Source organism: Gymnoscopelus braueri, assembly GCF_963280865.1.
Source record: "Gymnoscopelus braueri genome assembly, chromosome: 11".
Taxonomy (NCBI): Eukaryota; Metazoa; Chordata; class Actinopteri; order Myctophiformes; family Myctophidae; genus Gymnoscopelus; species Gymnoscopelus braueri.
In genome coordinates this window covers 5,165,440-5,231,285 of record NC_137613.1, presented here as the reverse complement: position 1 = coordinate 5,231,285, position 65,846 = coordinate 5,165,440, and the positions used below count along the sequence as shown (strand labels likewise).

Below are 65,846 nucleotides of genomic sequence, written 5' to 3'. Positions count from 1 at the left end.
ATGACCGTAATGACCGTAATGTAATGTAATGTAATGTAATGTATCTTAAAAATACATTTAAAATACATTTTGAATATACATATATTTTTTTGTATATTTTTTCTCTTCTGTGGGTCCCTCCCTGGCAAAAAAACATGTTCAGATGGGGGTTTATAGTAGATGAATCTAAAGGCAAAGCTAGATTAGAAGTTGTAATAATAGCCCACAGCCACCATGTCTCTTTACATAACATGTTTCATTGTATTCACTGGTTGGTTTCAATGTAGCTCCCAGTTGCCAGTTCCCACTCTGGGGTCTCGTCTAGGCCTTGTCTGTTTGGAGGTATAGTACAACATTTTAAACATGTTGCACAAAATCACACAGCTGACTGACATGACTGATTGACTCTCACATGTAACATCATTGTGTTAAAAAACATTTTGAAAATAGCTGCTGTATAAGCTCACAACGTGATATCAGCTATATTTGCTAATTGTAGTAGTGTCAAACATGTCTGAAAAGGTGTGTGTGTGTGTGTGTGTGTGTGTGTGTGTGTGTGTGTGTGTGTGTGTGTGTGTGTGTGTGTGTGTGTGTGTGTGTGTGTGTGTGTGTGTGTGTGTGTACGTGTAGGGGGTCTCAGATTCTGTCAGATGTAGAAGGGGGGAGGTAACTGAAGGTGTGTCTGTCTGTCTGTCTGTCTGTCTGTCTGTCTGTCTGTCTGTCTGTCTGTCTGTCTGTCTGTCTGTCTGTCTGTCTGTCTGTCTGTCTGTGTTGCAGTCGCAGACCGCATGCACGCATGGATCTCACACACACACACACACACGCACACACACACACACACACACACACACCTCCACACACACACACACACGCACACACACACACACACACGCACACACACACACACACACACACACACACACACACACACACACACACACACACACACACACACACACACACACACTCGACGGCTGGTTCTTTGCTTGCGAAGATCATAGGAGGAGTTTAGAGTTTGGGATCCTTTTACTCTGCTTTGAGTCAGGCACGTTGAAGTCCATGTAAGCAGGGTTGCGTTGCTCATGGGACGGCCTTGCACGCCGTGCAGAAACCTATTTGAACAGGAGCACGCGCAGGCACACGCATAGATTTAAAACAACTTTAAATCCACACCTCAACAAAGTTAACGAAGGCTGCCGACCGCCGGTTGTCACACCAGCATGAATTAACATAGGATTAACATAGGATTGAGCCTAGATGCATATCAATTGTCCATTGTGGGACCTGTAGTGATAGGTGTTAAGCGACGTGTGCGTTAAGTCATTAAAATAGAGTGCAACCACATACCAAATCAGCAATGCAACACTGTCTGCATGTAAGCCAATCCTTGAGCCACAGATTGTTTGGCAACAGCATGGTGCACTTGAGCTCCTGGCCTGATGGGGGCGCTGCGGTAGAGAATAGAGATCTGAATGGACGTATTCATGTTTGTGCATTGCAACTGTCTTGCTTGCTTACACACACGCGTGCGCGCACGCACACACACACACACGGACGGACGGACGGACGGACGGACGGACGGACGGACGGACGGACGGACGGACGGACGGACGGACGGACGGACGGACGGACAGGGGTGAAAAGAACATCATCTCTTGACTCGCCTCCGGCTGTCAGAAATAATAATCATTTGAGTGAAGTAATGCATGGATTTGTGACACAGAGGCTGAGATCAATGGGAGTGGACTTGAAGCGTGGCGTCTTGTAATGGGTTATATAACTATATAAATACATTAGTTACCCCCCCCCCCCCCTTTAACCCATGTAGGTCAAGTTGTCTGGTTGGCAGAGCTGCAAACACAAGGTGTAAAGCAAAGGGTTTCTCACACAGTGGTCACATTTTTATGAGTTGCAGGTAAATATCCCTTTTTAGTTTTTTTCGTTTCCTACATTTTTCTAAATTATTTCAAAAGACAATTTTCTAAAATGTTAAACACATTTTTAAAAGAATTTCATGAATACAAGAAAAAAAGAAAACAATCAATGAAATTCAATACATTTGGAAGAAAATAGCACATCCACAAGCTCACACAACGCATGTCGATGCAACGCGTTGAGCTTGTAGATTAGATTAGATGTCTTAATTATCCACAAGGGAAAATAGTTTTGCTCAGGTCAATGCCTACATTCAAGACAATACATACACATACACTACAATTAAAACACCTTTAGGAAAGAACTTCAATTCTATCAGGACCTGAAAGCAGGTGCTGAGGTTATGAGTTGTGTCTCTCGCCATCTTTCCTGCTTCCTTCACTGTCCTCTGGTCATAGAGATGCAGAGGATTAGCTATGTCTTCACTAGTTTGAGTCACAAGGAGGAGACAGCAAAGTGCTCCTTTGGGTCTCCAGCTAAAGAGTTGGAGGACCACCTTAGACATGGAGACAGACAGAAAGTCAACATTTTAACAGCTTCTATAGCGGTGGTCATGTGAACAGATGAGCCAGCGTTGAGCCGGTGACCCAACAGATCTATTTAGAGGCACAGTGTTGGGTTCCAACAGCTCAGATGAGGAACATTTCCACGTCCACCTCTGTTTGAACTCTGCTCTGATGCAAGGAGATAAAGCAACCCCCCCCTCCCCCCAGCTCACAGGTGAGCTGTAAGATCCATTTGGCCAAATTGTCAAATAATATAAGAAAGAAGCCGAAATTGTGAACATTTTTTCACAATGTAACATGAATCCAACATATTAGTAGCAAAGATCAAACAAACACAAACAAGCTAAAAACATTCAATTTACACAACACTGATCTTTGAAACCATCAAAGCAGTTCAACAGTGATGTACATCATTTTAATACAAGACAGGCAAATCATTTACATCTCCCAAAGTTCCGTACTGGTCTGTGTCAATTTTCCATCAGGTATATAGGGGGGCTCAGCTATGGAACAGCTATATTAATATCTCATCGAAGGCTGCTTTCTCAGAACCTGGCAACTCGGTGTTGCCAGGTAGAGAAACAAGCAACTAGCGTTAGCTCGTTCGGCATTAGCGTTAGCTTCTCATGGACTTTCAGTGCATGTTTGAGTATCATGAGACTCTACAATGTGCAGTAGTAGAGAAAAAAATAACGTTGCATCGGTTATAATAGACGAATTTCACTCAGACACGGGCTCCCATTATGCCAACGGAGGGGGTCGAAAAAATGACGACACGGGACTCTCTGAAATAACTCAACGTCCCTTTCTATGATGGTGAGTGATAAGCGACACATCAAAGATAACACTTAAAATGTCCGGATCTCTCCTTTAAATATAAGCTAAAAACCCATTTGATTAATCAAATTTAACAACTCCCAGAGACATCCACTCTTACACCCACCCACACACACTTGCACCTACACCATTTTATACTAAAATGTATTTTCTCTAGTATTCATACTGTGTATCTATTGTTGTATTTTTGTATAATTGTATGTATGTCGCCAAATAAATTTTTTTTGGTTTCTATTACTTTGTATTTCTTAAGTGAGGTGAGATCAACCTTATAAACCCGAAAGGGTTTTCTAAATCTCACCTGCACATCCAACACAATATTATGCTGTTGCTAAAAATGTGTTGTTTTTAAATGTGCAAATAAATAATAAATAATAACAATAATAGGCAACTTAAAAGAAAATCCACTGGAATACATCCTATAGTCTCAAATCTTTTCATGTCAACAGACATGGATGAGAGACAGTCAGTTAAATATGGTGAGCTATGAAAAATCTAAATCAAGTTGCATGGAAATCTACATATCTTTTTTATTTTCATCATTTTTTAAAAGTAATATATTTAATATAATATATTTAATATAACAATTTTATACAACATATCGTCTCTGTCGGGTGGAAACATGTCCAAAACTGTTACTTTTCAGAATTGAAATTCAAAAGTTCAAAATACGTCGCTTCGCTGGGGGCGTTAATTTACGAAAAAACACAAAACGAATGAAAGAATATGGAGATCAGAGGTTTCCACCCTGACAGCAACGATATGTAGTGGGGGGGGGTCCCTGCTCTCTCTCTCTCAGCCAGGGGGTCCTTTGGCCTGAATGACGTTGAACAGCCCTGCATGGTCTAAACTGTAAGGCTGATCTTTCCGTGTCACTGCAGGTCTAATATTACTGATCCTCTCGGTTTGCAGCAGCAGCAGCCAAAAACTCTCGGCCCCACTTGACCTGCAGAGTGGAGGCAGGTGCCACTGGGCCCGGCGTGGACCCCTGCCAAGAAGACAGGCCCACAGTAATATTTCATATCTATACGTTCCCTCATCCAGCTATAATAATCTCTGAACTCGGCTCACCTTCAGTTTATTGTCTCATCACAGGTTGTGCTACAACAGGTATAATAAAAGCGTGCAATGGGCACAAAATAAAGTCGTGTCCCCGATTTGACACGATGCCATCCGCCCCAAACAGCTGGGCTGCTGTCTACAAAATGTCCCAAAGTCCCAAGTACATTTACTCAAGTACTGTACTTAAGTACAATTTTGAGGTGTTTTTACTTTACAGGAGTATGTTCAATTCTCAGTACTTTTACTTCTACTCCACTACATCTCAGAGGCAAATATTGTACTTTTACTCCACTACAATTATTTGAAAACTTAGTTACTTTGCAGGTATAAATTATTATATTATAAAACATGCAGTAACCACTTTAGCCCTATTTTATACCTAGGCTATTTGAAAATAGCCGATCTACCAGCTCACAACGTGTCGTGATGCGACGCGTTGTAGCGCGTTGTAGCGCGTTGAGCTTGTAGATCTGCTATTTTCAAACATTTTAGTACTTTTAATTTTGATACTTGATACTAAGTATATTTTGATGCCAATGTCTTTGTACTTTTACTCAAGTAACATTCTGAACTCAGGCCTTTTACCCGTAACAGAGTATTTTTATATTGTGGTATTGATTAACTTTTACTTAAGTAAAACATTTGAGTACTTCTTCCACCACTGGGTTACAATGACAAGATTTAAGTTGACCATTAATTGTCATCGTACAAATAATTTGCGATTAACGATTTAATTGTGTTTTAGGCGTTGAACATTGGAACATTATGAATAAAACATGTACTTCTGGGCAGAGGGCAGATATGTCAAATAACTCAAATATACAAAGACGTTACTGACATATTTAATGATTGTAAACTTTCAAAAGCATTTGAAAATAGCGGATATAGATGATCTACAAGCTCACAGCGCATCACGCGTTGTGAGCTTGTAGATCTGCTATTTTTTGGAAAATGTTTGAAAATGTATGAACACTTACTTTTCAACATAAAAATGATTATGACAAGTATGCAAAAAATATTGTGATGATCTAAAATATTATTATTAGATTATGCAATAATTGTGATAAGTGGGATAGCGCGCACACACACACACACACACACACACACACACACACACACACACACACACACACACACACACACACACACACTGTGGGACTGACTGAACTCCCTGGTTTGATGCTTTTTAATAGGCTTTTACACACAGTTACAACACATCTAAACTCAGAACACAACAATGGAAGTGTTTCTTTTGTTCCTCATGCAGAGCAGAGTGTTACCAGAGGTTATCAGGCTGACCTGCAGGGCTGGTTTCTTCACTCTGTCACTGTGGAGGCTGGACTTGGACCTCGTCCAGAGGTCCAGCAGCACTGGAGCTTTACTACCAGAGAGAGGCCATTGTCCAGAGGAGGAGGAGGAGGAGGAGGAGGAGGAGGAGGAGGAGGAGGAGGAGGAGGAGGAGGAGGAGCCATTAAGCATGCTGACCATATGCTGACCCAACCATGTCCGAGGAGAGGAGGACACATTAAAGAGATAGTTCACCCCCAAAATGACGTTTTATTTCTATCGATTATAGAGTCACCCCATGGAGACTTGAATTCATGGATGTTTTTTTGTTTTTGTCTCATTCCTAAGACAATAATTTGATGACCGGCAACGGTTCCGGTAGGAGACACAAAGAGTCTCCTTTGTGACACTTACCTGCTGGCAGGTGTGTGCCAGTCACAGGCAGTGGTGGAAAGTAACTAAGTACATTTACTTAAGTACTGTACTTAAGTACAATTTTGAGGTATTTGTACTTTACTTGAGTATTTCCAATTTCAAATACTTTTACTTCTACTCCACTACATCTCAGAGGCAAATATTGTACTTTTACTCCACTACAATTACTTGAAAACTTTAGTTACTAGTTACTTTTCAGATATAAATTATGATATTACGAAACATACATTAACCACTTTAACCCTATTTTATGCCTAGGCTATTTGAAAATAGCAGATCTACAAGCTCACAAGCGACGCGTTGCGACGCGTTGTGAGCTTGTAGATCGGCTATTTTCAAACATTTTTGTACTTTTACTTTTGGTACTTTAAGTACATTTTGATGCCAATACTTCTGTACTTTTACTCAAGTAAATTTAGAATTCCGGACTTTTACTTGTAACAAAGTACTTCTACAGTGCAGTATTGATACTTTTACTTAAGTAAAACATTTGAGTACTTTTTCCACCACCGGTCACAGGTGTGTGCCAGTCACAGGTGTGTGTGTGACTGGCACCTGAGCATATGGGTTCTGCAACTTTGTTGAGTTTGTGTTGATGCTCCAAGCAGCAACACTGCCCCCATGGAAAGATGCCACGTTTGTCCCTTCAGGATAAGACCCGTGCAATAGGGCAAGTGAAGCTGTCGTTCCGTTATGCAGATTACGTATTATTTGGTGTCAGGCCTGGTACCATTTGCAAGCAGGCGTGTGCCAGTCACAGGTGTGTGACTGGCACCTGAGCATGGGTCCTGCAACTTTGACATCTGTCTTTGGTACCGTTGTGCAAATCTTGCCTGTAAATCTCTGGAAGAAAACCTACATGGCTCCTCAGTGAAGCAAGGGTGAGGAACCGGTCTTCTTGGGTTGTTGTCTTCCCTGTTGACTTCACCAGTCTCACAGAACTTGGTCCTAAGTGTGTAAATGGTACCAGGGCTGACACCAAATAATGCTGCCACTCTGCATAACGAAACACCAGCTTCACTTGCTCTATTGCACGGGCATAAATATCCTGAAGGGACAAACGTGGCATCTTTCCATGGGGGCAGTGTTACTGCTTGGAGCATCAACACAAACTCAACAAAGTTGCAGAACCCATGCTCAGGTGCCAGTCACACACCTCTCAGCAGGTGTGTGCTGGCAGTTCGCTCAAAACAAGAGCGATTAACAACAGAAGCATATTGGGGGATATTGTCAAAGTTTTTGAGGGCGCTACCCACACATTTAGCTGTGTTGCTTACAAGCTGTACCTCGTAGTAAAGGTGACTAATCAACGATACAAATTATACTTTTGAAAGGGAGAAATATTCGACCGAAGTTACGTTTCCAGACTTTTTGTGGGCAGTTTATATATATTTCTTTATATCTGGGAGTGCCTGGCTCCTCAACCAAATACAAATCAATTTGTGGGTCCTTGACATGAGAAGGTTTGAGAACCACTGTTATAGCCCATGTAAACTGTACATATTTAAGGATGTATATGTTTAGTATTTTATGGTTGTTTGTATATAGTCTGATGAGTGTTTATTGTCTCATATATGTGTGGACCACAATGGAAGCAAGCTGCAGCTTTTTTTCCTTTCCAATCCACTTTTGCTTTTAGAAAATTACCAATAAAGTATTCTATTCTATTCTATTCTCAGTGGTGTAAAGTAACTAAGTACATTTACTCAAGTACTGTACTTAAGTACAATTTTGAGGTTTTACTTTACTGGAGTATTTCAGATTGTCTATACTTTTACTTCTACTCCACTAAATCTCAGAGGCAAATATTGTACTTTTACTCCACTACAATTATTTGAAAACTTTAGTTACTACTTACTTTGCAGTTATACATTATTATATTATAAAACATACATTAAACACTGTAAACACATTAAGCCCTATTTCATACCTAGACTATTTGAAAATAGCTGACCTACAAGCTCACAACGCGTCGCATCACGACGCGTTGTGAGCTTGTAGATCTGCTATTTTCAAACATTTTACTACTTTTACTTTTGGTACTTTAAGTATATTTTGATGCCAATACTTTGGTACTTTTACTCAAGTAACATTTTGAACACAGGCCTTTTACTTGTAACAGAGTATTTCGACATTGTGGTATTGCTACTTTTACTTAAGTAAACTATCTGAGTACTTATTCCACCACATCCTATATGAGCCAAGGACCACTGGTGGGCCCACTGGGCCATGAGCACTTTAAAAGATGTTCAAGTGGGCCTCAGCCCTCAGGCTCTGATCCAGAAGAGGTTGATTACCGCTGGCCCCTCCGTTTAAATGTCATTGTACTGCCCTCTGCTGGTGGAAAAGCTCCACTGCACACACTGGCCACCTCAGTTAATATGTTCAATGAATCAATTCAGTCATGAAAGATGATGATGATATTTATTATCCAATTAGAACATGAGTTCATTTTGATAGCCACGCCTTAAAGCTGTCTTCCACACATTATTACACACCGTTTATTATGGATTTATTCATTTAAAAATTATTAGTTGACATGCACTGTGTAACTTTCCTCTTCTACCCCGGATTTCTTTAACCCGGTTGTGCTAACATTTTTACCATTCAGCCTGCCGGCTTGCTCAGGGGATAAATTGAAACCTGAACTTTCAGGTCAAAATTCTTGTCAGATCTTGTGTCTAGGTGAGACATGACCTTTGACACTATCTAAATGTCTCAATAGAAGAGCAGGGAGACAAAATACAACCACCCCAATTATATAAGTTATATTGTATTAACATACTCTACCATACAGATTGGGAACATTTATATTTTATTCATTTAAGTTACATAGTGCCTCTTTAAGTAGGCTATAGTATTGACATAAAAAACTAATGTCTTAACTGCCACCACCAATACCATCCATGGCCCACAACATGGAAATGTCATGAATTTATCATTGTGTTTCCAGTGGTGTTAAGTAACTAAATACATTTACTCAAGTACTGTACTTAAGTACAATTTTGAGGTACTTTTACTTTACTGGAGTATTTCCAATTGTCTATACTTTTACTTCTACTCCATTACATCTCAGAGGCAAATATTGTACTTTTACTCCACTACAATTATTTGAAAACTTTAGTAATTGTTACTTTGCAGATATAGGCCTACATTATTACTTTTTTATTATTATAAAACATATATTAACCACTTTAGCCCTATTTTATACATAGGCTATTTGAAAATAGCTGATCTACAAGCTCACAACGCATCGCGATACGACGCGTTGTGAGCTTATCGCCTTTTTTCAAACATTTTAGTACTCTTACTTTTGGTACTTTAAGTACATTTTCATACCAATACTTTTGCACTTTTATACTTGTCATTTTGAATTCCGGACTTTTACATTGCAGTATTGATACTTTTACTTAAGTAATACATTTGAGTACTTTTGAGTCTCAGCTTTGGTCTAAATCCAGTCACATAGAGGTGGTGGAGGCAGAATATAATACGTTGAGTTAAGCTGTGCTGATTGACTCAACGCTCTCCTTCTGTCAGCCTGTGGTGTTAAGTTGACAGTTTTGGACACATGAGGTTTCCACCCGTCAGAGACGATATATACTTAATGTTTTCTTTATTTATTTTACTAATGACTTTCACTCAACAAAGGGAATGAACTCGTTCTCATGCTATTCAACAAAAATGTGGAATTCCCTACCAAAAGGAGTAAAGGAGTGTAAAACCCTACTCACTTTCAAAACTGCCCTAAAGATACTTCAGGAGGCTGCAATTCAAAAATGGCCCCTGTCAAAGTCTTAACCTAAATAAGTTTAGGTTTAGACATAGTTTTACTGAGGTTAATGTTAAGAATAAGGTTAGGTTTAGACATAGTTTTACTGAGGTTAATGTTAGGAATAAGGTTAGGTTTAGGCATAGTTTAACTGAGGTTAATGTTAGGAATAAGGTTAGGTTTAGGCATCGTTTAACTTAGGTTAATGTTAGGAATAAGGTTAAGTTTAGACATAGTTTAACTGAGGTTAATGTTAGGAATAAGGTTAGGTTTAAGCATAGTTTAGCTGAGGTTAATGTTAGAAATAAGATTAGGTTTAGGCATAGTTTTACTGAGGTTACGTTTAGGAATAAGGTTAGGTTTAGGCATAGTTTAACTGAGGTTAAGGTTAGGAATAAGGTTAGGTTTAGGCATAGTTTAACTGAGGTTAAGGTTAGGAATAAGGTAAGGTTTAGACATAGTTTTACTGAGGTTAATGTTAGGAATAAGGTTAGGTTTAGACATAGTTTTACTGAGGTTACGTTTAGGAATACCTGGTGGCGATCGTTCTGAGGTCGCCAGATTTGACCCAGGGCAAGTGTGCAATTTGCAGTATCTATACTCAAGTACTGTGGTTAAGTAGTGTAGTTTGTCGTTCCACCTCAGTGCAGTTCCAGGGCCTTAATGGGTTGACGAGCAGGTTTAAGGGCCCTATCTGTCTGTCTGTCTGTCTGTCTGTCTGTCTGTCTGTCTGTCTGTCTGCGTGGGTCTCAGCTGAGGACAGACATCTTTTGTCCAACATGCTCCAACACTGCTTGCACGCGTCAATCAACACAAGGCCTCGCTTGGTGTCCAGTTTCCCACTGAAAGCAAAGCTTGGTGAATGGTGTGCGTGTGTGTGTGTGGTGTGTGTGTGTGTGTGTGTGTGTGTGTGTGTGTGTGTGTGTGTGTGTGTGTGTGTGTGTGTGTGTGTGTGTGTGTGTGTGTGTGCGTACACAGGTACAGGTGTGGTTTGTGATGATGGTCATAGATAGAATTTGACTGTAGAAGCAATTGCATTGTCAATTGGTGTAACCGGTATTTTTCATAAGGATATGATAATATAGGCCTACAGGAAAACTGTGGGGAAATGAAATGTGGAATAAAATATAATCTACTCTACTGCAGAGTAATGCAATGTTGTTTTTTAAGATTATTTAGAAAACCACATACATCTAGAAATAATGCATTTTCATTTGATCTTTTAAAATAAATTAACATTTCTTTGTGAGAAGAAATGCCATTATCTGGGGGTTGGTCCCCAGATGATGATTATCTTAATGTGCAACATTGTTTTCTTACTCAACAGTAAACAAACCAACATACAGTATAAGTGTATACAGGGTATCTACACTCTGAAATTAATTTCATTGCATTAAAAGTAATCAACAAAGCATACTAAATTATAAAACATTTCAAATGTATTACCTAAGAAAGAGGCACACAGTTTCACAATATTTATCTGTGGAACCGAGTCAAACTAAATGCAATCTGGGAACCCATCGCCAACTGAAAATGAAAAACAGCGCCCTCTGCTGTTTGTTCTATGTCTGTTGGCTCTGGGCGGACGATAACGTAACACCAGAGCACAAGGAAACCGGTGTTTGTGATGCGCCTTCAGCGCATCACTTCCGGTTGGTGCGACTATGTTTTCATTCCCACTAACAATATTTCTACACGGAACACTAACACCACTTCTCCCAGAGAACATGGATCGTTTTGGTTATAAGCCCACTTGTTTCTATGATGAAAGAGTAAGTTAAAATGTGAATATATTTCCGTGGTTTTGTCTGCTCCGCGGACGCTATTGTTAAATTAGTTTCGGTTTGTTTCGAGGGGGAAAGATCGACGGACATGTGAATCCCGCCCACTACATGTGATTGGGTAAAGCGCGGCCTACTTCCTGATCTGAATGCGCACTCGTTATGACGAACCTCCCCGACAGATTCCAACGCAGTGCAGAAGCTGTTCTTGAGAGATTAAACTAAATGTAATGCCTCAACTATTACAATTACAAGTGCTTGTCAGGGTGGGGGCTCCCAGTTAAAATATTCTTATTTTGGGGGGTCTCCAGTTCAAAAATGAATATTTTGGGGGGTCACGGCCTGCAAAGATTGAGAACCAATGCTTTAGAGATAGGTTCACAGATACTATAGTAGGATAGCAGTTATCTGTTATCCTAGATTCTATGAAGCACTAAGTAGTTTTGAGCATTCACCCTGTGGTTCATTGGCCATTAGGGTCATGACATGTACTCTGATTTGGCACTAAGATTTGGCATTGATCTGGATCAGATAAATGCCTATAAGTGGCAGAGAGAGGGCTATAAGGCGGGTCTCAAACCTAATAGGTTGCCAAAAGGGCATGGTGTCCTTCTTGAGGGGGTTCCAGGGGGTCTCCGTCTATTAGTTAAAGCTGCACTATGTAACTGTCCTCTCTTCTACCCCGGTTTCTGAACCTGGTTTACTGCTCAAGAGCTGAAATACAGATTGGACAAAATTACATTTTATTCATAAAAAAATAAAGTTACATAGTGTTGCTTTAATATAGCATCACAAGCTGTTTAACCACTTTAAACCTATATATATATATTGGCTATAGAGAGCACCGAAGTCCTGACGTCACTGCCAGTAGAGGGCGCTTTCCACAGGTTCATGGCTTTACTTTCTGTGTTGATATCCTCATTGGGGAATCTTAGATCTTCATATAAGAACTGTGTTCCAAAAATAAACACCACCCTGGCGATTTTACTCATATGGATATGAAGCATCGACTGAAGGAGTAAATGTACACATTTACCCAAAGAGTAACACAATATAAACACTAGAAACGAGTCAAACAACCCAAAGACTACATTTCCCATGAACGCGGCTGCAGTGGGGACAGTGATTTCATACCCAGAAGTAGTAGTTCTTAGACTTTTAAGGCAGAATTAATTCCATTTTCGTCCGAAACAGGCTGTATCAAATATGAACGAATATCATAAACGATGCAGAGCCACCCCCTGACAAAAACGCCAGGGTGGTGTGTTTATGTTTGGAACACAGTTTTTATATGACGTGATCTAAGCTTCCCAAATGGGGATTTCAACACAAAAAAATAAAGCCACGAACCCGTGAAACAGCGCCCTCTAGTGGCAGTCTAGTGGCAGTGACGTCAGACTTCGGTGCTCTATGGGTAACTACACTAGGCCTATATTGTTGACAAAGTGGTTCAATTGGTTTAATACAACATGATAACAAACTCACAGCGAGGCCGTTAATCTTCACCAGGGAACAACATATTTATTTGGGGATTCATTTCAGTGTCACAAAAAGAAACATAATTCACATAATAATAACAAAAGGTCCAATAGAAAACATCATGTTAGAGGACCGGGAGCATTTGAGGTGACATATACAGGGTCAGGGGTGGAAACTGTACCTAAACGGGTGGAAAGAGGAGGTCTCTATGTGTCCAAGTGTCCCTGAGCAAGACCCTTAACCCCTAACCGCTCCTATAGGGCGCTGTATTAAAGGACAACCCATTTTCAACCTATCTTCATATAATTGGTCCTCACTAATGCTCATGAAAAAAATTATAAAGGTAAGGAAAGAACCTACTTGCTCTGTGTCTCAGAGGAGGGCTGTGGACAGTTCAGAAACCCACCTATCAGTGACATCATCAATGGGGAATCCAAGCTAATATAAACGGCCGGCTTTCTATTCCTGGAAAGTTAGCATGCTATGATGGAAGCCATTGTTCTCGCGTTAATAAAAATCTAAATAAAAAAAATGAAAATGTTAAAGGTATAGGGTAAGTGATTTGCTTTGGTTAAAATAATTGTTAAATAGCTCTATATTCTGATAGTACTCATTGCTATAGAGTGTTTGTTCAGTAACAGGAGTCTCCTTGTCTCTCCACCTCTTTATTAAACAGAAAATGCATTTTCGTTTCAGTTTCAGTTTCATTTCCAATTTTATCCAACCAGGACAGAGAACTCAATCAGGATACAGATTGAACAAGTGAAAATGGAAGTGATGACACTAAGAAATGAGCAGACAAAATTGGAACTGGAACACTATACAAATTAAGCTTAAAAATGGGTACTTTCTCCTGATTGGCTGAGATTTTGACACCTACCGAAAAATGAATTTTCTGTTTATTAAAGAGCTGGAGAGACAGGGAGACTCCTGTTACTGAACAAACACTCTATAGCAATGATTACTATCAGAATATAGTATTTTAACCTTTTAACAAAATACTTTTTGTTTTAACCAAAAAATATCACTTACCCTACCTTTAAGAATAAAAAATAAACTGCCTAACGATGATGTCACTGGTATAGGTGGGTTTCTGAAGTGTCCACAGCCCTCTATGAGACGCAGACCCGGTAGGAACAAAATGGTATCATTTTATCATGAGCATTAGTGAAGATAGGTGGAAATGGGTGAAGTCGTCCTTTAATAGTTAGGATGGGTAAATGCAGGGTACACATGTAATTCTCATGTATGTTCTCATGTATAATTCTCAAATCATTATTAATTACTGTTACTATTACTATTATTATTATACCGTTGTAGCATGCATGCTACCAGCGTTAGCTCATCCTACTGTAAGTGTCAGCAACACAAAAAACTCAAAGTGACTACTGGCCAATCACAGCACGTCTTTTCCGGGTCTTGCTGGAGGTGGGTTGCATTTCACTATCACGCTGGACAGCATGAGGCATTCTGTTCATGTAACTATCACACTATGACAGCATGAGGCATTCTGTTCATGTAACTATCACGCTATGACAGCATGAGGCTTTCTGTTCATTTCACTATCACGCTGGACAGCATGAGGCATTCTGTTCATTTCACTATCACGCTGACAGCATGAGGCATTCTGTTCATTTCACTATCACGCTGGACAGCATGAGGCATTCTGTTCATTTCACTATCACGCTGACAGCATGAGGCATTCTGTTCATTTCACTATCACTCTGACAGCATGAGGCATTCTGTTCATTTCACTATCACTCTGGACAGCATGAGGCATTCTGTTCATTTCACTATCACTCTGGACAGCATGAGGCATTCTGTTCATTTCACTATCACGCTGACAGCATGAGGCATTCTGTTCATTTCACTATCACGCTGGACAGCATAATAAGGATAAGGATGATTCCTTTTAACAGGACGTTCATGAAAGTCCTTGCGGGCTTGTTTCCAATGAGGGCCTGTGAGCAATTAGGGGCTAAGAGTCTTGCTCAGGGACAAATTTCATTTCATCGATACATATGCTGGCGTGGCCTGGAATCGTACCTGGGGCAACCAGGGCCTCTGGCTCCCTAGGCGGGCTCACTAACTACTCAGCTATGGCCGCCCCAAGCATGAGGCATTCTGTTCATTTCACTATCACGCTGACAGCATGAGGCATTCTGTTCATTTCACTATCACGCTGGACAGCATGAGGCATTCTGTTCATTTCCTGAAAGGCGATTAACAGCCTGTAAATGACACCGTCCTGTCCCTGGCGCGGTGGCCCAGGGACGTTGAAGGTCCCGTGACTTCCAGAGCGGTTAGTAAAAGGTAGGTCACATTCAGTGGTGTAAAGTAACTAAGTACATTTACTTAAGTACTGTACTTAAGTCGAATTTTGAGGTATTTGTACTTTACTTGAGTATTTCCAATTTCCAATACTTTAACTTCTACTCCACTACATCTCAGAGGCAAATATTGTACTTTTACTCCACTACATTTATTTGAAAACTTTAGTTACTAGTTACTTTTCAGATATAAATTATGATACAATGAAACATACATTAACCACTTTAGCCCTATTTAATACATAGGCTATTTGAAAATAGCCGATCTAAGCTCACAACGCGTCGCATCGCGACGCGTTGTCAGCTTGTAGATCTGCTATTTTCAAATATTTAGTACTTTTACTTTTGGTACTTTAAGTACACTTTGATGCCAATTCTTTTGTACTTTTACTCAAGTATTTTTTTCATTCTGGACTTTTACTTGTTACAGAGTATTTTTATATTGCAGTATTGGTACTTTTACTTAAGTAAAGAATTTAAGTACTTTTTCCACCACGGTCACATTCTACACAGCATAGTGGAAGGAAGTGATGAGGAGGAGGAGGAGGAGGAAGAGGAGGAAGAGGAGGCAGGCAGACAGCCACGCTGGCGCTGCTTCTGAAGGGATCGGGCTTCAGGTGGGAGGAGCTTAACATGGAAATAGAAGCAGGTCCCTGAACAATGAAAGCAGGTCACACTGTTGGCTCTACACCACATCACTGCTGTAAGTGGGTCCAGAGTGCTTCTGAGGACACTGTATGCTTTAGTTTAGTCCATGCTATACCAAGTACACTATCAAGACATATACACAGAAACAAGTGTGATCCGTTTGTAACTCTGATAAGAATGTGCAAATCAGTCACTCCCCTGTACCTTCATTGTCCTGAGTTGACTCGCCTCTGAGAGCTCCGGAGACTATTTTAAGATGGCCGTTTTGTTCACTCATTTGCTGGAATATCGTTTAGTTTGTCAGTTACTCTAATTATTTTTCCCTCCAGTTGTTGAGTTGTGCATTTGGGCCCAGCTGTGAGTGTGAGTTCCTGACATTTAACGACTCCGTTTGGTTACATTTTGTACATTCTTAGTATATATATATATATGAGTATTTTTCAGTGTACCGTATACCCACTCCAGTGAACAACGCAGAGAGGCGAACGCTTATTCTGGAAGTGGAGCTTGTTGCACCACTTAACCCCCAAATTGACTTTTTTTTATCGATTAGTCACCCCATGGAGACTTGAATTCATGGATATTTTTTTAGTTTTTGTTGCATTCCTAAGCCAATAATTTGATGACCGGTAGCGGTTCCGGTAGGAGACACAAAGAGTCTCCTTTGTGTCTCCTACCGGAACTGCTGCCTTCCGGTCCGCTGGTCATCAAATTAGAGTCTCAGAGAATGTGACAAAAGCAAAAGAATATCCATGAATTCAAGTCTCCATGGGGTGACTAATCGATTTTATTTTTTGGTGACCTATCCCTTTAATGTTATAACGTACATACAGTACTGTATATAGGTGTTGGGTCCAGTTGGGTCCAGTTGGGTCCAGTTGGGTCCAGTTGGGTCCAGTTGCGTCCTGCGTCCACATGAACCCAGTCAGGACTGCTTCACCAATCAGACCATGAACTTGTATGCTTTATGTCAGTGGTTCTCAACCAGTGGTCCGGGGACCACCAGTGGTCCTTGAGGGGGTTCCAGGGGGTCCCCAGCCAAATTAATAGTTAGGAACCAAATTGACCCTCATGTGTCTGTAACTCTGAGAGTGTACAAATGGAACAACAAATGGTGTCTGTAACTGTGAGGGTCTACAAATGGAACCAAATGGACCCGTTTGTACACTCTCAGAGTTAAATTAACACTAATGATGATGATACAGTGTAGATTGGGACCACCAAGAAATCAAAATGGTTGAGTCCCTGGCATATGTTTTCAAATGGGGGTCCGTGGGCTATTATGTGTCAATTTGGGGGTCCTTGACGCAAAAAAGGTTGAAAACCACTGCTTTATGTAGAAGAACCACGTTAACATGGGGGCTGATCACACCGGATCACAGTTTGCGGGGATGAAAAAAACTATGTGGGGCAAAAAGTCTACAGAGCAGAGAACACCTCGCAACGCCTTTCTGTCTGTGATGTTTCAGGAGGAAGTTGAAAAAGCAGGAAGTTTGTTTGCGTTCGTAAATGTGCTAAAAGAGAATTGACGAATTATCAATTTCTAATCGATGGAGCAAATATCTTTGATTTCTTGTCCACCTTTGGAGTTACATCATGGCGGGGTAACTACACAACCCAAACCTCTACCAAAGCGGTCTAATCCTTTAAGTCCACATAACCAGCTCTGATGGTGTGACGAAACCGGTTCTGGAAAACGGTTCCAAATGCGATGGAACCTGATTCTTGCATGGTTTCTCAATGTTGGATCCAGTTCCTTCGGTTCCTTCGGTTCCTTCGGTTCCTGATCCTGAGCCCTGAACCAGAGAGGAGACTGTCCAACGAACGGAGACGAGGTGGATGATGGAGTCACTCTGGCTCTTTTAACCCATTAGTACCTGGAACGCATCTGTGTCTTTGGCTATTCAAAAATAGCAGATATACAAGCTCATAGCGCGGCACCGAGTGCCGCGCTATGAGCTTGTAGATCTGCTATTTTTGAAAAATCGTGACATTTTTTAGACTAGATTTTTTTTCAAAAAACTGTTAGGATTTAGAAAACATTTTTTAAGAATGGCCTCAGGTCTTAATGGGTTAATGACGTCAGGGGGGTTTTAGCGTTTGGTTGAGCATCATGTTTCTGACGTCCAGGGACCCCCCCCCCCCCCTGACCCCCAGGAACCTCCAGGGATGTCCGGGGACCCCCCCAGGGACGCCCAGGGACTCTGGTTGGGTGTCAGATGATGACCCTGAGCTCCTCGTCGGTCAGCTGGTTGACCTCCATGATCCTGTCCAGCTGCTTGGCGTAGGAGGCCTGGTCCTGCAGGAAGTGAGGGATGCGGACGTTGTCCATCTGGGCCACGCCCTTCAGACGATCCACGTCCTCGAACGACACCTGGTGGTGACGCACGCATGCACACACACACACACACACACACGCACACACACACGCACACACATACACACACATACACACACACACACACACACACACACACACACACAAACCATTTTAGCCGTATTTTATACATAGGCTATTTGAAAATAGCAGATCAGCTATTTTCAAAAATGTTAGTACTTTAACTTTAACTCTCTCAGTGCCAATGAAATAAAAAAATATGTTCATACAGTGCCAGCAATTTTTCTTTTTCTTTTTCAAAGTTAAAAAAAAGTGCTTAGGAAGCGAGATACAGCCTTTTTCAGTTATAAGTTAAACAAGGAGTGGATGGAGCTGCAAATATTCAGATAATGATATCTTGAGTTCTGAACATTTTTTTCCAAAAAAATAATAATAAATAAATTATTTATTTTTTGTTCTGGCACTGAGGGCATTCAGAAAAAAACTCGGGATATCTCGTTGTGTGGCACTGAGAGAGTTAAGTATATTTTGATGCCAATACTTTTGTACTTTTGCTCAAGTAACAGTAATAGAAACTGCAATGACCATAATTCTGCAGTGCCACACAGGGAGCGGCCGTGGTATGGCAGAGCCTTATTGTTGTGCAACGTGCGTGACATTGTCTGGAAATGCGTCTATAAAGTATATGATGGGAAAAGCACGTTGAACAGGATGGTTCAGATACGGTACCTTTCCCAAAGCCATCAGCATGGGGAAGTTGATCTTGTCTCTGTACCTCAGGATCTTCAGGATGCCCTCCAGATACACCTGGTCTTTACTGAAGCAACCTGCAACACAAAACAACAGATACACCTGGTCTTTACTGAAGCAACCTGCAACACACAACAACAGATACACCTGTTCTTTACTGAAGCAACCTGCAACACACAACAACAGTTACACCTGGTCTTTACTGAAGCAACCTGCAACACACAACAACAGATACACCTGGTCTTTACTGAAGCAACCTGCAACACACAACAACACATACACCTGTTCTTTACTGAAGCAACCTGCAACACACAACAACAGATACACCTGGTCTTTACTGAAGCAACCTGCAACACGCAACAACAGATACGCCTGGTCTTTACTGAAGCAACCTGCAACACGCAACAACAGATACACCTGGTCTTTACTGAAGCAACCTGCAACACACAACAACAGATACACCTGGTCTTTACTGAAGCAACCTGCAACACACAACAACAGATACACCTGGTCTTTACTGAAGCAACCTGCAACACACAACAACAGATACACCTGGTCTTTACTGAAGCAACCTGCAACACACAACAACAGATACACCTGGTCTTTACTGAAGCAACCTGCACCACACAACAACAGATACACCTGGTCTTTACTGAAGCAACCTGCAACACACAACAACAGATACACCTGGTCTTTACTGAAGCAACCTGCAACACACAACAACAGATACACCTGGTCTTTACTGAAGCAACCTGCAACACACAACAACAGATACACCTGGTCTTTACTGAAGCAACCTGAAACACACAACAACAGATACACCTGGTCTTTACCGAAGCAACCTGCAACACACAACAACAGATACACCTGGTCTTTACTGAAGCAACCTGCAACACACAACAACAGATACACCTGGTCTTTACTGAAGCAACCTGCAACACACAACAACAGATACACCTGGTCTTTACTGAAGCAACCTGCAACACACAACAACAGATACACCTGGTCTTTACTGAAGCAACCTGCACCACACAACAACACATACACCTGGTCTTTACTGAAGCAACCTGCAACACACAACAACACATACACCTGGTCTTTACTGAAGCAACCTGCAACACACAGCGTGTGACTTCAGCCTTGTAGGAGACTCAACTTCATCATTCATAATAATGCTGCTGTTGTGTCATTTTCAGTGGGTGGAGAGTAACACACTGCATTTACATTTTTATCCCACGATTTTTGTAACCCATTTTTCACCCAGACTTTCAACAAGAAGGTCAATAGTGTTATATAGCCTTTATATCATTACTGGCATGTGGAGGAGAATCCTTCTAGATTGTCCCCGCCAAACCAGCCTATAATAAACCACAGTGAACGAAACAAAACTAAAGGCTGCAGGCAGTGTTGTAAAGTAACTAAGTACATTTACTCAAGTACTGCACATTTTTGAGGTATTTTCACTTTACTGGAGTATATCCAATTTTCAGTACTTTTACTTTTATTCCACTACATCTCAGAGAGCAAATATTGTACTTTTACTCCACTACAATTATTTGAAAACTTTAGTTACTAGTTACTTTGTAGATTTTGATTATTATTACAAAACATAGATGAAATAGCATATCTACAAGCTCTTGTGAGCTTGTAGATCTGCTATTTTCACATTTTATGCATTTAAAAACTAGTGAAATAGGACATTCTGCATTCTGACATTTCTACTTTTGGTACTTTAAGTATATTTTGATACCAATACTTTTGTACTTTTACTCAAGTAAATTTTGAATTCCGGACTTTTCCTTGTAACAGAGTATATCTATCTACATTGCATTGTATTGATACTTTTACTTAAAGGAGGAGTTCACCCAAAAAGTTACTTATTTTCTATCAATTGCACACCCTATGAAGCCTTGAATCCATGGATTCTTTTTTGTTTTTGTCGCATTCCTAAGCTAATAATTTAATTCCCGTCTCCTACCGGCTAATGTATCCGGTAGGAGACACAAAGTAGATTATTTGTGTCTCCTACCGGAAATACACACGGTCATCAAATTATTGTCTTAGGAATGCCACAAAAACAAAAATAAATCCATGAAATCAAGGCTTCATGGGGTGTGTAATTGATAGAAAATAAGTAACTTTTTGGGTGAACTCCTCCTTTAAGTCAAACATGTGAGTATACTTTTCCCACCACTGGTAGTCACCTACCTGGCAGAGCGGTGTTGGTCTGTCCCCGCTTGGCGCGGACGCAGTAGTCCCAGCGGGTGCTGGGGTCCTGGACGAAGCGCCCCAGGCTGTGGTAGAGCTGGGAGAAGGACATGTGGCTGGCCTGGGACCATGGACCGCAAAAAGAATGGACAGCATTACGCCCATATAGGCTCTACAGACCGTAAATGAAGCCTATTTTTTTTATCCGCCATCTTTCTATATCGCGTCATATCCTATGCTAACGGATGCTATGCTATTGGTTGGGTAGCTTGTCAATCAAGAGCGGGGGGGCGGGGAATGAATGCTATTGGTTGTGTAGCTTGTCAATCAAATCATCCTGCGCTTCCTAGAGTATACCCTATACTTTATCATCAATTTTAAAATAAATGGGACCATAATTTATCAAAACACATATCATGGTGATTGAAAGAAGGCTCTAAACTAGCGACTGGAAGCATAATGTTTATTAACTTAAAGACGGGGTGCCGTGATTTTCAGTGATTCAAATTCATGTTCAAATGTTAAAATTATGTTTTTATGTGGACACGCCTCCAGTTCATTAAGTATACCTGGTTCTCACCTTAGCACCTCCTCCACCACCTTAGCACCACCCACCTGTCCTAGTCCCTCCTCCTCATGCCCACACCTGTTGTGTTATGATAATGAGGGGGGAGGGTATAATTTTACTGCGTCATTAAAGTGCTGTTTTTCTATCGGCACGTTTGACCCTCAAGGTTTCAGCCTCCAGGAAGATACTCAAAATAGTCAGAGAAGACATAAAACACCATAAAAACACCACCAGGGGGCTTAATGACGTTCTATCAACCTCATAGACACATGAAAGACAGAAAAAGTGCAAAGACCATGGCACCACCTCTTTAAGAAAATCAAGTCTAAAGTTCGGCAAAAACCCTCCCACTTGAATGGAGAAAAAGTTCTCTCTGACACCAGCAGGGGTAAAAAAGCGAAACTACAGGCCGTTCATATGAACTGTCACTTCCTGTATATATAGACTCAATTTCAAAAAGGCGGACGCCGGGCCCTTGCCTGGTACACGGTGTAGTAGAGCAGCGCGGCCCGCCACAGCGTGGGGTCCTTCCTGAACAGGACGCTGTGGATGCTGGCCAGACCCTCCTCCGTGGGGTTGAGGGGCTTCAGGTTGTGGCGCCGGCGACCCACGGCGCTGCTCCACGGCTGGTGGCTGTTGTTGATGCCGCGGAAGTAGTGCGTGCCTGATGATGCATGACGAGAACCAACAACAACAACATACAAGGTCAGTCTCCTAAAAACGGGGGGGGGGAACCAGGGTAGCCTGGCAGTGCAAAAAAAATCAAATAAATTGTGATATAGTCTGGCCACGCGAGGCTAGTACCAGGGGGCAAGGTTGCCAGGTCTGCTTATTATAACTTCCCCGCAGGGTTTTATTTGAAAATAGCCGATCTAGAAGCTCACAACGCGGTCGCATCGCGGCGCGTTGTGAGCTTGTAGATCTGCTATTTTCAAATAGCTGATGTATGTGTCAAAGTGCTCATGTGGCCCATAGTCGCTTCTTTTGGGCTGGTTTTCCTAGACCCGGTCGCTTGTTTCTCTCACAGAATCTGGCAACACTGCCAGGGGGTCCCCAGCAAAAGTATAGCTAATATAGAATCACAATCATTTCAACCTATAACCATATTTTATACTTTGGGCTAATCAAAAATAGCAGATCTACAAGCTCATAGTGCGGCACTCGGTGCCGCACTATGAGCTTGTAGATCTGCTATTTTTGAAGATATTTTAAAATAATGTTTGGAAAATGTTGAATAATTTCATTTTTTTTAACACAAATCTTCTATTCTGGGGGGTCCCTGGCACAACATATTTTTGAGATGGGGGTCCACGGCCAAATACATATAATTTTGGGGGTCCTTGACGTGAAAAGGTTTGAGAACCACTGTCGTAAAAGGCTGATGTTGGTTTATTTTTATCCAGGGGAGTAATTCAGTTTTTTGGGGTTCTTTTCTCCCTTTATTTATAGGTATGGTGGAGATGGACATGAAACAGGGAGAGAGATGGGGAGAGACATGCAGTAAAGATCGTCCGGGAACGGGACTCGAACTCGCGATGCACTGTCAGGCTACATTGGAGCCTACAGTAAGTAGGTGGCCGGACCGCTAGACCTTTTACAGGGGGGAGGCTTTGACTGGCTAACCGTAGTCATGATCCCATAGCCCGGATGGACGGTGCAGGCAAGTCTGTGACGGCAGTACTATGATGTCATATTGATGACATCAGGGTACTCCATAAACGGGGATTTCAGTTTTTTTTTCTCCGTTAGTCTGTGTCCCTTTTTATGCCCATATATGGCGATCTCTGTATGTGACTGTCTGTCTTCCCTTTTATGCTCAAATGCTCCCTGATGTCATCAGCTGTCCGCTATGGCATATTGCGCTCACTGCTGGGCCCCCGGCATTGCTGCTTGCAGCTGTATTTGATGGAGGGGAAGGGAACTGGTTGGAATAACGTGTTCCTTCCACGCGCTACGTCCTACCGGGGAAACTCCCCCCTGTCAGGTGACAAGAAGGTCAGTTGGCTCTCATGCATTGAAGGAAGCATGAGCTCGGCCCTGGGCTCCCTAGGCTGGTGGGGGGAGTGTAGCGCCCGGAATCACTTGGCAAATTGGCACCGGGTGAAAAAGGGTTACAAAATCGTGGGATAAAAAAAAACGAAGGGGGAAAAAAAAAATGTCATATGACATTATAAGAAAGTAGCCTTGGGAAACAATCTTCCAGAGCCATGTGGCCCCATAGGCCAGGGGCCTCTCTCCTGTTTGTAGAAGTGCATGACGCTGTGCAAGTCGCAGGGACTTACCCCCAATCCAAGCCTTGATGATGAGAGACAAGCAGGGAGGCATCGGGAACCCTTTACATGCAGTCTTTGGTATATGACCCGGACCGGGGGGGATTGAACCCCCGACCTCCCAGTCTCCAGCAGGGTTGCCAGATCTGCACAACGATCGGCTATTTTCAAATAGCTGATGTACATGTTACAGTGCTCATGTGGCCCATATAGTCGCTTCTTTTGGGCTGGTTCTCCTAGACCTGGTTGCTTGCAGTGGTGGAAAAAGTACTTGAATTCTTCACTTAAGTAAAAGTACCAATACTGCAATATAGAAGTACTCTGTTACAAGTAAAAGTCCGGAATTCAAAATTTACTTGAGTAAAAGTACAAAAGTATTGGCATCAAAATATACTTAAAGTACCAAAAGTAAAAGTACTAAATATTTGAAAATAGCAGATCTACAAGCTCACAACGCGTCGCTTCGCGACGCGTTGTGAGCTTGTAGATCGGCTATTTTCAAACAGCCTATGTATAAAATAGGGTTAAAGTGGTTAATGTATGTTTTATAATATCATAATTTAAATCTGAAAAGTAACTAGTAACTAAAGTTTTCAAATAATTGTAGTGGAGTAAAAGTACAATATTTGCCTCTGAGATGTAGTGGAGTAGAAGTAAAAGTATTGGAAATTGGAAATACTCAAGTAAAGTACAAATACCTCAACATTGTACTTAAGTACAGTACTTAAGTAAATGTACTTAGTTACTTTCCACCACTGGGCCTTGCTTGTTTCTCTCACAGAATCTGGCAACCACTGGTCTCAGGGCGGACACTCTTAAACACAAAGCCACTATCTATGAGAGAAAGTATAAAGGGGAGGGGTTTAAGGAAATGCCGCCCCCGGTTCCACCTCCTGGTGGTCCACGTTCTGCCCGCACAGGGGACAGGTGCTCTTCCTCATGCCGGTCAGCCAGGGGTCCAGACACCCGCTGTGGTAGGCGTGGGAGCACGGCAGCACCCTGAGCGCGTCCCCTTCCTCGTACTCCGCGAGGCAGATGGAGCACACGTCGTGCGGGTCCCCCGTCTTGTACTCGTGGAACTGTCTCTTTCGCAGCTCCCCGCTTCTCCGGGCGTCCGCCGACAGCATCAGATGAGTCCTGAGGAGCAGGAGGATGACCAGGTAGTGTACCAGGACGAAGAGAGCCTCCGAGACCAACTCTAATAACCACCCGAACGTCGGCGCAAACGCTGCCCCTACCATGGTGAAAACTAACAGGGTTAACAGGTTTTCACTTGGGGTTAATCGTTGGGTTTGGCTCGACTCTCTCAACCACATCACTAACCTAGCATACCATAGGACTACGGCCAACCACAGGACTAAGAGCACGGGGAACCCAAACCATAAGGTGGCGCACGCTAGGAGTCCCAACATGAGCCCGAACCCCAGTGTCCTTAACTCCGACTTGTGGGCTAAAGCAGCGGTGGCCGAGGTGCTGACGACGACGCCCGACACGCCGAAGAAGAAGAGGACGACGTCACCGAGGACAGCGACGGTATTCTGACGGGCGTCTGGCGTGAGGACGACGTGGCCGCCCTGGTCGTCGGTATAGTCGCGTCTCAGAGAGTCGGCGGTCTCGGCGGTCACGAAGACGGAAGGGATGCGTATCTTCGTCCACGTCCTGACGTCCCAGGTGTATCCCATTCTGATCAGACCGCCGGAGGACGTGGAGTTGACGTCGTGAACGACGGCGGCCCCGTACCCGGCCCTCTGGGCGTTGAGGACCTGGACGGGGAAGCCGCAGCGGTCGGAGCGCTCGACGAGGGCGACGGAGCTGCCGTTGTCGACGCGGGGGGGCGGGGCGACGGGCTCACAGGCGTTCTCCGGCTGCTGCACGGCAACGAGGAAGCCCTTCTGTCCGGGTCTGGGCAGGAGGGAGCCGAAGAGCGCCGATAGACCGTCGAAGTTCCTGCGTCTGCCGTCGGCCGAGTAAGCGGCAATGTCGCCCTCTACGGGCGACGGCGGGTTGAGGACGGAGAGGAGCAGGACGGCAACGATGACGTTCCGTGTGGCTGACAGCATCGCTATGAGCTTTGTTCTGTAAGCTCTGTGTGGAACAACGTTATGAGCTTTGTTCTGTAAGCTCTGTGTGGAACAACGCTATGAGCTTTGTTCTGTAAGCTCTGTGTGGAACAACGTTATGAGCTTTGTTCTGTAAGCTCTGTGTGGAACAACGTTATGAGCTTTGTTCTGTAAACTCTGTGTAGAACAACGTAATGAGCTTTGTTCTGTAAGCTCTGTGTGGAACAACGTTATGAGCTTTGTTCTGTAAGCTCTGTGTGGAACAACGTTATGAGCTTTGTTCTGTAAGCTCTGTGTGGAACAACGTTATGAGCTTTGTTCTGTAAGCTCTGTGTGGAACAACGTTATGAGCTTTGTTCTGTAAACTCTGTGTGGAACAACGTTATGAGCTTTGTTCTGTAAGCTCTGTGTGGAACAACGTTATGAGCTTTGTTCTGTAAACTCTGTGTAGAACAACGTTATGAGCTTTGTTCTGTAAACTCTGTGTAGAACAACGTTATGAGCTTTGTTCTGTAAACTCTGTGTAGAACAACGTTATGAGCTTTGTTCTGTAAACTCTGTGTAGAACAGCGTTATGAGCTTTGTTCTGTAAACTCTGTGTAGAACAACGTTATGAGCTTTGTTCTGTAAGCTCTGTGTGGAACAACGTTATGAGCTTTGTTCTGTAAACTCTGTGTAGAACAACGTTATGAGCTTTGTTCTGTAAACTCTGTGTGGAACAACGTTATGAGCTTTGTTCTGTAAACTCTGTGTAGAACAACGTTATGAGCTTTGTTCTGTAAGCTCTGTGTGGAACAGCGTTATGAGCTTTGTTCTGTAAACTCTGTGTGGAACAACGTTATGAGCTTTGTTCTGTAAGCTCTGTGTGGAACAGCGTTATGAGCTTTGTTCTGTAAGCTCTGTGTGGAACAACGTTATGAGCTTTGTTCTGTAAGCTCTGTGTGGAACAGCGTTATGAGCTTTGTTCTGTAAACTCTGTGTAGAACAACGTTATGAGCTTTGTTCTGTAAGCTCTGTGTGGAACAGCGTTATGAGCTTTGTTCTGTAAGCTCTGTGTGGAACAACGTTATGAGCTTTGTTCTGTAAGCTCTGTGTGGAACAACGTTATGAGCTTTGTTCTGTAAGCTCTGTGTGGAACAGCGTTATGAGCTTTGTTCTGTAAACTCTGTGTAGAACAACGTTATGAGCTTTGTTCTGTAAGCTCTGTGTAGAACAACGTTATGAGCTTTGTTCTGTAAGCTCTGTGTGGAACAACGTTATGAGCTTTGTTCTGTAAACTCTGTGTGGAACAGCGTTATGAGGTTTGTTCTGTAAACTCCGTGTAGAACAGCGTTATGAACCTTGTTCTAGACTCCCAGTGAGGTTTGACATCAGAATGAACGCTGCTACACGGCGCTCACTCATTTATATCCCCAAACTCTGCCAAGTTGAGGCGTCACAGCTGCAAGCTGATTGGATGACGGTAGTATTTGGATGCCGATACTGATAACATCAGGGATCTCCATATATGGGCATAAAAGGGACACAGACAGACAGACAGACGGTTAAAACGGGTGCTATGACAACGGGTATAACAGATATTGCATAACAGGGTGAGGCATTCCCTACTTGCATCGTTCCCAAGTAGACCGGCGCCCCAACGGGCACAGGTCTAGTATTATTAAAGGACGACTTCACCCATTTTCAACCTATTGGTCCTCACTATTGCTCATTATAATATGGCACCATTTTTGTGTACTCATTCTGGACAGTTCAGAAACCCGTCTACATCATCGATGGGGAATCCAAGCTAATAGAAATCGCAGGCTTTCTATTCCTGGAAAGTTAGCATGCTATGATGGAAGCCATAGTTCTCGCGTTAATAGAAATCATTATAAAAAAATAAAAATATATATTTTTTAAAACCAATTTGACTGATTTGATAAAGAATCTCCTAACAATGATGTCACTGGTAGGCGGGTTTCTGAAGTGTCCACTCCACAGCCCTCCTCTGAGACACCGGGTAGATTTTTAGTTTTCATGAGCATTAGTGAGGACCAATTATATGAAGACAGGTTGAAAATGGCGCTCAGTTGGCGCAGTGGTAAAGTTCCTGCCCCCACCACTACAGAGGTTGTGGGTTCGACAACAGCAGTGACACACAGAAATGTGTGTGGAGAGGAATTAATTGGCATAACGACTAAATTGGGGAGAAAAAGGGGGTAAAACACAATTGGCTACTCTAAATAAATAAACGATATGTTGAAGACCTGAAGCTGATTCTACAAATGTCTCCTATAAATCCCAACAGTATTCAGTGGTGCTCAAACCTTTTCATGTCAAGGACTCCCAAAATTATATGTATTTGGCCGCGGACCCCCATCTCAGAATATGTTGTTCCAGGGACCCCCCAGAAGCAAAGATTTGAGTTAAAAATGTTCGCTTTAAAATAATATAAATTAATTGAACACACATTCATTTGCACACATTTTCTCGATGTTTCAAAAATAGCAGATCTACAAGCTCGTAGCGCGGCACTCGGTGCCGCGCTACGAGCTTGTAGATCTGCTATTTTTGAATAGCCAAAGTGTAAAATAATGCTTTTTTAGCTCAAATAAAAAAATTACACAGGTGCGTCCCAGGTGAGGTCTTAATGGGTTAAAGCTATAATGCGTACATTTGATGTGTGTTATCTCTTATCTCCCTCTCTCGGCGGACAGCGGTAATAAGACAGCCATACTGACGCGAAACAGCAGCACACAGAACACAGGCGTTACCAATGATACTAATGACCGGTCAGGTTGAGTTCCATTCAGGTCAAACAGAGTCAAGGCGCTGCTCACTGCTGCAAAGGCCGCGCTACGCTAAATGGAACAGAACCTTCATTAGTGTCATTGGTGAGCCTGTACACAGCATGTAACGTTACACCTTCTGCAACAAAGATCCAAGATAAGACCAGATACTTCCCTTCTAGGGCGGTGCAAAGACTGAGTGGCGACAACCAGTGTTGCCAGATTTTGTGAAAGAAATAAGCAACCAGGTCTAGGAAAACAAGCCCAAAAGAGGGCGACAAGGCCACATGAGCACTTTATACCTTTATACATACATCGGCATATCTGGAAAACACCTAGTGTGCCCGCATGCACGTGTGTGTATAAAGACTCCACCAGCAGCAGTGTGTACTGTGTGGATGGTTACGGACGAAGAAGGCGTAAAATGTACCTCGATCACGACGAGCTCAGGTTTCGGGGGAAAACGACAAAGTGAGTTTTGTACAGAGTTAATGGACTGTGTTAAAAAAAAACGTCTGTTATTGGGCTCGTAGAGGTGGGGAATCACAAGGACCTTCAACACGTACAGCACGCACGCACACTCATGCACACTGATGCCCACACACACGCACACTCATGCACACTGATGCACACACGCACGCACACACACTCATGCACACACACGTGCACTCTGCATGTGTGATATACTCACAGTATGTCATACTGGCGGCCACATGCACCCCACCTTCACTTAATGCGGCCCGCAGGTTAATATTGGAATACTGAACATGACCCGCTTTAATTACTTCAGTCTATATTAGTAGCTTAATGACTAGTATTAAAATTCTATTGTCTTTTTTTATGTCCAATGTATTTGTATTTAAGTTCATAAAGTTATAACATAAGTATAACTAAATGCATTTGAAGTGAAATAAAAATGTTACTTTTCAGGATTCCAAAAAAAAAATTGCAAAAAAAATAATCTGGATTCCAATTCGAAAATAGCGAAAATAGCAGATCTACAAGCTCAAAACGCGTCGCAGTGCGACGCGTTTTGAGCTTGTAGATCGGCTACTTTTTGCTACTTTTGTGTGACGCACTAGAATGGCGAAGTACGGCATTCATGTACGGAAAAAGTTAAGATACGGAGATAAGAGGTGTCTGCCCTCTGACAGTATATGCAACGTGTCCCTCTGGAGTGAGTGTGGAAATACAGTGGCCCTCTGCATCATCAAAGTTGCATCACCGCTGCAGTAACACACACAGTACTGTATGCAGTGGTGGAAAGTAACTAAGTACATTTACTTAAGTACTGTACTTAAGTACAATTTTGAGGTATTTGTACTTTACTTGAGTATTTCCAATTTCCAATACTTTTACTTCTACTCCACTACATCTCAGAGGCAAATATTGTGCTTTTACTCCGCTACAATTATTGGAGAACATTAGTTACTAGTTACTTTTCAGATATAAATTATGATATTATGAAACATGCATTAACCACTTTAAACCTATTTTATACCTAGGCCATTTGAAAATAGCCGATCTACAAGCTTACAACGCGTCGCACCGCGACGCGTTGTAAGCTTGTAGATCTGCTATTTTCAAATATTTAGTACTTTTACTTTTGGTACTTTAAGTACATTTTGATGCCAATACTTTTGTACTTTTTACTCAAGTACATTTTTTATGCTGGACTTTTACTTGTAACAGAGTATTTTTATATTGCAGTATTGGTACTTTTACGTAAGTAAAGAATTTGAGTACTTTTTCCACCACTGACTGTATGTACCCACCGATCTCGTGCCGCAGCATGCCCTCCAGCCAGTGCTCTCGTGCGGTGGAGATGTTGATGGTCAGCGTGGGTCTGCAGTTCACCACCGTCATGGAAGCCCTGGACAGCAGGTCGTCCGTCACGTTCACCACGATCTGTGTGCGCATGCACACACGCGCGCGCACACACACACACACACACAATTTAGGCATTTAGCAGACGCTCTTAATCCAGAAACTATACACGCTATGCTGGATGCCAGGTCTACAAATGAACCTGCCATCTGTCTGCATAGACCGCCGAAGTCTGACGTCATTTACACATCCTTTGTTTGTCTACCTGGTTCGCAGTTTTCCACCCCCGTTCTGAATCCCATAGACGTCTTTAATATCGCGTCAAATAAGAACTGTGTTCCAAAAATAAACAAATGACCCCGGCGTGTTGACTCTTATGGATATGAAGCATCAACTGACGGTGAGAAAACGATAATGTTACTTCCGCCAAATTAGTTACATTTTCGCCAGAAACAGACTGTATCAAATATAAGTGACTGACTATCATAAACGATACAGAACATCCTCCCTGACAATAACGCCGACACGCGGTGTTTATTTTTGGACCACAATTCTTATATGAGACGATTCTAAGATGACCCAATGTTATTCTCCATAGAGAAATTACTTCCGCAAACCTGGGGATGAACGAGTCACGTCAGGACTTCGGTGCTCTATAACATGCTATCTAAGTTACATTTTAACCTTTGCATAAGCCTGCAAGGTCGTCAAGGCTAGGGCAAGTGCTACGGCAAGTAGCACTTGACCTAGCGCGCGCGCACAAACACACACACACAAACACACACACACACACACACACACACACACACACACACACACACACACACACACACACACACACACACACACACACACACACACACACACACACACACACACACACACACACACACACACACACACACACACACACACACACACACACACACACACACACACACACACACTTTTATTCTACTGTGCAGCAGCTCTGTGGAACGGGTTACTGCAGTGGTTCTCAAACTTTTTTCTTGTCAAGGACCCTCAAATTGATATGTATGTGGCCGCGGACCCCCATCTGAAAATATGTTGTGACAGGGACCCCCTAGAAGCAAAGATTTGTGTTAAAAAATGTCCGCCTTTTAAGAAAAGAAGATTTAAAGATTTGCACACATTTGCGCGGCACTCTGCATGCATTTCTGGTTCTTCATGTCGTAAAATTCGGGGCGTTTGAGAGAATACTTAAGGGCGTGTTATTTAAATGACGCTTGGTTTCAGCCGTCAGATTTATCAAAGCTCCGACCAAATGTACGCTAGGATTGGCTGTATAGGATCCTTTGATAAATGCCACTTGGACGTTGGCCTACGGGCAAATTTAAGGCAAAGAATAAGCCGTTTTTAACGCTCCATTGATAAATGAGGGCCACTGTTTGGGAAACAGTGCTGTAGTATCACTCCCAGTGTGATAAAAAGCATTTACGCTGCATGTGAATGTGCTCACTGGGGAGAGACTGAACGCGTGTATCATTAACTGAACATAATTCTCCTGCCTGCTATAATGAAAGCCATTAGTTCAGGCATACTGCTGCACACCAGGTGTCTATTATATATCTGCCATAAACGCTGTGCAGTGGAACATGATTCATTGTAAATCTGCTATTATAGAAAAATCTTGAACATTTTTGCAAATCTTTGAATATATGTATTTTTAAAGCAAACATTTTTTGCTCAAATCTTTGCTTCTGGGGATTATATATATATATGTATATATATATGTATATATATATATATATATATATATATATATATATATATATATATATATATATATATATATATATAATTTTATTTTTTTAAACCTATGTTGCTACAATCAGTGGTTCTCGAACTTTTTCATGTCATGGACCACCCAAAATGATATATATTTGGCCGCCTAAATATTTTGTTCCAGGGACCCCCCAGAAGCAAAGATTTGAGTTAAAAATGTTGTTTCAAAAAATATATATATTCAAAGATTTCCACAAATGTTCAAGATTTGTTCAAAAAAAATCTAATATTTTTAAAAAAACACACCCAGTGTGAAGTGGGCGGTGTCTTGCTAGCTAATCAAATATACAAAAATACTAGTGTCACATCAAAGTGGTTTTAGATTAATTTCATCATATGTCTCATTAGCCAATCACAGCATGTGGAATTGGAGCACTATGTCACTGTTGTTATTTAACAGTGGTGATCACGGTGATGGAAGCTCACTTAAAAGAATAATGTGTTTTTTTTAATACCCTTTCCACCCACAATGTGTGATTCACTTAAAAAAAACATACATGTGTTTTTTTTAAGTGCATAGTCCTATTTATAGGGCTATGCACATGTGTCATGTTTCACTAGCCAATCACAGTCCTGAATAGACTGTGATTGGCCAATCACGGTGCAGGGTTAGGGGGGTACACTGCTGGCCAATCACAGCGCAGGATTGGGGGGTGCAAATACCCAAACCTCACATACATATTTATATATATATATTTCTCCAGCCTCACTACAAACCCTGTGTAATGAGGCTACCTGTTACCACCCGCTCATTCAGGAGATGGACACCTGAGGCCAGTGAGTCTCTTAGGGACTGTTTCGAGCGCACAGAGTGGAATGTACTGCTGGAGTCACAGGAGGGTGACATTGATGGGATGGTGGATTGTACTACTGATTATATCAACTTCTGTAGGGACAATGTTGTACCGGCAAGGACTGTAAGCTGTTTCCCTAATAACAAACCCTGGATCACCAGTGACATCAAGGTACTTCTGAATCAGAAGAAGGAGGCCTTTAGGGATGGAGACAGGGAGAAGCTCAAACGAGTGCAACGTGAGCTGAAAGGGACAATAAAGCAGGCAAAGTTGGCCTACAAAAGGAAAGTTGAGAGAAAGCTGCAGGATAACAACATCAGAGAGGTGTGGAAGGGAATGAGGACTATCACGGGCTATAAAGCAAAGAACAGCCAGGCAGTGGAGGGGGATGTGGATAAGGCCAATGAGTTCAACCTTTTTTATAATAGGTTTAGCTCAGTGGCCAATGCCGGCCCTGTACCACCAGGCACAGCTCAGTCAACTCACCACCCCCCCCACCCCCATCATCTCAGCAGTGGCCTCTCCTTCTACCTCTCCATCTCCACCACTGGACTGCAATACCATCACCGCAGCTGCACCGCCGGTCACACCTGCACAACCTCCACTGTTCATCACAGTGGATGAGGTTAGGGAGGCGCTGGGGAGGCTGCGTCCTGGAAAGGCAGCAGGCCCAGATGGTGTGTGTCCGAGACTGCTTAGGGTGTGTGCTGCCCAACTGGCGGAGCCCTTACAGAAGATATACAACCTGAGTCTTCAAAGGGGGAGGGTCCCGGTTCTGTGGAAAACATCATGTCTTGTGCCGGTACCCAAGGTAGGGCGGCCGGGTGAGCCAAAAGACTACAGACCGGTGGCCCTCACATCACACATCATGAAGACCCTGGAGAGGCTGCTTCTCTGTAAACTGAGACCACAGGTCAATGACATGCTTGACCCCCTGCAGTTTGCATACCAGGAACACTTAGGCGTGGAGGATGCTCTCCTCTACCTGCTCCATCGAGTCCATTCTCACCTGGATAAGCCGGGTCGTTATGCGAGGATTATGTTCTTTGACTTTTCAAGTGCATTCAATACCATCCAATCCTCCATACTCGGAGACAAGCTCGATGGGATGGGGGTGGACCCCTCCTTTGTGAACTGGATAACAGACTACCTGACAGGACGACCACAGTATGTCAGGCTGGGGAACTGTGTCTCGGGGACGCTGTTGAGCAATACGGGGGCTCCACAGGGGACTGTGTTGGCTCCCTTCCTGTTCACACTGTACACGTCGGACTTTAAGTACAACTCTGAGTCCTGTTTCATTCAGAAATATTCTGATGATACAGCCATTGTGGCGTGTGTCAAGGATGGGCAGGAGGAGGAATACAGGGACCTGACAAAGGCCTTCGGGGAATGGAGTGAAAGGAACTGCCTCCTACTAAATACCACCAAGACTAAGGAGATGGTGGTGGATTACCGGAGGAACAAGCCCGCTCTTCCTCAGCCTGTCAACGTCCAAGGGACAGCTATTGAGCAGGTACAGTCCTACAAGTATCTGGGAGTTCACCTGGATGAGAACCTGGACTGGGCTCTGAACACCGATGTTGTCTATAAAAAGACACAGAGCAGGCTCTTTTTCTTGAGGAGGCTTAGGTCTTTTGACGTGTGCAGCAGAATGCTGCATATGTTCTACCAGTCAGCAGTGGCAAGTGTCCTGTTCTATGCTGCAGTCTGCTGGGGAGGCAGTGTGATGGACAAGGATGCTAAGCGGCTGAACAAACTGGTGAAGAAGGCGGGCTCAGTACTGGGAGAGAGGCCGGACTCACTGGAGGCTGTTGTGGAGAGATGTATACACAAGAAGAGCAGGGCCATAATGGACAATGTGGGTCATCCTCTCCACAACATCCTGGCAGGTCAAAAAAGCGGTCGTAAGGACCTGTTCCGTTCATTGCCCTGCAAGAACGATCGTTTTAAGAACACTTTTGTTCCAACAGCAATCAGGCTCTTCAACTCCATGACCAGCCGCTAGGCCTATGAACTGGACTAATGGACTAATGGTCTTAGTTTTTAGTTATTTATGGGTCTATGTGCAATGACAATGACAAAGGATGATTTTTATTCCCAGTGACACCTTTTAAATGCTTTTTTATGCTTATTTCATAATATATCTTTTATATTTGTCTTCTCTCAGTTTTAACCTGTGCCCCCCCCCTTTTTTGTGATGTGTTTTTAACTAACCTTGCCTGTATGAGCTATGGGATATCTGAATTTCCCCTCGGGGATCAATAAAGTATCTATCTATCTATCTATCTATCTATAGGGGCGGTTTCACCGCCCAAAAATTAATTAAAAATGACACACACACAATGACTCCAAAATGACAGACAGATGCGTTCTCGGTCTTACTGGGTTAGCATTGGCTAACGGCAGGGCTGGAGGGCGGACCTCTGACTCAACCATATAAGGAGTTCCCAATGCAGCTATACGTCCAAATATGGATTGTGTTATCTAACCTCAATGTGTCGTCATGGCATCAGCCCGCAAACAGATCAGTCAGCTCCGTATATGCATGGGCACAAAAGGGGGCATGCCCATGTACGGGCATGTACTGATGACATCAGCGATCTCCATACATGGTCATAAAAGGGACCAAGGACTGACACATACAGAGATCCTGTTGTCAAGAGCCACAGATCCAACAGCTATGCCCATACATGGTCACGTGCATATATGGGACCGACCGACTTCAAACTCGCATTTTGCTATTTGTGAAGAATGTTGAAAATGAGGGTTATCTTGACAAGATAATGACATAGAACTGTTGAAAGTGTGTTCTGTGGGTTTTATAAATATTGAAGCAATGAAAAGTATTAACAGGAGCATGTGACTAAATAATCACTACATTGGAACTGGAACACATGGCAGGTTCTTTTTTCCATCCCTCCTTCTCCATGTATTATCTTGTTGTACCACATGTTTAAATGTTACTCTCACCTCTCCGATACAGCCCTCCTTCTCTCTTCATGTTGTACCACATGTTTAACACATTCCATGCCAGAGTTTAATCTCATAATGTACTCACCAGTGCCAGCGTTTTATTGTTGTTTTTTTGTTTTTTTCATGTCGCCACAGACCTCGCTAAATAAGTTAAAAGTGCGCGTTCATTTGGTTCTAAACACACAGCGGATCTGTGAGAAACGGCCAGCGAAAATAGTTTCCAAATGCGAGCCGCCATCTTGAAGATACAGCCGATCAACGCTAAACAGTGATCAGCGAGGAGAAAAACAACAACCGAGAAAATCGAGTTTTAAACAGGATCCCAGACAGGAAGCGGATACGATCGAAAAAAACGGAACCCGAATAATTCTGTTTCCGACCGGAAACCGGAAACGGAAATGGATTAAAAAAATTCGGAAAGTGCACCTGGGGCACTTTCAATGGGAATCGGCGGTTCGCGTAGATCTACGCGACTGGCACGCTGCGGCTTTAAATAGGTTCGCGTAGATCTACGCGACTGGCATTCAATGTGTTAAAGGTTACTCTCACCTCTCCCATACAGCCCTCCTTCTCCATGTACTTCTTCACGTTGAACCAGACTCTGCTCTTGGTCAGCAGGTTGCCTCCGGTCTCCTGCTCAAACTTCTCGTAGTTGCCGTACTTCTTCAGGGCCAGCTCCATGATCCTCACCGCCTGCCGGACCACACAACGTGTTTTAATGTCATCACTTTATTAGAACCACATTACGTTAAAGTCCTTAGTATGTCTCAGGTTGATAGGTTTGAGATGTGTAGTGCCCCCCCCCTCCATCCTGTTATTACACTAGCCCCGGGGTGCAGTCCGAAGGAACAGAAAAGAAACAGAAAAGAGAAAAACATAGGACAAGAGTCAAGACAAAGAAGACTAGGACAACAAGAACTCAGTCACACTGTCAGTCAGTCACAGCAGGAGGGAGTAGAAAACTCGCATTGCCATGCAATGCGTCGTTAGCTTGTAGATCTGTTATTTTTGGAAAGCGCCATCGCACGACAATTCAGCTTTATGTGATGCGAAGCGCGCAGAGCTAGTTCAGGCACACAACTCAAAGCCGGGTCAACATCGTGGTCAGGTGAGATCAGGCACACGCACACTACATCTGAATGGGTGGGGGAGTTCAAACCTCCTCGCTTACTGCTCATTTTTACATGTATTTGTATGAAGTTTTTATATGCATGCAGAGAATGTATGAAGGGAGTGAATGAATGAATTGAGACAGAGCCTTGACACCAGAATATGAGTATTGATATTTATGCTCAGAGAATATTATACTAATGCTCAATACATATACAGTATTTATTTCAATCCATCCAAGGTTTTAACTTTACCTTACATCACATTTGGGTCTTTCAGGTTTTATCAGTGAGAGAGCTGTACTGCACCGGGTGTCAGTATTATGACCCAGTTACACTGCTGTCCTGTCAGTTACACTGCTGACCTGTCAGTTACACTGCTGTCCTGTCAGTTACACTGCTGACCTGTCAGTTACACTGCTGTCCTGTCAGTTACACTGCTGACCTGTCAGTTACACTGCTGTCCTGTCAGTTACACTACTGTCCTGTCAGTTACACTGCTGTCCTGTCAGTTACACTGCTGTCCTGTCAGTTACACTGCTGTCCTGTCAGTTACACTGCTGTCCTGTCAGTTACACTACTGTCCTGTCAGTTACACTGCTGTCCTGTCAGTTACACTACTGTCCTGTCAGTTACACTGCTGTCCTGTCAGTTACACCACTGACCTGTCAGTTACACCGCTGACCTGTCAGTTACACCGCTGACCTGTCAGTTACACCGCTGTCCTGTCAGTTACACCGCTGACCTGTCAGTTACACTGCTGTCCTGTCAGTTACACCGCTGACCTGTCAGTTACACCGCTGACCTGTCAGTTACACTACTGACCTGTCAGTTACACTGCTGACCTGTCAGTTACACTGCTGACCTGTCAGTGCTGTAATGGTGACAATAATGTCTTCTGACAAGCAGGTCTGATGTGGATTCTTTCTTTCTTTCTTTCTTTCTTTCTTTCTTTCTGCTGCTGATTCCACTGCAGCTCACTACTTCAAGTCCACGGCCACTATGCCTATGGATCTGTGCTACTGTATGTCACGCTCCCAGAATAGCCTCTGAAACCAGCCCATCCACAGCCCCCCCCCCCCCCCCCCCCCCCCCGTAGAGAGAGGGTCTATTTACAGTGCGTGGCATCTGGATACGACGGAGCAGAAACGGGGCTACAACGCTACACTGTGTCTGTTGTTGTGCAGGAGGGCAAGGACAACCCCGGTGTGTCACACTCTCACACACACACACACACACACACACACACACACACACACACACACACACACACACACACACACACACACACACACACACACACACACACACACACACACACACACACACACACACACACACACACACACACACACACACACACACACACACACAGAAGGAGCGTGTAAAACAAGAGCAGAGGAAGAAAGGGAACATGAAAGCGCACACTGCCTGTGGATCACTTTACCGCAGCGCTTCCTGTTCCTGCACTTCATTCAACCTGCCATCTGTCATCGTCTGTCACCGTCTGTCACCGCCCGCCCGTCGCCTGTACGGCCCACTGGCCGTGTTGCCGTGGCAGCCGGCAACACAACATGACACCATGGCGGTGGCTGTCATTGTTCAGACGGTAACCGGTACAGTGGGCAGACTGGACACCCTTTTTCTTTTCTTTTTAACCCATTAAGACCTGAAGCCGATTCTAGAAATGTCTTCTAAATCCCAACAGTATTCTGAAAAAAATTATGTTTCTATATCAGTGGTGCTCAAACGTTTTCATGTCAAGGACCCTCAAAAATTATATGTATTTATATGGGTTTTTTCTATATATGTATTTATATAGTTTTTTTGGTAGATTTTTATCCCACGATTTTGTAACCCATTATTTCACCCAGTGCCAATGTAATCCTGGGCGCTACTCTCCTTCTGCCAGCCTGGGGAGAGGCCCGAACTGAGCTCATGCTTCCTCCAATGCATGAGGAGTGAGCAGGCCATTTCTTATCACATGACAGGGGGTGGGAAAACTCCCCGGTAGGACATAACGCGTGGAAGGAACACGTTATTCCAACCAGTTCCTTTCCCCTCCATCCGGCGCCCCCGCTGACCAGGGGGAGGCAGTATAGAGACCAGGATTACTGCATATTTTTTTGTGAGGGTATTAGTCAGTTGATCAACTCAGTTGGTATACTCATTTATTTTTCTTAAAAGATATTTCTTTTGGCCTTTTCTGGCTTTTATTGATAGTATACAGTACACTCACAGACACAAAATCCCAGCCTGCCTATTCTCTTTGGCTTCAAAGGCATTAAAAAGCAGAGCAAAGTGAAAGCATTCAGAATGAGAACGCTGCATCAGGGACCGTTTCAGCGCAGGACACCCAGCAAGACTTCAGGGAGGTAAATATAATTAACAACCACAACAAAAATGTCCAGAAACTCCAGGAGGCGCCCCCACTCCTTTACAGATCTCTGGCCAGGAGATAGCGAGGGCCACAGTGGTGGGTTTATGTGTGGATCAATCCACACAGAAAGTCTTCTAACTACCACTTCATGTCAATCATCGAATACTCGGTCAAATCCAGTTAACAAGCATTGAGAGTAACTATGAAGCACAATAACATGCAGTAAGTGAGGTGTTTGGGGGGGAGGGGGTTAATCATGTACAGACTACCTCAGCATCATACGAAGTGTGTTCTATAATTCTACAATTACATCAACTACTCGGGAACAAGCCAGGAACAACGTAAGTTGGGAATGCGTGCCTCGCCTGGTTATGCAATACCTGTTGTACCTGTTGCCAGAGTACCAGTTATACCCGTCTGTCTGTCTGTCTGTCTGTCTGTCTGTCTGTGTCCCTTTAGTGTCCATAATTATATGGAGATCTCTGTATCTGTTTGTCTGTCTGCTTGTGTCCCCTTTATGCCCATATATGGCATATACTGAGCGCTATGCTCATATATGGGCATAGCGGTTGATCCAGTGGTTCTGGACAACTGGATCTCCATTTATACCTATGTATGGGCATGTCGGTCGGATCGGTGGTTCGGGCTAACCACCGATCTGACCAACTTCAGACACTACACCCCCTCGGGGGTCTTCGGTGATACACGCGCCAAGTTTGAAGACAATTGGTCCGTTGGTAATCGAGATACAGTTAGACAGTTACGCATACATGCATGCACGCATCAGAAGCTTTTTCTCTGTAATAATGTGACAATGAAAGGGGAAAAATATGACATATTTTTCTCCTTTTCATTGTACATACTATTTGTAATAGTAATATTATAACTATTACAAATAGTATGTACATTTTAAATTATATTATCTACTATATAAAATTGCTTCGGTCACGGAGATATGCCAATACGACCCTTGACAAGGCGTCGTGAAGGTCCAGTCGATATACTATTTGGACTGGACATCTGCCATACGTCTGCCAACCCCGGCAATGAGAGGCAGGCTGATAACGCGGAATGACACGTGGCGTTTTCAGCCCAAATATGGAAATAGCTGTGTGTTGTCATCAAGAGTCTGGTTTACAAGTTCAACCTATGCGCCTCATCGGCCTGCATTTATTTAGATCTGATCCGCTGAAGACCATGAACAGCATATTGAGGTCAGCTACAAGGTGTTTGCGGGCCGGTGGTCCGGCGGTGTGGCTATCCAGGCAACAGAGGCAGACCAACGGGCATGTCATGTCTCTGGCATCGGCCCGGCTCCTGTGCGCTGCTACGGGGGACATCCAGAAGGGCATAGGGGAGATGGTGAAGAAGGACAAGGTGGTAGTGTTTATGAAGGGGACGCCGGCACAGCCCATGTGTGGCTTCAGCGGCGCAGTGGTCCAGGTCCTCAGGATGCACGGAGTGCACGATTACTCTACATACAACGTGTTGGAGGATGAGGATCTCAGGCAAGGCGTCAAGGAGTTTTCCAATTGGCCGACCATCCCCCAGGTGTATCTCAACGGCGAGTTTGTGGGGGGCTGTGACGTCCTGCTCCAGATGCACCAGAACGGCGAGCTGGTTGAGGAGTTAAGGAAAATGGGCATTCATTCTGCGCTGATGGATGTAAAGAAAGGCCCAGAAGACGGAGAGAGATGACGAACTGTGAAGGCAAGAGACATTTCAGAAATTGCTTAACCCTCTAAGACCCAGTGATCCCTTTTGGAAACAATTATATTTTATAAAGAAAGATGTTTAAATCTTTTTTTTTTCTGTTATTTTTTCACCTCTAAATGCTCATTGGGTCCTATTGTTTAGTCTTACAATGCCATTGGCCAGGATATTTGCATATAAATACCCCCCACAGAGCCAGGAATCATCACAACTTGAAAAATCTCTGTTGTAACAGATCTCTTTTTTCTCTGGAAGATATTCCTCACAAAAACGTAAGTAATATGCCTGTAATATTTTTTTTGTTGAACATTACAATGTCTAGAACATGTACATATGTTATTATTGTGAAATATATGTCCCAAATTAGAAATTAAAGCATGATTCATACTTGTGTCTTTTTGGAATCGTTGGGCCCTCTTGGTTGCAAAAAATACAAGGGCAGGCCTAATGTTCACCTGCTACTGTTCAGCCTTATATATAGTTTTCACAATAGATTTAAACAGTTATATGTGTATTTCCCCCACTTTGCATTACTATATATATATATATATATATATATATATATATATATATATATATATAGAAACAGTGAGAGAGAGTAGGCTATATGTGCATTTTTACTTTAATTTCTAATTTCCAATGATATTTGTAACCATTGTTTTAACAGTCAGAACCATACAAGCTGGTTCCTTTGTTCACAAAAACTGAATTGTTTGCTTTGAGCAGTAAGCCTCAGAAAATGTCCACCCAAACTTTCTCTCTCCCCCTAAACAATACATATTCAACCATAGTTTAACCAATATATTCCCTTGTTATTTCTCAGTATGTTTAATTTGCTTTCGATACTACAAGGACAGTGGGACCACTTTGGTACTTGTTGGGGGTTGTGGGGGTTGTTCATTATTCATTCAAGGTGTGGTGGGTACTTAGGGCAATGGAATGATGCCCACTTAGCGGCAATCATCATCACACAATAGGTTTGCCAGACAGTATTGTATGACTTGTGAAATGTTGTTTGTAAGCACTACTAAATGTACTAATGGTCTTTATTTCATTTCAGAATGCCACAACAACAGAAAGGGCCTCGCTTCTCAGCAAGGGATGTTCTGGATATCGTGATGAACGGAGAGAGTGATTTTGACATAGACATCAATGATATTTTGTTGTTCTTTTAATAAAATTGATTTAAAAATATGGCTTATTGGTGTTATTATTCATAATGTATACTGTTCTGAGGCCAAATATTATTAATAATTGATCTGAGGCCAAATAATAAACCATATAAATGAATCCTTAAGTTGTTTTAGTGAAGTAATTACACATTTGCCATGTTATCCTTAAAAATGGCCTATAGGAAATTTTGCTACCTGATGGACCCAACGTTTCCATATGGAAACATTTGCATAAAAACTTACCAAAACATAAAAAATAAAAAAACATTATATTTTCCTCTCCTAAGTACTCCTACAAGACCATCTGAAAGGTTTTTTTTTTTTTTTTGCAAGTAGAAATATATCCGGGTCTTACAGGGTTAAGGGGATTGCTAATGAGTTCCTCATCCTGACCCGAATAACTGACCCCAAACAGTGATGGTACTGTTCACTTACGTCGTCGGTACGTCTTCTTTTTGTATCCCAAGCCATGACCTGCTGAAGATGAAACCACCCTCAGATGAAACCAGGATGTGAAGTCAGCACCACTCCCTAACCCCTGATGCACTGCCGTTATCTCTAGAGAAAGAAGAAATAAACAGGGATATGCTGTCTTGCCAGGGCAGAACAAAGGCTACGGTCACACCGGACTTGTGTTGCAGTCTAAAAAATACTATTATCATACTATTATCACGTCCCATCATATGGGAAGAATGAACGAAGATGAGACGGCAAGACGAGGTCGATCTGACACAAAGCCTTCATCCATGTGTGAAAAATCACACTGAAGAAGACTAGACTTGCTATCTGCTATCCGACAAGCTCTGAACTAAATGAAAATATTTAGCACATTGGAAATACTGTACACAAATTTTTTTACAAATTAATAATGAAGATGTGTTTGCATTGATACGCTGAATGATCAATGCAACTGGATCAGTACTTCAACATTGAGAAATAGTAACAGTAATAGAGAAACTAATCATGATAAGTATAGAAAAATCAATAGAGTAAAAGTCAAAAACTGTAAAGGTCCTTTATCAGCTGTAAACCTGTGAAGTATTTGGATTGTTCACATGCTCTACGAACTTGAACCTTTCCCACGATTACGCCTCTGCCCTCCCCTTTCTAAGTTGAAGCCTCACAGACTGCTTCCCTGGAACTCTGACTCCACGCTTGCCCCTTTGACAACGCTTTAGCCCTTTCCTACTCACGACTGGTTGCCTTCCACCCCTGCTCCCCTGCTGTGTTAATAAACAGACTTGTTTACATTACATCAGTGTGTCTGCATTTGAGTCTGTACTTGATCCTGACATCTATGGTATGGGCATTGTTGGATCACTGACTTTGGCACAAGGAATACAGATACAGAATGGAAACCAAACAAAGAATTCAACTGCATTATCATGTAGATCAATGTCGAAACATCATTATGGATCCGAAAATGCGACTGCTGACACAGATCTATGTCCATCCTTTAGGATGTGGCACTAACACATAAGCATTGCATAGCAAGTGGACATGGCTTTGCATGAGGCGGCTGTAGTTGTTTTATTAGCTCCCTCAAACTCAATTTCCTTTTAATTTGTGAGCTGGCTCCCCGAGTCTGCGCCTGGCAGCCAAGGGTGTAAATCTGGCTTTATCTGGCCCCGTACTAAGTACTAAAACGTTTGAAAATAGCAGATCTACAAGCTCACAACGCATCACGATGTGACGTGTTGTGAGCTTGTAGATCGGCTATTTTTTCAAATAGCCTCTGTATAAAATAGGGTAAATATAAAAAAAAAGGGGGGGGAATACGATTTTTTTTTCTGTTCTGAATGTGTGTATATCTATTATTATTATTATTTAAAAAAATCATTAAAAAATATATATATGTTTTTTTTTATTTTTAATTCTGCAGGATACCACAGGCCAAAGCGGACCCCTTCACAGGACCTGAGCAGGCCCCGTACCTCGTTGAATTTATCCCGCTGTTTGGCCACCTCACACGTAAAATCTTGATGCACACGGATTGCGTCGTCAAGGGCGGTGGTCACTCGCTTCCCCTGGCATGGCGCTGCCCCGTAAGTTCTCCTACATGTTAAATCAAGTGAGCAATCAAGTGCTCTTACATTACATGTCTGTTCAGCTTCACATGCACAATGGCTAAACAGATTACAGAGGAATGACGGAGGGGTTGGGAGTCAGGAAGGAATGGGTTCGCTGTCGCCGGGCTGACTGACAGCCTTTTAAAGTTGGAGCAGTCCTCTGGGAATCAATCAGGAACGGATGCGTCTGATGCGGACACTCTCCCTTCTGCAATCATCCAATCACACCACGACACACTCCCACACGCAAGCAAGCCCACGCGCACGCACGCACGCACGCACGCACGCGCGCACAGACGCACGTTGTTTTTCATGGGCTCACCGTTTTGTTTTTCATGGCTGCCAGTTCCCATCTGATGTCGTGAGTTAGTCCTGACTGCTCCAGACCGTACTGAATAACTGCTAGTTTACATAACGTCTTGAGACTAGGATTAAAGTCTAAAATGTACAGGTCATCAGCGATTACGGACTCTTCTTCAGACTCTTCTTCAGACTCTTCTTCATGTCCTTCAAAGAGGATGATACGATCTCCCACAACACAACAGCACAAATGATGAAAATAATGAAACCCTGGACCCGGGCCTTCCCCCTTGGGCTCAACTTTCTTCCAGGAGAAGGTCTCTGGATTGAATTTCCACAGATCATTGATAATCGGGTTAACAGGAACTCTGGGCAGCCTTCGTTCCAAGTACGGAACAATGTCTTTCTCTCTTCTGCGACAAAATATGTACAGCTCTCCATTGTAGGCAAAGGCTGAATGATGATGAATTTCTTTTGGAAAAGGATTTGCAGAAGACATGCTCAGCCAGCAGTTAGTCTCTGTGTCGAACAATCCAGTGTTGCAGTGTGTGCCCTCAAATACAAACATCTTTGTCCCGATGATGGTGGCAGAGAGACAACATTGAAAGTATGGTGGTGTGCCTCTGGTGTTAATTAAAGACCAGACCATTGTGGTGGTGTCCAACTTGCATATATCATTACTGAGCACAAAGGATAAATTGTTCAAAGTCCTCCTGTCAAATCCTCCACAAATATACATGACCTTCTCCAAGACACAGGCTGAGTGAAAGATCCTCCCTTGAACAATCCCAGAATGCTTAGCCTTGAACCATGTGCGGGTGTCCACATCAAATGCATAGAGTACATTGGAGAAAGGAAAGTCGTGATACCCAAAATGGCCTCCCCAGATGTAGGCGGTATCTTCTATCAGAACAGCTGTGTGGTTAAAGAGACTGGGGGGAACTTCAAGGGGACATTCTTCTCTCCCAGTCTTCACTGGGGGCAACGTCGTCCAACGCAATGACACTGTGTTCAAGATGTGCACAGCAATTTCATCACTGTTGTCGTGCTTGAAATATCCCCCAAAGGAGTAAACGTTGTGTCCCACCACCACAAGAGTTGCTGAGCTGTCGTATCGTTGTACTAGAGTGCGAGTGCAACACAGGTGCACCGCCCAGTGGAGCATTCTGTACACCAGCAACTCTGTAGATTCAAGTAGATTAAAGTAACATTCGATACACCAGCAACTCTGTAGATTCAAGTAGATTAAAGTAACATTCGATACACCAGCAACTCTGTAGATTTGAGATTAAAGTAACATTTCATATATCAGCGACTCCATAGCTTTCCCTGTAAGATAATTACGTATCAATGCACGGTACCACTTAGATATCCAGCAGCACAAACATCACACAAATCCTGGCCAATCCCTGAGTGTGTTGGGTTGGCCAATCAGGGAAGCTAGTACCTGTTTAGATCAACAAGCACCGGCTTCCCGATGGCAAACTGTTCAGCATAGCAACCCCAAGGTATTTTATAGATGAAGGTACGATCAGGCCATGGGCCAGTTCACACGCATGGGAGGCAAACTGCAAACTGGATCCGAAGGTTTGGTGAATTGAGAGGTGGCTGGACCAGCTTGTGAACAAATACTATTTTGAAAACAATTACGTCCTTTGCCAGTTAAGTGGTTCAGGAATATAAAAGAAGACATATCACAGGTTGTTTTCTAGTCACAGGTTTTTCAATGTGCACACTACGTAATTTTATTGAGGCATCTTAACAGCGACCATGTATGTGTTTCTGACTCAGCAGTATCGTAAGATTAGGTTGTCAGGCTGTCAATGATGGACGACAGTTTTGCAAATATTTGCCTGATGAAGACCTTTTAGGTTGAAACGTTGCGGCATTAATAAAATACGTTTTGGGAGCTTTAAACCAATGGGCTAAATATGCCAGACCCACTGGCATTGTCCTTATTAATAATTACTCTAATAAGTACCCACATTTGTCTTTATGAGCACAATTGGCCCGTGTTCAGGGGAGGGTCATGTTTGTTTGTTTGTTTGTTTGTTTGTGTGCGTGTGTGTGCACCCGTGCGTGCATGAAACAGTGGTGGAAGAAGTATTCAAATGTTTTACTTAAGTAAAAGTAACTGCAATGTAGAACTACTCTGTTACAAGTAAAAGTCCAGAATTCAAAATGTACTTGAGTAAAAGCATCAAAATGTACTTAGAGTACCAAAAGTAAAAGTACTCATTATGCAAAATGTCCCATTTCAAGTTCTCAAATGTATAAAATCTTTTGAAAACAATGGTGTAAAAAGTCAACACCTACCCCCCCCCCCCCCCAACTGTTTACTGTACATATTTTTCTTTTTGATTACTATTCGTCTTGAGTCGTTTATATGATGTTTTTGCATAGTATTGTAAACCTGTCTGTCATTAAAAAAAAGAAGTTGCAAGCTGCTAATAGTGTTCAATCAATTCAAAATACTTCCAAAACATAAATTCACCAGGAGTAGAAAAGTGTAGCTAAGAGAGCAGAGCTTCACCACAACGGTGTGAGGCTCTAGGCCCGCTCCAACCCTCAGATAAACTCACTCGCCTACCGAGGGCCAGTCTGTGGAACACACACTAAGATGAGAGGGAGAGACATCAGACGCTAGATAATGAGGACGACTGGAGAAGAGAAGGGTTAGAGGAAACCACGACTAAACATCTTCTGCTTTCTTCTGCGCTTCCTGCCTCAGTCCTTGGGGTCACGCTCGTGTTGATATTTGTCTGTTAATGAACGAGCACGGTGTATATCGCCCACAGGGGACCGCTGTTTGTGTCTGAAACTGGAGGGAAGCAGCTAGGGGGCTGGCTACACAAGCGTTTTATCTTTGTTGTTCCAGAGCAGCTGGAGGCGATGATGGGGAACAATTTCCATGCATTGTGTGAATGCATAAACGCTCGCTCATCACAAAATCATAAAGGCACAACGTACGCAAACATAAACACAGGTGTTCTATAAGTAACACCCTGCCTCTGAAATGCTGTGACACCACTTGACATAGGACATAGTATAAACCAGGGATATTGACAAAAAGTGCTTTTGAACCACTTGTGGGATGTTAGCCAAAGGGATTTCTCAGGGGGATTTTTGAGTGGTGCCAACCACTCCTATATCTGGCTTTGTCTGTGTGTCCAAAAGACAAACATTGATGACAACATCAATACGGGGCTCATCAAAGGCACCACTCTCTTCACACGGGGTGTGATTTTTTCCATACTAGAGGTTCAGGCCAACTGATATGCCCATATATGGAGATGTCTGTATCTGTCAGTCCTTGTCCCTTTTCTGCCCATTAATGGAGATCTCTGATGTCATCATTATAGAGCGTCGCAGTTCCCGCCCACTTCCTGTTTTTTTTGGTGCCGGAAGAAAAAACTCAATGCATTTTTCCATTGACATTTCCAAAAATATTTATATCTATTAATTTAAGCCTCGAATCAAGCCATCACGAGATGACATGAATCATGACCATAAAACGTTTTTTTTCTGTGATTTTTTTTAATTTTATATTTAATTATATGATATACTATATTTAATAAATACCCTTTGTTTTGCCGTTTTCAACAAAAAAAAAATCACAGAATCAAACGTTTATGGTCATGATTCATGTCATGTCATGATGGCTTGATTCGAGGCTTAAATTAATAGATATAAATATTTTTGGAAATGTCAATGGAAAAATGCATTGAGTTTTTTCTTCCGGCACCAAAAAAAACACGAAGTGGGCGGGAACTGCGACGCTCTATATGCCAATATATGGGCATGCCCCCTTTTTTTGTTTGCGCCTGATGCCATGACGACTCACCCCATATTTGGGCGTAGCTGCATTGGTAACTCCCTTATGGTTAAGGCTGAGTCATGGTGACATGAGCGTGACGTCAGAGGTCCGCCCACCGGCCGGATTTGGTTCCATCCATGTTCCAATGATCTATCACTGTCATTACAGAAACTTTCACAGTAGAAACTAGAAAATGTGCTCCTCGGAGCATAAGTCTCCGCCAGCAGACCCGTGCTATTTTAACCAAAGGAAATCACTTACCCTATCTTTGTTCTGATTCTTAGATTAGAACATCTAAGGATTTGAACATGTTAGCTTGGCTAACATGTTCAATCAGCCAAGCTGACATGTCCAATGTTATAGCTTGGCTGATGGCACTGATGTCACTTCGAAACATTGTTAACATGTTTCGAAGTGACACACCTATTTATAGGCCTCTATTTCGTCATGCGTCTCGCTAGCCAATCAAAGCACACCCTTTCAACGTATTGTCACGTGTCACGTGAAGCTTGACCAATGTTAGCTTGGCTGAGGGGGGGGGGGGACACACGGGTGGACGAGAACGAAAACATAGTTTCCTGGCGGAGACAAATAACGTACTGTGGGCCTACTTTAACCCATTAAGACCTGGATCTGTGTCATTTTTAGATTTGAGCTAAAAAGCATTATTGTACACTTTGGGCTATTCAAAAATAGCAGATATACAAGCTCATAGCGCGGCACCGAGTGCCGCGCTATGAGCTTGTAGATCTGCTATTTTTGAAAATTCGTGAAAATGTGTGCAAATCATTGAATATATATATTTTTAAAGCGAACATTTTTAACTAAAATCTTTGCTTCTGGGGGTCCCTGGAACAACATTATTTTGATGGGGGTCCACGGCCAAATACATATCATTTTGGGGGTCCTTGACATGAAAAAATTGAGCACCACTGATATAGAAACATAAGTTTTTCAGAAAACTGTTGGGATTTAGGAGACATGTAGAATCGGCTTCAGGTCTCAATGGGTTAATAGCCCACCCATTTGACATGAGTCATGGACAGGGGTCATCACCATGCTACAAATGATAGTATGCGTTAATAAACCTGGAGACTGGCAAGTCAGCCACTGTATACTGGCTGTATACTGTTCAGGCATCAATGCAGCATAGTTCAAGTCTAATTCCGTGTATGGGATTTCAATAATTGGGTCTTATCAGTACAAGTCAGTGCTTTCATCACACATCACATGAACACAAAAAAAATCATAATATATATTTTTGGGTTCAATCAAAACATTTGCCACGACATGGACACAACTCTTGCCCCAGTACGCGTTGATGACCCCTGGTCATGGATGTACACAAGACCCCGCCTCATCCTTTCGCTCCATTCACCTCTTACAACCCTCTTCCACTCTCTTGCCCAGATGTTCTATGTAGTAACTGCTGAAATATTCACAGCTGGTCTCTCCACCCAGTCCCCTCTGCAGATGTGACCTGTCAGACCAAATGAACAGGTACATGGCCAGCTGTTCGCTGCACTGCTCTGGTATGCTACGCTAACCTCTTTTTCATTAAGTGTATACTGTATGTGTTTATTTTATTTTTCTCCACAGGCATTTATGTCCCAGCAAAAACATTTCTCAGGTGGACAAGTCCCCTCAGGGACAATAATGTGTTGTACTGTTTATTATGTCATTATTCTTGGCTAAGCATTGTAAACACTATGATTAATATTTCATGATCTAAACACTAATGGATTATTGGACAATAAACTGGCAGGGGAAACAACTGTATAATCTTAACCATCAAATCCGATTTATTGAAGTCAGAAATTGACTATTCCACCACTTGCCTATTCCCATGTAACCTGTTTATTGCCTCTCAGAGGAAGTGATACCTTTGGATAAAGGCTTTCATTCTCAGGCATAGCAGAGGAAACTGTCTGAGACAAAAGCCCAAGTCAAGGAGATAAAAGGACCGATTAATTCCCACAAATCTCCCCACCACCACTTGGACCATCTAAAAGGAAAGAGAGACGGTGGATGGAGCCCCAGATAAAGGAATAGAGGAGACCTTTAAAGTGGAGTTTAGTCTATTGTCCTCACTACCTGCGTTCCTTGGAACCTGTACTAAGAAAGAAGAGTCTTCTCCAGGGAGAACCTGACGTGATGAGAAACAGCTAACTGAGAGAAGACAAAGTCACACAGACTGAAGATACTAGATCCTATCTCACAGGCACAGAATGTATGTGTGTGTGTGTGTGTGTGTGTGTGTGTGTGTGTGTGTGTGTGTGTGTGTGTGTGTGTGTGTGTGTGTGTGTGTGTGTGTGTGTGTGTGTGTGTGTGTGTGTGTGTGTGTGTGTGTGTGTGTGTAGCTCGGTGCAACTGGAGGGGAATCAAATGGTGAATATCTATTAGAGCTTGAGCTAAATTATTTCCAAACATAAACATATAAAACTAAGGAGCAGCAATGCCATATATGCATATGTGTATTGATATATAAGCCATGCTGCCTTCATAGAGTGATGGATATAGGTAATTACTTTCTTCGGACCCCACTTGCCTATGTGCTTTTAACTGCTGTAAATGAAGTAAACACATCAATGTGAGGAAAACTGATAAACAATGCATAACTGCAGGAAGATCTATGTGGCTTTGAGATCGTCTGCAACTGATGTGACAACGTCATCCTTTGTCAGATCTCATACTGTATAGGAGATCCTTCACCTTAACCCATTAATACCTGGAACGCATCTGTGTCACTTTAGATTTCTTTGGCTATTCAAAAATAGCAGGTACTGATCATACTGTATTATGATCTCATTTCCTGTGCGTACAGGAACACCAAACATGAGATCATTTCTATCCTCTCTGCCCGTGGGCTCAATGAGCAGAACTCGTCTCAATAGAAGTGTTTCATTCACCTCTCCAGCAACACAGCTCAGTTATATCTCCTCTTTCTCTCTCTTTCTCATCCTCTCCTCCCTGCTCCCGCCCCTCCCTCCATACCAGGCTTCATCGTATCCGCACCAGAGGGCCGATCGATACACAGCAACAGCCTTTCGATGAGATCTCCCCCGTGTTGCAGGAGAAAAGAAACAACGCTCAATGGAAGCGATAACTACAGTATCTCCCTCTGATCCCGGCCTCTCTATATATACACAGTACAATCTCCCTTTCCTTCGCTCCTGTTTCTGTACGTCGTGTTAGGCAGTGGTCAGAGGCCACGGCTGGAGTCTTGTTAGATGATCAATGCGGGGGGGGGGGGGGGTGCTGAGGGGGGCCTATCCCCCGCAGGTATTAGAAATGACCTCTGAGTAATGCAGGAGGAGATGGAGACAGCGGGGGAGCAGAGAGCAGGTATAGCTGTCAAATAAAGCAGGAGGTGGTCAATATCCCTCTGGAAGCCTGCCATAGCTCAGCCTGCAGCCTGACACGGTGCAATGTGTGTGTGTGTGTGTGTGTGTGTGTGTGTGTGTGTGTGTGTGTGTGTGTGTGTGTGTGTGTGTGTGTGTGTGTGTGTGTGTGCGCACACACACACTCTCGTGCGAGGAAGAGTGTAAGTTCATGTGTCTGTGTATAGTATTTGTGTGTGTATGTGTGTGCACGCACGTGCGTCCTCCCTCTTTCTCGTCAGTGTGAGAAACAAAATGACACGATGAGGGACCGACCGCTGTGTAACAGCTTATGTATGTGTATTTGTTTTTATGTTTTTTTACAAAATATGTTACAAAATATGTTTTTATTTTATCTACAAGCTCACAACGCGTCGCGATGCAACGCGTTGTGAGCTTGTAGATCTGCTATTTTCAAATAGCCGCGGTATAAAATAGGGTTAAAGTGGTTAATGTATGTTTCATTATATCATAGTTTATATCTGAAAAGTAACTGGTAACTAAAGTTTTCAAATAATTGTAGTGGAGTAAAAGTACAATATTTGCCTCTGAGATGTAGTGGAGTAGAAGTAAAAGTATTGGAAATTGGAAATACTCAAGTAAAGTACAAATACCTCAAAATTGTACTTAAGTACAGTACTTGAGTAAATGTACTTAGTTACTTTCCACCACTGTGTGAATGTAATGCACAATCTATGTAAAGCGCTTTGGATAAAAGCGCTATATAAATGCACCGTTTACCATACCATATATATTAAAAAATTAGGTTTAAGTTCCTATATTTCTATAAATGCGACAAATTGCTACAAAACCCCTGTGATGAACAAGCAACCAGGTCTATGAACACACGCCCAAAAGAAGCGACTAAACACATGAGCCCTTTGAACCAAGGGGCAAGTCTTGGATATTTACGATGAGGCCAACACGGAAGCTTATGAATGGCCAGAGTGGCGCTGTTTTACCCTGCGCCGACCTGCGGTGTCAGAAAGAATTTATTTTAACGCAAGTGAATGGGTTTTTTGACAAACTTTAGACTAGATTTTCTTACCGTAATGAAAATTGTCATAAATTCTATATGCTTCCAGTCACTAGTTTAAAGTCTCCTTTCAATCACCAGGATATGCGTTTTGCTAAATTATGGTCCCATTTATTTTAAAGTTTACGATAATGTAGGCTATTCCCTAGGAGGGGCGGGATGATTTGATTGACAAGCTACACAACCAATAGCATTCATTCCCCGCCCCCGCTCTTGATTGACAAGCTACCCAACCAATAATGGTCTGGTCTCATTTGCAGGATATGGCGCGATATTGAAAGATGGCGGACCTACAGTCTTGGAACAATCGGCTTCATTTTCGGTCTGTAGAAAGCAGCGGAGTGGCTTTGTCCATCTCATTTATACAGTCTATGCTTTGAACCTATATTACATCGGCTATTTGAAAATAGCCGATCTACAAGCAGCCCGCACCCAACTGCCAATATTTACAACCAACTTTACAGAAAAAGAAGCCCTAAGTCGCTTATAATAAGCCGATATGGCAACACTGGTCTCTACATGCAGTATATGTAGATATATCCATATATGTGGCATATATGTAGACTATAAGCTATATGAGACATATATTTCCTATATATCCACATATATGCACATATATTAACCTGAATATGACATATACTCTGCATATACTTGCCATATATTGGCAAACAAATATATAATTACAAATATATATAATTGCCCCCCTGGCTGGCCACCAGGGGGGCAATTGCCCCCCCTATAGAATCACCACTGGTATACAACAGCAGTGGCAAGCAGTTGGAAGGAATTAATTGGCGTAACGACTAAACTGGTAGGAAAATACTCTACATGTAAGAAAAACATATCGTCACCTTGCTAAACTAGTGACACTGGCCACCCCTGGTAAAATCGCCCCCATCTCCTAATTGATCCATGCTGTTCACTCCCCTTTTAGTATAATGGCCTATCTGCCCAGTGTGACTTAGGCCAAAATAGGCCTTTTTTTGGCCTAAGCTGATTTAGACAATTTTTGGGATTTTGTTTTGGCCTAAATCAGATTTAATCCTATTTATACCTATTTAAATCTCTTATGTTACATAACTGACGGACAGTGTTATTTTCATTTGAACTCATTCACTGCCAGAACTTTTTTTTTTTGCGTTTGCCCACTGCCAGAGATTTTTAATTAAAAAAAAAAAGTACTCAGGAGCCGAGATACAAAATGTTTAAGTTTTAAGTTAACAAGGAAGTGGATGGGAGTCTAGATCTTCAACAAATCATATCTCCTTGGTCTTTGGGTTAAAAAACAAATAAATAAATAAGAAAAAAAAAAAAAAGAAAAAATTAAAAGTCGTTTTAGTCGTTCTTGGCAGAGGGGGCTTAAAGGACAGAAGTCGTTTTAGTCGTTCTAGGCAGGGAATGAGTTAATAGTCATAATTTTTTTATAAACGTTTTGGGCGAAATTATTAAGAAATATCATATAGTTTTGTTTTGGATCAGTTTTTTATTTTTAAAATGACATAGGCCATTAGTTTAGCAAGGTAACGATAACAATGGCGGTGCTTCTTCCTACCTGTGTCAGGAAGCGATCGGAGGCGCCGCTGTGCCGGGCCAGCACCAGAGGCGACACGGGGCTGCCGTACTCGAACTGGGGGTTGTAGGCGAAGTCCGACTTGAAGAACTTGACCTTCTCCTTCTCCACGTTGGAGGGCTTGATGGCGGTGAGGATGCACGGCTTGCGGCCGCCGTCCGGGCCGCCGTCCCGCGGCCCCGGCGCCAGGGACCACGGCCTGGGGGGCAGCGCGGGCAGCTTGGTGGCGCGCGGCGAGCCGCACGGCGGCTTCCTGGGCCTCGGGGCGGGGCGAGGGGACAGGCCCATGGGGCTGCCCAGCACAGAGATGCTCCGCGCCGCTGAGGACTTCACGGGGAGGTTGGAGACGGTGCCTGCATGGATTAAAAGCAAAAAATGTAATCCCACCACTTAAAATGTTTGTATGACCAAGTCTTAATCCATTAAGACGGGGGGAACGCATCTGTGTCATTTTTAAGATTTCTTTGGCTATTCAAAAATAGCAGATCTACAAGCTCATAGCTTTGACCACTTCAAATGCTCTGTTCTTAAAATAAAAAACGAAATAAAGCTCTGAATGTGTCACAGATGCGACATACTAAAGCCTATACAACTTGTGCTATAACCACGGCCCCCGTTCTGTGGCCAACGTGGAAGTGCCTCTGCCTACAACAACTGCAGGCTGTTTTTTTGAGCCCGTATAGTTTTTGACCGCGACGGAGGCCCGCCGTCCCAAGCGAACTTGAGCCACGCGAGGCACCGCCGAGTGAGCTAAAGCGAGCGAGTTGCCGTGCCGAACGTTGCTAAGTTCGCTGAAGGCGACTCAGCGCCGTCCGAGTTATGTACCGATAGAGTTATGTACCGATAGAGTTATGTACCGATAGAGTTATGTACCGATAGAGTTATGTACCGATAGAGTTATGTACCGATAGAGTTATGTACCGATAGAGTTATGTACCGATAGAGTTATGTACCGATAGAGTTATGTACCGATAGAGTTATGTACCGATAGAGTTATGTACCGATAGAGTTATGTACCGATAGAGTTATGTACCGATAGAGTTATGTACCGATAGAGTTATGTACCGATAGAGTTATGTACCGATAGGCACAGAATCCTAAATCATGTTTTGGCGAGAGCGTTTGCCCCAACTGCCGCTCAAAGTGGCTACTGGCCAATCACAGCGCGTCCTTACACAAGTGTATTGGCCAATCACAGCGCGTCCTTGCACAAGTGGTATAGGTGTTGGGATCATGCGTCACATGCGCATTGAGAGCTTGTAGATCGGCTATTTTTGCTGCACAACATGCTTCCATATAGAAGACATGCTGACTTCTATGGAATCCAATAGTAGTAGTAATCGCTGCTGCCTTTCAAAACACAAATAATACAGTAGCCAAATAATACATACAAGAGTAGAGAATGTGTTTTTTGTTGTTGTTTACATTAGATTAAACCAGTGGTTCTCAAAGTGGGGTCCGGGGACCCCCAGGGGTCCTTGGGGATGTTACAGGGGGTCCCCAGCGAAATGTGTTAATACAGAATCACAACCATGTTAACCACTTTATCCATATCTTATACGTTAGCTTACTTGTCTATTACTCATTTACTCACTGATACTGTTGTGTGTTGTTTTTATTGTTGTAAAATTGTATTTCATTGTTCACTGTCTGATTTTAAGTTGTTAAGCACTTTGTAACATTGTTTAAAAAGGTGCTATATAAATAAAGTTTATTATTATTATATTATTAAAAGAATAGCCAAGCTGCAAGCTTGTACATCTGCTTATATTTGAATTTTTTTTTTTTAAATACTACGGTATATATATATTATATTTCTACATAAATCTTCTCATCTGGGCGTCCCTCTCTGGGACAAAACATTTTCAGATGGGGGTCCGCGATGCCAAATACATATCAATTTGGGGGTCCTTGAGATGAAAAAGAGGGTTAAACGATACATTTATTGTGACGTTTTTAAATCGTGGTTATAGTAGTAAAACACGTTATAGTTTCATCATTACCTGCGACGGCTGAGTTTGACTTGATGGAGCCTCCGGCGTTTCCCTCCGGAGCGCGGCCCGCCGCCACCGCACGACTCGCCGTCGCGCACGAGCGGTTCCTCTTCTGGAAGGTGGAGGTGCATCTGGTGGAGGAGGTCTTGGCCCGCCTGTAGGGGGCGCCCTTCTGCTGCTGCTGGGGGCTAGGGCTGACACCATTACACATTTAAGTTGACCATTAATTGCCATTCAAATAATTGCGATTTACGATTTAATTGTGTGTTTGGCCGTTGGACATTGTAACATTATGAATACATTTTTTATTTCGTAATGAAAAAAATAGCAGATATGACAAATAAATGAAATACACAAATACATTATTTACATGTTTCATAATTTTATGATGTAAAAATAGCTGATCTACAAGCTTACAACGCGTCACTTTGTGACGCTTGTAAGCTTGTAGATCTGCAATTTCTGCTCTTTTTAACCCATTCAATCCGGGAACGCATCTCTGTCATTTTAGATTTCTTTGGCTATTAAAAAAATAGCAGATATACAAGCTCATAGGGCGGCACAGAGTGCCGCGCTATGAGCTTATAGATCTGCTATTTTTGAAAAATCGTGAAAAGATGTGCAAATCTTTTAATATATATTTTCTAAAGCGAACATTTGTAAAATGTTTTGTTCCAGGGACAAAATCAAAGATTTGCACAAATCTTCACGATTAAAAAAAAATATAGCAGATCTACAAGCTCATAGCGCGGCACCGAGTGCAATTTTGTAATGGCCAAAGTATAAAATAATGGTTAAAGTGGTTAGAATAGATAATGGGTTAATATTTGAAAATGTGTGAAAGCTTTTCAACATGGAAACGATTATGACGATTATGCAACAAAAAAGATATCGCGATTATCTCAAATGACTGCGATCACACGATGATGTGATAATTGGTGACAGACAGGCCTATACTTACTGGGGGCTGTGTCTCTGTCTCTGTCTGTCTCTCTGGTCCTCAGCCTGAAGCAGGACGTTGTAGCTGTTGCTGCTCAGCAGGTTTCTGAGGACGCTGGAGGACGACGTCCTGTCCACGTGGACACGATGGTGGTGGTGGTGGGACGCCGTGGGTGGACTGGAGGAGGACATCCTGTCCACCTTGACGTGGTGCTGGTGGTGGGACGATGACGTCATCGGGGGGCTGGCGGGGGGGGTCGTCTTCGTCTTCTCGACGGCCGAGGAGGAGGAGTTCAGGAGGACGTGATGCTTGGACATTTCCACCTCCGGCCAGTGGAGTCGCTCTGAAACGATGTCGAGAAATAAAATACCACAGACAATTAAAGTTAGTTCACCCCAAAAAAGTACTCATTTTCTATCAATTACACACCCCCATGGAGACTTGAATTCATGGAGATTTTTTTTGTTTTTGTCGCATTCCTGAGACAATCATTTGATGACCGGCGGAAAGATGCTAATGTCTCCGGTAGGAGACTCAAAGGAGACTCCTACCGGAGCCGCCCGCCAGTCATCAAATTATTGGCTCAGGAATCCGACAAAAGCTACACAATCTCCATGAATTGAAGTCTCCATGAGGTGAGTAATCCATAGAAAGCAAGTCATTTTGGGGGTGAACTATCCCTTTAATCTAACTAATCAATTTAACCAATTAAGACCTGAGGCCGATTAAAACATTTTTTCTAAATCCTAACGCTTAAAAAAACACATACATTCAAAGATTTGCAAACATTTTCACAATTTTTCTAAAATAGCAGATCTACAAGCTCATAGCGCGGCACTCGGTGCCGCGCTATGAGCTTGTATATCTGCTATTTTTGAATAGCCTAAAGAAATCAAAAAATGACACAGACGTGTTCCCGGTCTTAATGGGTTAATGATGTATTGATCAACAATCACTAAAATAATACAATTTCAAATATAGATATAAGCTTAACACAATCTGTAGATGCCTTTTTATGTGACACCACTCTACGACAGAAAAAAACATATAAAATAGAGCAGACTCATCAATTTAGTCAATAATAAAAAAAATCGATTCGAAATTTTCTGTGTCGATTTGTTAATAAAAAACAAAAAATCCACACATGCTTCTCCATTATCCGATTAACCGAAAACGTGATCGATAGAATAATCGCTAAGAAGATAAAGTCGTAAAGTTCCAGCCCTAACTATTTACGCCGCATACTTTGTATTTCCCTGTCTCTGCAGACTTGTAATAGTAGTAACTTACCTAGAAACAATAAACCTCTAATGAAGGTACTAGTGTAGAAATAAAACTATTCTCCTTCCAAGTTCAAATACAAATCCATGAATTCCTTCAGGTCAGCCTCTGTAGAGCTCAGTGGATGAGTGATGATCTTTACACAGAGCAGTGTTCTTATCACATCCTCCCTTACATAACCACGGCCGTCCCCTCCATTCACTCTCCATTCAATCTAAACGCAAATGGACATTACTCCAGAGGCTACCATTACATCAGTGATGGAAGACGTACTCACATGTTTTACTCAAGTAAAAGTACCAATACTGCAATGTAGATATACTCTGTTACAAGTAGAAGACAATGCACTTGAATAAAGTACTCTCATTGTGCAGAATGTCCCATTTCACAAGTTCAAAATGTATACAAACTATTTAGAAAATAGCCGATCGTCACGATGCGGCACATTGTGAGCTTGTAGATCTGCTATTTTCAAATGGCCGAAATATATAGGGTGCGTTCGGAAATTGCGCACCGGAGCGCACTCGCCTATTAGTTTGTATTGGCCAGTGCGCTGTATTTCCGAACCCCTCTATAGGGCTGAACTGCAGTGGTTGGTGTCTTTTGTAATGATCTACAAAGTAACTAGTAACTAACGTGTTCATATAATTGTAGTGGAGTAAAAGACAGTAAATAACATACACTCTCGCCAGGCCGAAACAAAAATACAAAAAAGAATTACTCCAGTACTTGAGTACACGTACTTAGTTACTTTACAGCACCGCATTACAGTGATGTCAGCGGTCCATTCCATGAGCAATGACTTTGCATCTGTGACTGTGACTCATGAATGAGTCACAGTCTCAGCAGAATAAGCAAATGATTATCATCATGTACCCCAGATATATCACATCAGTAAGTACATTTACATTTACAAGTATTTCCATTTTTGTAATAATTTATCATTTATACTTCTAATCCACTACATCTCAGAGGCAAATATTGTACTTTTTACTCCACTACAATAATTCAGTTACAAGTTACTATTACTACAAAACATACATACAATTTACCGATTAAACCCTATTTTATGCTTCGGCTATTTGTAAATAGCAGATCTACAAGGTCACGCGTTGTGAGCTTGTAGATCTGCTATTTTCAAAAGATTTTGACAAATTCTGGAATTGTGGATATTTTGTTTAAGAAACTTGTGAAATGGGACATCTATAATGAGTACTTGTCGTATTATCGATGCCAAAACCTTTCTACAAGTACAAATTTGAATACAGGACTTGTATTGTAAGTTCTACATCATGGTATTGCTGCTAGTTTCATTTTAGTTTCTTCCACTGCTTTGTGACATAATATTGTAGAGGAGTCAGCATGCAGGGCCTGGAGGTAGTGGTGGAAAGTAACTAATTACATTTACTGTATTTCAAGTACTGTACGTAAGTAAAATGTTGAGGTATTTCTACTTTACTGGAGTATTTCCAATTTTCAGTACTTTTACTTCTACTCCACTACATCTCAGAGGCAAATATTATAATTTTACTCCACTACCCACTACAATTATGTGAAAACTTTAGTTACTAGTTACTTTGTAGATTTTGATTATTATTTCAAAACATTCATTAACCACTTCAGCCCTATATACATTTCGGCCATTTGAAAATAGCAGATCTACAAGCTCACAATGCGTCGCGATGCGACACATTGTGAGCTTGTAGATCGGCTATTTTCTAAATATTTTTAATACATTTTGAACTTGTGAAATAGGACATTATGCACAATGAGTGCTTTTACTTTTGTACTTTAAGTACATTTTGATGCCAATACTTTTGTACTTTTACTCAAGTAAATGTTGAATTCCAGACTTTCACTTGTAACAGAGTATTTCTACATTGCAGTATTGATACTTTTACTTAAGTAAAACATGTGAGTACTTTTTCCACCTCTGCCACTGCTGCGTGGCATAATATTGTAGAGGAGTCAGCATGCAGGGCCTGGAGGAATGCAGCTTCATCACTCTGATACAAGCACTGATGTGTGAATCCTCACGAATGCACTGTGTGTGTGTGTGTGTGTGTGTGTGTGTGTGTGTGTGTGTGTGTGTGTGTGTGTGTGTGTGTGTGTGTGTGTGTGTGTGTGTGTGTGTGTGTGTGTGTGTGTGTGTGTGTGTGCGTGTGTGCGTGTGTGTGTGTGTGTGTGTGTGTGAATCCTCACGTCCATGCACCGCACGGACAAACAAATGACCTCAGCACAGCACAGAGCTCACACACTACTCAGTAGACCTGTCACAATTATTACATCATCGTCTAATCACAATTTTTTTAGACAATCGCAATTATTTTTGCATAATCACGAATCAGCTATTTTTACATGTATAAAATTATTTAAAATGACAATAATTTCTTTGTATATTTCAGTTATTTGTCATATGTGCCCTGTGGAATTTGTTATTACGAAGCCTAAAAGGCTTCATATGTTCCAGTGTTCAACGGCCAAACACACAATTAAATCATTAATCGCAATTATTTGAGTGACAATTAATTGTCAACTTAAATGTGTAATCGTGACAGCCCTACACACAGCACTGAGTGTTCGTTTAACTCTGATGTGTGTGTACACACTAAGAGTTAAACTGGTTTCACTGTGAGGTTTTAAAAGGATGACAAAGGAGACGTTTACTAACTGCTGTGACTGCCTCCATGTTTTAACTCATAGTGTTTATTTGTGTTCTCAGGGTTGTGTGCTATTTTTTGGGATTGTTTTACACTTATTTGGTTATGTGCTGCATAGTTTTGTAATTATTCTGATTTCACTTCATTTGTATCTGCCTGGTAGTCAGTATGTGTGTCTGTTCTGTCATCGAGAATCATAGAACGTGTGTAATTCCTGCATCTTGGCCACTGTATACTTGTAAAAGAGACTTTGTATCGATGTATTTTTTAAAATAAAGGTTTGTAAATATAAATGAACACTGAGTAATAATAGGAGTAGGGAAAAGAAAACAAGTACTTATATAGTGGTACAACTAACTACAGCTTCATTGGCTGGACAAGTTGAGTCAAGTCACCAAATTCATTTACCCTTTGACTTCATAGTTTTATGGCGATTTAACTTCAATTTCTTGTAGACTTTTGGAACATTAACGTTCATGTGTATAATAACCTACTCTACTACATCAGGACAATTTGGAATATCTGACTGTTTTGTATCTACATATCAAATACTGTATTTTAACTCAAGTCATATCAGGGATGTTTTGGAATGCATGATTCCTTCCTCATACTGTATCTCTGATCCTCTCCACTTTCCAGAAAATTACAAATGAGCTTTTCCAAAAATAAATTATGTCACCCATGTGTTACAACTGTCAACCTGTCTGTGAATGAAGTGACAAATAAAGATCCTTTGTCATTTAAGTGATTACTTGAATTAATCAACAAACGTGTAAAATGGTGTTTTCATTGCATTCATCCTGCAGAGAGAAGGTTGACAACTGAACATTATAATGTTGATTTAATGACTACTATTGAAAGTTATGGATCTTGTAGAATTAAAGGGTTTTAGATATAATCCACAAAAAAGATGGACTGATTGACGGATAATACTCTCAGTCCCAACAGCACAGTGTCATGAATCTTTTAAAACAAATTCAGTGGTGGAAAGTAACTAAGTACATTTACTCAAGTACTGTACTTAAGTACAATTTTGAGGTATTCTTTTACTTTACTTCAGTATTTCCAAATATCAGCACTTTTACTTCTACTCCACTACATCTCAGAGGCAAATATTGTACTTTTACTACACTACAATTATTTGAAAACTTTACTGGTTACTTTGTAGATTTGAATTATTATTACAAAACATACAGTAACCACTTCAGCCCTATATCGGCCATTTGAAAATAGCAGATCTACAAGCTCACAATGCGACGCATTGTGAGCTTGTAGATCTGCTATTGTCAAAAGATTTGTATACATTTGAAAACTTGTTAAATGGGACATTCTGCATAATGAGTACTTTCTACTATTTCTACATTGCAGTATTGATACTTTTACTTAAGTAAAAAATGTGAGTACTTTTTCCACCACTGGTCATAAATCTTGTAAAACAAATGCACTTCCTTGACAGGATGTTATTCAGATATAAATCAGTTAATTACAGAGAACACTCTGAATAACATTAAAGTTAAATTAAAGGTAAATAACAGCTATAATAACATAGCCTACTTGTTTTTTTTTTTCACTCATTATTGGATAATGAGAATATCAGTAAATGAATGATCACAAAAAGAGAAGTGTCAACATTGTGATCCTACCTGTCACTTTGATTGATTCCAGCATCTTGATATGTATTCAACTGACAGCTCCCAGATGAACTATTAGCTTCATGAAGCTAACACTGAGAATAAACATCTAAATCCACTGATTTACATACACTCACATGTAAGAGTTAATGACTACATAATAATACAAAAGGTCCTTATACTGTAAACATCTTGGAGATCTAACATTGTTCCTTAACGTCCCAGTCCAGCTGAGATCTAATCTGATCTGACAGACCTGCCCTGGATGCACCAGCTCCAGCTCTGGGCTGTTTATGTTTCCATGGTTTCGTGGCTAAGCTACGTACATGACAGCAACGCCGGGGCTTATGGGAAATGTAGTTCGTGGTCAGTGGTGGAAAAAGTACTCAAATTCTTTACTTAAGTAAAAGTACCAATACTGCAATATAAAAAAAACTCTATTACAAGTAAAAATCCAAAATTAAAAATGTACTTGAGTAAAAGTACAAAAGTATTGGCATCAGCAGTAACTAAAGTTTTCAAATAATTGTAGTGGAGTAAAAGTACAATATTTTCCTCTGAGATGTAGTGGAGTAGAAGTAAAAGTATTGGAAATACTCAAGTAAAGTACAAATACCTCAAAATTGTACTTAAGTACAGTACTTGAGTAAATGTACTTAGTTACTTTCCACCAATGTTCGTGGTCAGAAGAAGAAGTAGCCCTGAAACATGACTGTCATATCATTCATGACAGTCATGGTGGAGCTTCAACCTGGTTTCTGCACTTTCTCCATTTACCCGTACATCTACATTCAAATATAAAGTACTGACCTCATGGCCACGGATGTTACAATTTTAATAGGGTGGGTTTAAGAACATGTATCTTCTGTATTGTTCAATAAAAAGCATTTTAATCCGATCGATGGCCACCCATTTCCCCCGAAATGTCTTCATAATGCTTTCAACTACGCGATCTTATTGGTTGGAAGGTGTACTGCACTCTGAAACATTATAACTCTATGAGAAAATGGCCAAATATTGGATTAAAATTATTTCTATTAAACAATACGGACGACACGGGTGTTTAGACCCACCCTATTCAAATTATAACATCCTTGGCCATGAGGTCAACACTTTATATTTGAAATGTGAACGTTTTTGTAGATGTACGGGTTGTAAATAGAGAAAGTGCGAAAACCAGGTTGAAGTTCCGCCATGACGCTCGTGACAGAGGAGTGTCATGTGAACCATGGCTAGGTCAGAAGGATGTTTTATGATCTATTGTTTTAACACTATCTGGTTTTAAATGTGTCTTTGGAAAGAAGAAACATAAACGGTTGATACCCCTCTATGCTTCTTATGAGAAGAATAACGTTAACTGGAGAATGGTATTGTAGGCTGGGTCTTTTGTCTTGTTGTGGGGGGTCGCTACATTATTATTAATTTGATAATTACATAAATGTTTTTTTACTTTTTTTTTTATTAATAACTGTAGAGTAGGTCGAGTTTGAACTGTGTGAAGTCATGTCACTAAATGAAATGATTTAGGAGCAGACCCAGCAACAAAAACATTTAGGGAATAGTTTAATGATGTGTCTCCCTCTTGTGGACAAACTGCAAATTACGGCATGTGTCTGTATTGATTGAAAGCTGTGGAGACACTGTGACTGCAGTGTGATTTATTTTATTGTGTATTGTTTTACATTTAATGAATGATGTAAATGATGTCATTAATGAGCACAATGTCTTCATTAAATGTCTCATTCGAATCATGCAAAAATCCATTTTACATAGAAGTTACTCATTATGGGATGATGGGATTATTATTTATGTCAACCATCATTTCTATATAAAAAGCTATTATCTCATTCATTCACGTTCCTCCAACAAATAACGTATTCGTTACAGTAATAATGAGACATGAATATCTCTCCAGCTTTTCTGTTTCACAAAGCTCGACATATTGACAGTGATGGAAAGTAACTAAGTATATTTACTCAAGTACTGTACAATACAAATTTGAATTATTTTTTACTTCACTGGAGCATTTCCAATTTCCAGTGCTTTTACTTCTACTCCTCTACACCTCAGAGGCTAATATTAAACTTTTACTCCACTACAATTATTAGAAAACTTTAGTTATAGTTAGATTTTGTAGATTTGGATTATTATTACAAAACATACATTTACCACTTCAGCCCTATATACATTTTGGCCATTTGAAAATAGCAGATCTACAAGCTCACAAACTTGTGAAAGAGGTCATTATGCATAATAAGTAGAATTATACATTATACCAATACTTTTGTACTTTTACTCAAGTAAATTTTGAATTCCGGACTTTTACTTGTAACAGAGTATTTCTACATTGCAGTATTGATACTTTTACTTAAGTA

General features: G+C 42.0%; 2 protein-coding genes across 2 annotated transcripts; one reads left to right on the top strand and one right to left on the bottom strand.

Moving 5' to 3' along the window:
- Nucleotides 1–18,266: 18,266 nt before the first annotated feature.
- On the bottom strand, nt 18,267–63,534 carry matcap2 (microtubule associated tyrosine carboxypeptidase 2; the record flags this gene model as incomplete). The annotated part of the gene is made up of 10 exons (XM_080441925.1): nt 63,484–63,534; nt 57,921–58,242; nt 56,969–57,153; nt 54,948–55,318; nt 36,969–37,112; nt 30,792–30,924; nt 22,395–22,579; nt 21,348–21,468; nt 19,119–19,216; nt 18,267–18,425 (listed from the first exon to the last, which is right to left on the bottom strand). Exons 1-10 carry the CDS (start codon nt 63,506–63,508, stop codon nt 18,267–18,269), a joined length of 1,743 nt encoding a protein of 580 aa, XP_080298051.1. The 5' UTR covers nt 63,509–63,534.
- Nucleotides 41,106–41,606, top strand: LOC308094794 (glutaredoxin-related protein 5, mitochondrial-like; the record flags this gene model as incomplete). Its single annotated transcript, XM_080441620.1, has 1 exon — nt 41,106–41,606. The coding sequence occupies one exon, from the start codon at nt 41,106–41,108 to the stop codon at nt 41,604–41,606; it is 501 nt and encodes a 166-aa protein (XP_080297746.1).
- Nucleotides 63,535–65,846: the final 2,312 nt, after the last annotated feature.